At 47.3% G+C, this 71,700-nt stretch overlaps 1 protein-coding gene across 1 annotated transcript; it reads right to left on the bottom strand.

Annotated features, from left to right (window-relative positions):
- Positions 1-12,153: 12,153 nt before the first annotated feature.
- Kcnk12 (potassium two pore domain channel subfamily K member 12) lies at positions 12,154-59,468 on the bottom strand. Its single transcript, XM_034514235.2, has 2 exons — positions 57,774-59,468; positions 12,154-13,186 (listed from the first exon to the last, which is right to left on the bottom strand). Exons 1-2 carry the CDS (start codon positions 58,162-58,164, stop codon positions 12,285-12,287), a joined length of 1,293 nt encoding a protein of 430 aa, XP_034370126.1. The 5' UTR covers positions 58,165-59,468; the 3' UTR covers positions 12,154-12,284.
- Between the last annotated feature and the right edge of the window lie 12,232 nt (positions 59,469-71,700).

Raw genomic sequence — 71,700 nt, 5'->3', positions numbered from 1 at the left:
TTCACTCTACTCCACTGCAGACTCCTTGTGAAGACCCCCAAACTCGGGAGACCCTTACTCAAGTCTCAGGAAATCACGGCCACCCAAATATCACAAGACACCGTACCTAGGTGCAATCAGCAGACCTTTATTAGGGAGAGTTGGCTATCCAAGGTCAATTCAGTTCACTCACGCAGGAGTTGAATTGACAAAGCCAGTCAGTCTGAGGAGGGCTTTTAAAGGGGGGAACCACAAACCTGGAGAGTGAGGAGGGGGTGAAAGGTTGCTAAGGAAATATAACAATAAAAATAGTGGAGAATTCCAGAGGAACGAAACCTAAGTGAATCAGGGTTATGTGGAAAACACTCTGTATTCTCAAAATGTAATCTTGCCCTGTCTTGTTCAACTATTTTTCAGTCCCACCTAGATGACTTGCATCTTTTTGTGGTCAGAAATGTGTCTTCCTGCTTTGGGCCTTCCCCACCCACAGGTGGGTTCTCTCCCCTGAGGCTTGAGGAATGTTAATCCAGCAAGTGTCCTCTGACTCAGGGATAATGTACTCTTCCCGGAATGTATCCCTGGGCAGTGAAGACCTGAAATCTTACATTCAGTTCCACTTTCTGGAACCTGCATTGTTTTGCTCAGGTCTAGGGGTAAAGAAAAAGCCTGTATATATTTTATAAAATGGTCTTTATAATTTTTCACTCTACACTTGTCTATTTCAGCACAGCCCTTGGCTACAGCATTCTCTTCCAACCATACATTTTCGTTATCTCTTTGTCCCACCCACTTTTTGATTGTAGGACTGCATAGCAGAGGTCACAAATAAGCAAGTGACAAAGTCAATATTAGGCTGTCCTGAAATCTCCTCTGCCAATGAAATTAGTCCAAAACTTCAAGTTAGCTTCAGGAAGATTCTTATGACAAGGTCAAAAACCAGCCACATTCTTTGCCGAAATATTATAGGACTGGCCTCTAGCCCAGACGCTTGCCCTCTGATGCCTCTGGGTCCGGGCCTCCGTAGTCCACACTAGTCTCAACACCCAGGCTCCTGTTAGGACGGCTTGTGAAAGTCCACTTGCAGCACTCAATGGCTTTCCTGGTTCAAGGTCCCAAAGTCATTCTTTAATCCCAGCACTTGAGAGGCAGGGCAGGTGGATCTCTGTAAGTTCAAGGCAGCTGGTCTGCAGAGTGAGTTCCAGGAAGTAAGGGTTACATAGAGAACCTCTGTCTCAAAAAACCAAAAGGTGTGTGTGTGTGTGTGTGTGTGTGTGTGTGTGTGTGTGTGTGTGTTCTATCACAGCAACAGCCCACCTCCTGGTACTAACTCCAGTCTTAGTTACTTTTCCATAGATACGACAACGCATCATACCAGGCAACTTATACGTGACAATCTTTAATTCAGGGCTCTTGGTCCCAGAGGGTCAGAATCCATGACCGTCTGGGAATGTGACAACAGACAGACATGGCACTGGGGCTAAGAGCTCACATCTCAATGTTCATGCAAGAGGCAGAGAGCTAACTGGGAATGGCATGGGCTTTTAAAACCTTAAATCCAGAACTGTGGACATTGATAGTGAGGATACAGTGCTAGCACTTAGACAAAGTAATGAAGCTTGATGCTGAGGGAGGATGGGTGCCTCAAATCTTAGGGTCTCTTGGAAGCCCTGCATGATCTTCCACAAGCTAAGAATGCTTTTACCAGCCTAGGAGAGCAGCCCTGGGCTTCTGCTTATTACTCTGACTGAGGTGCATGGCCTGGAAACAGTAGGAGTAAGGAGTAATATTACTAAGTAGTAATTGTAGAGTGAAAAATTATAAAAATCATTTTATAAAATATATGTAGGCTTTTCTCTAAGCCTCACTTTAAAGGACATGGAAAATTTTCTCTGAAGCAAGCTAAAAAGGTAGACTGGCCGGTTTCAGGAACCGGTAAACCACAGAGGGAAGAAAGGAATGCAAGTCATCTAGGTGGTGCTGAGATACTAGTAACCAGAGCAACTGATAAATAGTTGAGCAAGTGACAGGGCAAGGCCACAGTGACATGGCAAGGCCACAGTGACATGGCAAGACCACATTTTTGAGAAGAATGAGTGTACAGAATATTTTCCACATGACCCTGACTCACTTAGGTTGGGTTCCTCTGGAATTCTCCGATATTTTTATGTTATGTTTCCTTAGCAACCCCTCACCCCCTCCTCACTCCCCTGGCTTGTGGTTTTCCCCTTTTAAAAAGCCCCTCAGCCAGCCGGTCTTTGTCAATTCAGCTCCTGGGTGAGCAAACGAATTGACCATTAGCCGGCTAACTCTCCCTAATAAAGCCTCTGCTGTTTGCATCCAGATTCGGTGTCTTGCGAGTTTTTGGGTGGCCGTGACTTCCCGAGACTTGAGTGAGGGTCTCCCCAGAGAGGGGGTCTTCACTAATAAAATGTAAAAATCATGTTATTGCAAAGGTGATCTTGCCACACATGTATATGTTGTTTATATTTAAATGAAATTAAACATAAATGCCCACAAACATTTTTCTGGGCATCAGACCAGGGACCCACACATGCTAAAAAGACATTTACCATTGAACGACATTGCAAGCACTTATTTTTCTATGGCAAAATTACTCAAAATCATTCCATGTAGCTTTTTGAGGTACAATTGCTTTTGAGATACACAGTCCATACTTGCTACATTTAGTCCCTGTGCTGTTAAGGAGCACAGTGTGCTTCTAACTCACACTGTCAGCCTCTCCCCAGCCCTTTCCTCCCTCTCCTCCAAGCCCCTGGTCAGCACATCTACTTCCACGAACCAACCCTATTATTGTCACGTGAGAGAAGTCACCTGCGACTTTCTCTTTCTGTGACTACATTGTCTCATTCAAAGCAATGACCTCTGTTTTTCTGATGAGCTGACATCTCTGCTGTGAATTCTAGCTTATTCACAGAAACTTAAATGCCAATGCGTGTTAGGATAACAACTACGCTAGACTGGGGGGAGGGTGTGAGCATGTGAATCTGCTACTCTGTAAAATAATCTCTAAGACTGGAAAATAGCCACATAGCCGTGCTACTGAAAACCATAGAGAAAAAGCTAGAAAATTGTGCTAAGAGGGTTGAACACATCTCCCTATGGGACAGTGAAGAAGGCAGCATTGGAAGGGAATATGTGTTCCTTTATGTGCTTCTCCTGATCTACATAGTGAGTTTCAGGTCAGCCAGGGATGCAGAATGAGACCTTGTCTCAAAACCAAAACCAAAACCAAAACCAAAACCAAAACCAAAACCAAAACCAAAACCAAAACAAACAGAAAGTAAAACAAGCAGCTTCATATACACCAGCAATACAATCACAGAGGAAGAAGTCAGGGACATATCCCGTTCAACGTTGCTCCCCAAACCCAAATTAAGTACTTGGGAAGACAATTAACTGAAGGAGAGAAAACTTTTACAATGAAAATTTCAGACATTAAAAAAGGAAACCAGGTTAATCAGGTGTAGTGCACGCCTTTAATCCCAGCAGTTTGGAGGTTGAGGCACATGGATCTCTGTGAGTTCCAGGCCAGCCTGGTCTACAGAGCAAGTCCAGGCCAGCCTGGTCTACAGAGCAAGTCCAGGCCAGCCTGGTCTACAGAGCAAGTCCAGGCAAGTCCAGGACAGCCAAGGCTTCACAGAGAAATCTTGTTTCAAGAAACCAAAAGTAAATAGATAAATAAATAAATAAATAAATAAGGAAACCAAAAAAGATACCAGGGGACAGAAAGAACTCCCAAGCTCCTGAATTAACAGAACTAATATTGTGAAGATGGTTATACTACTAAAATTAACCTACAGATTTAATGCAATACCTACCAAATTCTAAAGTAATTTGTCATATAGATCTAGAAAAAACTCAAAAGTTCATACGAAAGCCACAAAAAGTCTCAAAGAGCCAAAGCAACACAACGGAGAAAGATCATCTTTGCTGAGGGGTCATCACGCTGGACTTCAAATTATACTGTGAAGCTCTAGTGATAAAGACAGCTTGGTCCTGGCACAGAAGCAAAGAGGTGGACCAGTGGAACAGAACAGAGGACCCAGAAATAAACCAATGAAGCTACGCCTGCTTAGTTTTTGACAATGAAGGCAAATAACCACAGTGTTAAAAGCCTGTTCTACAAATAGCGCTGGCAAAACGGAATATCCACCTGCAGAAGAGTGAGACTGCATTTGTATCTTTCACCCTATACAAAAAGCAATTCTCAGTGGACCAACGACCCCAATTAAAAACCGAAAACAGTAAAAAAAATAAATAAATAAACCTTAAAACAGAAAAGTGCCAGTATTAGCCAAGGCAGGTGATTTCTCCAGGGACAGTTAAGTGCAAAGACCTGGCGAGAGCTCAGGGCCTGGGCCAGCTCACACAGCTGCATAGCTGCTGGGCTGGTCCTGTACCTCCTAGTCCACCATGCATCAGGCATCTAACCAGTGCTTGGCAGCCTGTTGTTGGGTCCTCCTCACTGTGCAACAAAATGTCACATTTTTTTTTCTTGCATCAGCTACAAACTACTTAGTAATGGCTTCCTGTCCCTTCTCGGGTTGACTGACGAGATGAGGAGCTATCCTAGGGGTAAGTCTACTCATAGCCCTTTCCTGGCTTCTTGCTGCCACACTGCTGTGTGCCGGGAACACAGGCTCATGAAGACCATCTTTAATGAATCCATTGTCTCCTCATTTAGATCATTCTGTGAGTTTCCAGAGCCTTCATGAAAGGTCCGGTTAAAATCTTGGAAGAAGTCTGGGCTCTGTACATTGTCCTCAGAGGACTGACAAAGCACTGATGGTGGAGAAAGGAAAGTAAAGGCGGAGCTGTTGCCCAGGTTAAGATGATTAGAATGTGAGGCATCTTCTCGTATAAAGGGGAAAGCATTCTAATGTTTTCATCAGGGAGAGGGAAATTGGTATCAGTTAAGATGAGACTCTAGCACTTGTGTACATATGGTGCATACAGTGAACAGTGCCTAGGACAAGGGAGAATAAGTCAGCTGGAGGTGGAAGATGTGAGGGTTGGAGCAGGATGTCCACTTCAGCCCCTTTGCCCCAAGGTTGCCCCTGAGTTCAGGCTTTTCAGTCTTAGAGGTCTCCCTGTACTAGGTCATATGACAAAGTCTGGGCTGATAGAAAGAGAATGGAAGTGATGTGTTGTCTTAGGGCTGTACCTTTGAGGGGAGATGTACATCTAGACCTTTGCCTTGCCTGGAATGTAAGTCAATTATCTTGGATCATTCTGCATGGGATGATGCAGAAATAGGTAGATATGGCAAAGACAAGCATGCTGGAGGCTCCATGCTGGGTCCCCTTCCTGGAAGAAAAATACATTTCTTACCTGTTGTTAACCACAATTATTTGGATTCTGTTAGCATAGCCCAATTTGGTCTCTAACTTACATGTAACCCATGAATCTTAGACATGGCTGCCCATTCGCGGGAACTCACAGGAACCCATCACTAATGGAGGCAGTTGCAGTTGACCTTTTACCTCTGCCGGGATCCCCAGTTGTTGAGATTTGATTCTCTCCTTGGCTCTCTCCACACTGTTGGGCTCTCAGCAGTTCTCAGCCTATGGGTTGTGATGCTTTAGTGGCCCAGACAACCCTTTCACAGTGGTCACATATCAGATTTCTTGTAGACCAGATATTTTACACCGTGCTTTGTAACCTTAGTAAACTGAGAGTCATGAAGTATCAATAAAAATAACTTTATGGTTGGGGTCATCACAACACGAGGAACTGGACTGAATGGTCGCAGTGTTGGGAAGGTTAAGGACCATCTGAGGCTGAGAACCCGCAGATTATTCACCCTGCTTCGACCGTAAGGCTGTTGCTAAGTGAAAACCTCTTCCTGGGACATGTCCAGACTCCTTAAACCTAGCTTCATGCCAGGTGTGATTCACCTTTAATCTCAGTGGTTGGAGGCAAAGGGTCCGATGATCACTGAGTTCACGCCAGCCTGGTCTACATAGTGAGTTCCAAGATAGCCAGGACTACAAATACAGACCTTGTCTCAAAAAGAAAAAAAGAATAAAAAAGAAACAAATGAAACGCCCAGTGTCTCCCTCATGGGGCTCATTGTCTTCCCGTCTCAGCCAGTTCGTTCTCCAGGGTTCTTAGTTTCAATGTGCTCCCACTTCCAGCCACCTTCTTAGTCTGAAACCTGGGGCCTCTTGGACTTACAACTTTTGTTAGGATTGTCTTTATTTGCCCCCCCCACCCCCCGTGTGCGCACACACTTGCACGTGTATGACATGACACATTTGTGGAGGTCAGAGGGCAGCTTGCAGGACCAGATTCTTTCTGCCTGACATGTAGGACTGAGCCTGGACCTTCAGCTTGTCAGCTGATGTGTCGACGTCCTGAGCTGCCTCACTGGTCTTTCTCTCAGACTTCAGCCCACAAGTAGGCACGGCGTCTTTAGAATCCCCTTTGCTGACTCTCCAGTGTTCTCAGGATGAGCGGAAGCTGCTTTGGTTCACAAGGCCTTTCATGAGCTGACCCTTGGTCTGTCACCCCATACCTGAGGAACTGTGTGCTCCTTTCTGGAAAGAATCTGTCTCTGTTCTTCTCTGTTCTGCCTGTATCTTCCTCCTATGAGTCACCAGTAGGCTCCCTGCAGCCCCCCTCTCCCTGTGGGCTCAGTGAGAAAGCTTTCTCTGCAGCATCAGAGTGACCACATGTTTTCAGTCCCCCAAGAGTGTGGCTGCAGACCCTCCCTGGTTGTGCTGAGTGCCAGCCAGCATAGTCACCATGAGCCTGGAGTCCAAGGTCTGTAGCGCTAACACGTTTTCTCATTCTTTTTCTCCAGCCTCTGATTCAATAGCCCCAAACTACAGAAGCCCCTTAACTGGTTCTGGTATAGTTAGAGGCTGGGCGATGAAAGGGTGGTGGTGGTGGTGGTGGTGTATGTGTGTGTGTGTGTGTGTGTGTGTGTGTGTGTGCGTGTGTGTGTGTGTGTTCCTTATCTGGGTTTCTCTGAAAAAAATATCACCCATCTCCTGGAAATAATAATGACAATGTAACTGAAAGTTCTAGACACTTGAGGTGAGAACTGGGCTGACTAGCTTGTCCTCGAGCTCTCTCTTTCTCCAACATAATTAACTCCAAGGCAGCCAGGCTCAGTGGTACCCTACTTCCTGGGACACTTCCTGCTACAGAGAACCCCTGTTCCCTGTCTTTTCTCCTTGTAAGTGTTCACCTATTAGTCTATAATAAACGTATCTCTAACACCTTCTGTGATCTGTGAATTCTACTCTTCAAATTTTCCAAACAAGTACCTGATATCTCCGGGTGGCTTTGGTGGCTATCGGGTTTCTGGGGCCCTAGATCCTGAGAAAGGCTCTGTTGTCCCCAAAGACTCCTTTGTAATAGTGCACCACTAGGAGGGGTAGATGGAGGAGGAAGAAAGTCTCAGTGGCTCTGTAAAGGAGTGCTTTGCCAAGCCAAAGCACTAGAAGGAGCCCATCTCCCTGAGGACACAAGAGGGGCTCCCGTGTCCTTGTGATGCCTCTCAGCATGGGGACACAATGCATCTCTGAGCACTTTCATCTCTCACTAGTGCCCAGCTTCTGCTTACTCCCAATAGTTTGGGGAAGTAGGATGTGGAGTCACGATCCCCGAGAGATGAAGAAAGCAAGGAGCGGAGTCAATTCTGTGACTGAAGATCTAGATCTAGCATCCAGATCAGATGTGGGGAATGTTCAGAGTGGGGAATCTCCATAACGTGATTGCTCTGTCTGTGGTGCAGGTTCAAGAGTCACCTGCACTACTTACAACAGCACTAATCCTAGCGCCTGACCAGTGTCCCTCCTGGGTAGGGCCTGGCCCTAGCATCTTTTCAAGATCACTTTCAAGGGTCAAGTGGGCAACCAGGTTTGAGAATAGGTCACGGTTCAGTGCATGCCCTGACTCTACCAACCTCAGCCCAGCCTGGCTCAGGGGTAGCTCTGCGGATTTGAAGAGTAACCCCCTTGGCAGTCACAAATCTAAAAGGGCCTAGAGAGGCAGTGTAAGCAGGACATCAGGAGGAGGAGCTCCCACCAGACAGAAAGCAAAACAGCTCAAAGGGTGGCAGGCTGCTTTTATTCATCGTTAATTTAAATACCCTTTATTCTTCTCTCAGAGTGAAGTGCTTCTCAGAAGGAAAAAAAGTGTTGTTCTCAAGTGCCGTGGGCTTGCCTACATGCTCGAACCACTCCCCAGAGAACACAGCATCAAAAATGAGTAGTAAAGCCAGGACCAGCCTCCTTGGGGGTGCAGGGGAGGGACAGGGTCTCGGGAGGGGCTGGTGCAGAAAGGCCATCGCTTCTCCTCAGTACATAGTGAGGCTGGCTTTGCTCTGCATTCAGTGACATCACAGGTCAGGATGCCTACAGGTGCTGGGGCTTCTCCGGGGTTGTGAGAGTCTAGGCCCCACATCTGTGCTGCTGAGACCCTATCGGGTCAGAATGGCTTCAGTAGGTCCTTCCCGCCTTCCCACTCTGTAGGTGGAGACTTTCAGAGTCACCCGATGTTATTCAACAATTAGAGACAGACAGACAAAGCTCCAGCATCTCTTCTGGAGGCTGAAGTGCCCTGAGCTGCTGGCTGGCAGGGCGTCCCAGACACTGATAAAATATTGTGCTTATATTGCCCCCTGTGAGTGTAAAAGGTTACATTAAGAAAGACCCAGGTGGCCCACAAGCCCAGTGGTGGCTGACTTGGTAGGGTGCTGTTGGCCTCAGTCCCCCACCCCCAGAAATGTCTCTTTTATTGATAAGGGCTCAGGTACCCTTACCCCAGAACCCGTAGGAAGAGGTGCCTGCTGGGGATCTTGGTGAGCATCTATTTCTTAGGGGTGGGCTTGAGACTGGATGCTGGCTTCTGTGTAACACATAAACACATGCACACTGCACAAAATTCCCCCAACACAGAGGGGAACAAAGCCCTAGGAGATCTCTAGAGAATTAAACAGGAAAAAAAAAATCATTCTTCTCAAAGCGGCCTCTCTTGGGAGGGGTCCCTTGAGGAAAGGGCTGGTAGCTGATTGTAAGGCTGCTGCTGTCTGTGGGTGTGTACACTTATGCAAGACATGCAGAGGCTGGGGCTCCCTGTCGCTGTTCAAGGGTCAAAGCCTGAGATAGTCTGACCACTTAGACCGTCCCACCAGGACCTTGGGCTATTTTGGGAAGACATGGGATGACTGCATGGCTTTGATGGGCAATGGCATTAATAGTGGCTTCTTTACTGACCTGACTAACTCTGAGAAGGCTTGATGCCCAGCCTGTGGCTTCTGTGTTCTGTGTGGCCACAACCAGAAGACAAAGAATTATGGGAGTCACACTGTCATTATAGGAGCCCACAATGCAGTAGGACACTGTGTGTGTGTGTGTGTGTGTGTACCTGAGGTTAGGCAGGTGAGCCGCAGCCCACAGGAGTTGTGAACATTGGTGAGCTGCCAACCATGGGTCAGACTAGACACCCATGATCATGGAAGCAGTGTTGCCATCTAAGGACGTGGAGCCCTTCTTAGAAAAGAGGTCCTGATCGATGTCACCAATCCCAAAGTGACAGGAGAGCCTTTTCTTGCTTCTTAGCTTTCCCTTCAACAGGAAGCCATACCACATAACTCTATTGGTTCAAGTCCCCTGACCTGGGGAGCCTCAGCTTTTCAGGAGCTCAGCAGTATCTGGCATCTGGGGCACTGAATCCTTTGGTCTGGGCAGGGGAGAATGATGGTATGTCATACCACATAGTAGGACTGAGACTGGTGTTATGTGATGGAGACCAGAGGGACAGGGACTATGATGTACAGGTGTCACTGGATCCTGAGATACTATGTATTGTACCATGTGTATGCTTCCTTTAGAGGCTTGCTCTAACAGCAGTCAATTGCCTTTCTCCAAAGCCAAAGTATAGGAAGGGAACTGAAAACAGCTAAGGTCATGCAATGTAAGTTCTTAGGAGAGCCTAAGAAGCATGGTGACAAAAGAGGCTGTCAAGGGACACTTGGCATTCTCCTTCACTGGAGGAGGATCCTAGAGGTTCTCCCTCCTCCCAGGGAGGCAGGATTCCATGCAGAGCTATGCGTTCGTCCGTCAGTATGGTGGCTTGGATTAGGTCCATCTAGCTGTGGTGACTTGGTAGACTCTGGACCCTTAGCCCTACTGTGCCGTAGAACTCTCTCCCCATGGGCAAACTGCTATTTTGCCTGGTCCAGATGCTTCTACCATGGGGATCTTTACTTCCCACTTTGGATGGTTTAGCTCCCCAAGTTATTTCCCGTTGCCTAGGTGACATCTCTAATTGGCTGTTTTTTAATCTGTTCCTCTTTTAAAGGGATCAGCCCGATGCTTTACTTCCAGGCCCTGTCAAAAGGGCTATACTGGATGAAGTAGATCCAGTATATCGTGGGACCAGAACCGTCATGCAGTTCATGGGCTGGCCTGGATGGACAGTCACAATGGATCCTGGACGCATGGCTTCTGGAGGGTCTACTTCAGGAAGATTTAGCAAGACTGTCTTTCTCCTGCCAGCCCTACCTCATTGGAGTCACACCAGATTAGAGCCTGTGTTTAAAGACCAACCTCAAAGCAGGTTAGAAATTACTCAAACCGAGGCCCTGTGGCCTGGGTTAGTTTTTTTCTTCCTGTCTGAACTAGAAGGGGAAAGAGGAGTTTGATATTCAAGCATGGCTCTTAGTGTTGTGTGTGTGCATGTGTGTGTGTGTGTGTGTGTGTGTGTGTGTGTACGTGCACACACACTCCAGGCACATTGCCAGGGAGAAGGACAGTATTGAGGTGACACTTGTGCTGGAATTCCTATCAGAAGTGGTGGACAGTGGGTCACACCGAGTGCTTATAAACACTGATGCTACCTTTCTTCCATGTTTACATTTCTTTGATGAGCCGAAGGCAGTCGCGTGCACCTTCACAGCTCCAAACTCTGCCATCTCAGCAAAGTCTGGGGCATTTGGATGTCCCTCTGCAGAGGATGAACCCGGGAGATCCTGTCCCTTAGCCTGAGGACCATTCAGAACATCACTTTTTAAATTCCACGTGATTCCTCTGGGTTCTGGCAGCTCCCTCCCTCCTGCCTCTTCCACTTTAGGTGTAGAATACAATACAGAGAGAAAACAAACCCACCTGGTTGTTTGAGGACTACACAGGTCTTAGAACATGATCTGTCTCCAAACACTATGTGGTGGGCATGGGAGCTTAATGGCCTGACATTTGTAATATGGCTGCTTTGGGTTTCTGGTGCTGCAGGCCCCTTGGGAGTAGAAATAGAGTCCCAGTCAAAGAAGAGGTGGACGGGGGCTGTGCTCTGCCTCTCTAGGCTCTTTAAAAAGGGAAAGAATTGAGCTGGTCAACGGTAGTTAAGAAGTCGACAATAACCAAATCTTCTCTAAGAGGAGGCAGCCAGTCTCCGCTAGTTATAGAAAACTGCCCTGTGTGTGCATGAAGCTTGTGAATGAAAAGAAGGTTGGGGGCTCATATCAGAGAACATGCTGAAACAGAGCAAAACTCTCAGTCAGAGAACGCCTCCCTGCAGGTCCCCCTGGGCTTCTGCAAGCAGAACTTACTAAGTGGACTAGCTGAGAAAGGCCAGCTAAACCCCTTACCATTTGCAATTTCCAAGTTGGGGGGGGATGTGCTGCCGACCGCGGGTGGGTGCTGTGTTTCCTCTAATTGCATAATACTACACCATTCCCTGTGTGTAGTGGCTGTTCTATATATATATACACGGGGAGGCAACATATGGCTCACCCCACCCCCACCTGTCAAAACTGTGACTATATCACTTCTGACGACCAGAAGGAAGCTGCTAGGCGGGCCAGGATTCTAAAGGCTGAGGAGGTAATTCAGAGCCATGAAAGGCGGCACCATATGCTTTGGGGTTGCCAGCTGCTTATGTGCATGGGGAAGGGTTTAGTGCCTGTCTGCGAAGGCCAGGGATGCACTCACTCTCTTTGCAGTAGTATGCACTGGCGCGGAGCAGGGGATTTGGGGTGCCACTTTTTCTCTTCCTGGAGGGGAAATTTGTTGGGGGCCACGATTCTCCAAGAGGAGACTCAAAAAAAAAAAAAAAAAAAAAAAATCACAGTCTCATCTAAAACATGCCCTTGATAACGTCAGGCCTGGCCCAATAGTATTTCTTTAGAAAACATGTTTGTTTTGTGGTTGTTTTTTGGTTTCATTTTATTGGATAAAGATTAAGAAAGCGCCATCTCAGAGAGAAGTGAAGCAAACCCGCCCGGCGGCGTGCAGTCCCGGCCGGGTCCGCGGCGCTGGGGGCGGGCGGCCGCTCTACCTGGAGGCGCTGGTCTCTGCCAGCCGGTTGTTCATGATGCCCAGCGCGCCCACGCCGCCGGAGAAGCCGTTCTGGCGCGTGTTGACGCACACGCTGCGCGGGTAGCCGTTGGCCGTCTCGGACAGCTGCTTCTGCAGCAGCGCCAGCGACACCTTGTTGGACGCCGTGAGATCGCGCATGGAGATGAGCTCGCCCGACAGGCGGCGGCCCTCGGCGTCGCTGTCGCGAGTCGCGGGGTCCGCACCCAGCGCGGCCAGGCGACGGCGCAGCCGGGAGCCCGGGGTGATGGCGTTGCGCCGGGCCAGGGGCGCGCCGGGAGCCGGGCAGCAGCGCGTGCAGCAGCGGCAGCTCAGCTTGCGAAGCATCCAGTTGAGCACCTGCTTGATGAGGATGGAGATGACGTTGAAGAGCGAGTAGATGCAGCACACGCCGAGCAGGATGAAGAGGAAGTTGCCCAGGCGGTAGAGCCCCTGGTTCCGGTAGGCGGCGTGCTGGCTGCTCACCAGGTCCCCGAAGCCGATGGTGCTGAAGGTGACGAAGCAGAAGTAGAGCGAGTCCATGTAGTCCCAGCCCTCCACACTGGTGTACATAGCCGAGGCGCAGCAGGCCAGCAGCACGGCGAACAGGCCCAGGATGAGCAGCACGTGGTACACCGAGGGCTTCCAGCCCGCCAAGCTGTCGGCCTCCGACAGCGCGGAGCCGCGGCGGAAGGTGGCGGGCAGCAGGCCACTGCGGCGCAGTTGGCGCTCCCGGCAGGCGCGCATGATGAAGGCCAGCAGCGAGATGATCCGCTCCAGAAAGAGGTTGAAGAACAGGATGGTCCCCGCGCAGCCGAACAGTCCGTAGGCGATGAGGAAGGCCTTCCCGCCCACGGTGGCTGGGGTGGTCATGCCGAAACCTGTGGAGATAACAGCCAGGGTCATCGAGGGTTGGTGGTCGCGTGTGGTGTAGCAGGCGAGTGCAGATGTGGAATTAACTCAATTTGCTGACCGACCTAAGTCAGGTGGGGGCAGGACAGAACTTAGACGGTTCCCTCTTTTGGTGACTCTGGATCATGGCGAATCCCAACAAGATGGAGTTCTGCCCTTTGCCTTGGGGGTATTTAAACAACGGGTAGGGCGGATGTGTACTAGGAGGGGTCTGACAGGACGCACTGAGCAGCACCAGGTACACAGATGCAAACCACTGAGCTGCCCACAAAACCAACGAATGACACCTGCTCCCCTAACTGAATTTTCTATGGACTCTGTCCAGCAGACAGGCTTGTTGGTCTGGACTTCCAGAAGAACATCTTGTAATCGGGATTGCTTACTCTGAGACCAGTGAGAGACAATGGCCTGATAGCACCGGTTCACTTACGAAGTCCACACAAGGATCATTTGGGGACCAGTTGTCCTGAGTGCAAATCTGACATCTGCTGCTGGGCTTCAGGTTCCTCTCCAGGAACACCATCCATCAGTCACTGTTGCTCACGTCATGGCCAAGGGGAAATGCTTTGGTATTGCTGGGCGCTGTGGTGCCAGTGTGTGGATGGAGTTTTGTCCTGGAAGGTCTGCCCTATGCTCAGGGTGAGTGCTTTGAACCCTTGTAATTAAGAGGTAACCTGTCCACTTGTTGAAAGCCAGGCCTTAAAGGGTTTGTTAATGTATTCCCACAGAAAGCCTGGCTGCCACGGCTGGGGAGAAAGCTTTCTTGATTTTCTTGGAGTCTGAGCTGCCTGAGCATCATCAGACATGTCCACATCTCACCCAGCGGAAAAGGAAAACCTGTGTGCTGCTGTGCAGTAGGCCAGCTCTAGGAAGAAGTCAAGAATACTTTGTCCCACATGACTTATATCTCCTCAGTTATGCCCGAGAACATACACCTACCACTGGCAGAGCAAATCCCTTAAGCTTGGATGCCAATCATGTTCTTGAGTCCCTGGAGGAAATGCCCAAGTTGCCTGTTCATCTTATGCTTACTGACTGAAGTTCAGGGAAAATCCTATGATATTGCTCATTGGGAAAGATGGTTGATTCTTTGCATTCCAAATTTGGCCACAAAAGAATTTTTAAAAAGCAAGTAACAGTAACGATAACAAACAAAATGTTAGTGGTTTGCCCAGGAATTTAAAAGAAGAAATTCACAATACTCTAAAGCCAAACTCAAGTTCTTGGGTGTACGAAGAAATCAGTGCTGTATGTAGCGTGGTGTGTGTGGGGCGTACAGAGCAGGCGTGATGACAGACACTTGTGATCCCAGCATTTAGGAGGTAGAGGCAGGAAGATTAGGAGTTCAAAATCATCTTTGGCTACATAGTAAGATGGAAGCCAGCCTAGGATCTAGACCCTGTCTCAAAAAACAAAATAAAGTAAAATTAGGAAGTCCTAGATTGGAGACTGAAGGAGCACATACTGCTTTTGCAGCAGTTCATATCTGCATACTTGTAGTTACTAAGTGGTGCAACGGCCCCTCCTTCCAGCTGCAGCCTATGGCTGCTGTAAGAATGCCCCCGCAGGAGCTGCTACAATGGTGGTGCCTGTTGAAATGGGGGCTTCTGTAAAAATGTCAGCACCGGGACTCCTCCTTAGTCTGCAGACATCACAGGAGCTGTCCACAGTGGTATAACCTTCTCTCCAGCCTCCCCAGCAGCTCAACAAAGATGGTGCCTCAGCCAAAGCCAGCTGTATCTGGGAGGGACTTCCCACCTAATCCATGGGCCCAATGCAAAGAAAAATAAGGTGGAAAAAAAAGCGCCACCAGTCCCTGAGCAAGAAAACCTCACCAATCCCTGAGCTTCCCACAAAAATCTACTGATCTCTGAGTACGAGAAACCACCAACCCTTGAACACACCAATCCCTGGGCTCCACAAACTCGGGACTTGAAGTCCCACTAATCCTCAATCTGGAAATCTTTGCCCTGAAAAGCCCTACCCACTAAGAAATCCTCTATAAGCCCCGCCTTTGTCCACTCCAGGAAGCGGAGGCCGCCCGCCATTCCTGGACTTGGCTCTTCATTCTGGACCCTTCAATAAATCTCTTTTATGAGATTTGCTGCCCTGTGTGACTTGCTTATTGGAAGAAGCCAATAAGCACTGGAAAGGGGAGAAGTGGACCAGAACTGAGGCTCCCGAGAGCCTCCTCCCTGGGAGCTACAACACCTCTGCTGAGGAGGCTTCTCAGAGCTCTGTGCTTCCTGGGCTCTCGTGCCTAAGGATGCCCTTCTATTGGAACACTGTCCCATCTCAGCGCTGTGTGGATGCTGGGCTTCTGAGTTCCAGGATACCCTTTCATCCGAGCAGAAACACTTACAGCACCCACATCAGGTGGCTTACAACCACTTGTAACTCTGGCTCCAGGAGGATTAAAAACCTCTGGCATTCAAAGCCTTGGGCACCTGCACTCAAATACCTCTTAGTTTAAAGTCCTAAATTGGTAAGCCACTGTCCAGCAACAGGCCTATACCATGGTCTGCTCATTACAAAAGAACCTCACACACTGAAGAAAAAAAGCACAAGCCATAGATATTTATAATATTATCAACATCACAGAAAAGAACATTGAACAAAAGAAGCTCTACGCAAAAGAAAATAATCTACTTTAGTAATATAATAATTTTTTTTAGGGATGCCTACTTCACTGATCAAATTATAAGAGTTTAGGCTTTCTTGGGGAGAGGGTGAAGGAGATAGGGATTTACATGCGGGGGTCCTCAAAATGTACCCATATTCTAGCTGTGTCAAGTGTGTTAAACTGTATTTTCTGTGTTTTCTTACAGTCCTGTGTTAAGAAAAAAATATCTTGAGTTTTAGAGTGTTACAAGTGGAAGGCTTTAATCTCCTTTTGTTATAAATTACTATTTAAGCTTGAGGACTGTTTTATTAGTTTGAGAGATAACCAATGGGATGTTTTATTTTATTTTATCACAGCTGGAGATTACAGCCAGCAGGACAAGGCTGGACAGTGCTCTACCACTGAGCTCCCTGATCTGCCCCTCGTCCCTCACTGTTGGTGAGCGAGGATGGGCAGTGAGAGACTTGCCTGCAGCTTGTCTAAAAACAGACTGCCACCTCCACTTGTCACAAAACACTGCTTCTGCCTAAGCTGGGAAACAAAACCTCGGTGGAGGAATTCCTTTGTTAAATTCCTAAAGACATGGAAAATCTTAAGCCTGGAAAAATGGAGCTTACTCTTGTTAAGAGAATGCTGAATTGGATTTTCCTGTTATTCTGTCTTTCAGCTAAAGTCTCAAAACTGAGAAGGAATTTCTCATTCTTTTTCCTCTTTGGGGGGCTGCTGCTGCTGCTGCTGTGGTTCTTTGCAAGAGGGTCTCATGTAGTCTAGGATGGCTTTAGATTTACTATGTAACCAAATGGACCTTGGACTCTGGATCCCTTATTCTATCTTTGCTGGGATTATAGGTGTGTGACTGCAAGTCAGCCAGACACATGCCTATCCATGCTGGGTTTATTAAATAGGTAAAACAGGTTTAACAACTAGGACCCTTCACCCACCCCCGGCACACTCCTAGGTGTCTCCTAGGCCAGAGATTATCTTGGATATCGGTGGGAGATGGATTTGAGGTACTAGACTCATTGTGTGCAGACACCTCCCCCTACCCCTAGGACACTCATGGTTATGAGGAGCTGTCAAGAGAACCTTGGACTTCAGATGCTCTCCTCCTAGCTGGGTGTGGCCTTCCTCCTGGCTGGGTGTGTGCTGGGACTGCAGGAACTCTCGTGGATGATGCAGTGGATTGTAGTGAGCACTCCTGGACACCTAGACAGTGTCCTCAGGGTCTGAGGCTGTATTGGCAGCTGTTTGGGTAGCAATTCAGGGGAGGCTGCCCAGGCAGGAAAGGACTAGGGAGGATGAAAGCAGCCTTTATCTCAAAGGTGGTTGTGAAGGTTTCTATTTGCTTGGCCCAGGGAGTGGCACTATTAGAAGGTGTGGCCCTGTTGGAATAGCTGTGGCCTTGTTGGAGTAGGTGTGTCACTGTGGGCATGGGTTTAAGACTCTCACCCTAGCTCCCTGGAAGCCAGTATTCTGCTAGCAGCCTTCAGATGAAGATGTAGAACTCTCAGCTCCTCCTGAACCATTCCTTTCCTAGATGCTGCCCTGCTCCCACTTGATGATGATGGACTGAACCTCTGAACCTGTAAGCCAGACCCAATTAAATGTTGTCCTTGTAAGAGTTGCCTTGGTCATGGTGTCTCTTCACAGAAATAAAACTCTAAGACAGTGGTGTAGATTGGCTTGTTTAGATCTTATCCAAGGCCACCTCCTGCCTCCACTTCCCTGTGGGTGGTGCATGCCACTGTGCCTGGTTTACTGCTGGGATCTTTTCAAGGGTGGGGAGCAACTTACCATTTAGTACAGTTAGCCTCGAATTTGCTGTGCATCCAAGAACGGCTTTGAACTCCTAATTCTCCTGCTTCTACAGCCTAAGTGATGGGCTTATAAGCATTCACCACTGTACCTGGCTTGGTTAGGTCCTGAGCATCCCCCACATCCCCATTAATCATAGGCTTGATCCGTAGGCACTATTAGGAGGCTGTGGAACCTTTGGATGGGCCTTTAGGCCAGGGTGGGCATGTCCTTGCAAGCATGTTATGGAACCTTTCTCACTCTGTTTTGTTCTTTGGTCATGAGTATTGGCTGATTGGTTGGTTCTAGGAATTGAACCCAGGCCTCTAAGAAAGGGCATGCCTGCTCTTGGAGTGGGCAGTGTAGCCCACCAGCAAGAGCTAAAAGAGGATGTTAAGGGCCTGGTGACACAAGACAAGATTCCAGTGCTACTGTGGCTAAACTTTGAGGGGAGGTGAACTAGAAGGTCGGATTTGGTGTCTGAGGATGGGTCTCAATCTCAAAAGTGGCACTCAAAGATAAACCAAAAGGGAAGGCTACCAAAAACTCTGGTGTTTGTGGAAGATGCTGTTAAGGATGCAAAAGGAAGTTCTTAAAGACAGTAGAAGTAAACAAAGCCACTCTCTGTGTTGGTTCATTTAACAAACCAGTTCCACTAAATTTGCTCTGTACACTGTGCCAGCCCAGTGTGCATCAGCTCATAGTGTCTCTACAACCTATAAAGAGGCAGGCCCCACTCTTTAGAGGAAACTTCAAGTTACAGGGAAGCAGTTGCTGGAGTCCCACGTCTAGGGAGAGGGGAGGCATGGAGAAGAATATCTGCCCTAAGTGTCATGATTCTGTGCTGGGAGTCTTTGTGGCTTTCATACATCTGGGCTACCACCTCACTTGGACATGTGGTGGTGCCACCTCTCTTCCTCTGTTGCATGGATGACACAAGCTGGTCATTTAGATAAGATCTGACCCATGGCTTTCGCGTAGCGTACCAGATATCTGTTGCTTCTGGATAACCACAGGCAGGGTACTCATCTCTCCCCTTGGGTCCCCACAGGTCAGCCTTGCTCCATATGACTAAGACTGTCTCTCTTCCACCCTCCAGTTAGGGGGGCAGATACCTAACCCTCCACCCCACCCCATGTCTGGATTCTTGGCTTCCACTGAGACCCTCCTTTAGCCCTTGGATTTAGGGTATGGATCTGGCTTCTTTTTTTGACAGCCAAACCTCCCAAGGGCCCCAGCAAGATGACCAATACCAGATAAGTGGCCTTTAATACCAGTGTACTTGTGCACAACATGTTCCTATTGTCACTACATATAGCAGGGCCAGAATCTGTGCTGGAGTATTCTTGTGGCCCTTGCTCGGTTTGTACTCAACACAACTACCTGGGAGGGCAATGACTGTACACTGTGGATCTCTCTGTACATAGGTGACAGCAGGTCTGGAGGGTCCCTGGCTGATCAGTGGACAGCCACTGAACACCTCTCTTATTGTCTTGCTCATTGGGTTCACTTCTCTCCCTTACTTTCTTATAAACCATAGATATTTCAGCTCAGTAGATAAGGCAGGGAATGATACATTCTCCTTCCCCATTAACACTCAGGGCTCTGGGCACTAGGAAAGACTGAGGAGCCAGCCTAGATATTGCTTCCTCAGTAGAGTAGCAGGGCCCTCAAACCCAGGCAGCTCACGAGCATCCAGACTGAGTCTGGAGAAGGACCTTGAAGCCCCAGGCACAGAGGAAGCAACCCCTACCACGGAGACTCACACCCTGTAGAGGTTCACACCAGGGCTGCTGTGTTGTTTAAGTCACAGTTGATCTGCCATCCCAGTCTGCAAGAACAGTCACCCAGGGCTTTGGTATGTCACTCTGACAGAGATGTGAGGCTGCTACCCTCACAAATGCTGCCCTGCTGACAGTGCCCCTGAGTTTAGCTTGAGGCACCTGGGACTAAGACAGAGAAGACACTGCTAATGGACATCATGTGCCCCTGGGTGACAGTCTCTATGTGACACACCAGACACTGACACTCTCTTCCTATCCAGCCACTCTGTGAAGAGGTGTAACCAAACCCCAACCTTGCCTGAACACAGGCAAGGAAGTTAATACGGAAGTACAGTGCTTGCTGGACCCACTTGTTAGAAGCTGCACTGCCCTGGGGCCTGTGCTCTTGTCACTGGGCTAGGCAATGGGAGACTTGGCCCTTTTACCCTCTTGGACCTTCTGCCAGGAGCTGCTGCACTGTTGACTCTGGGGGAAGGGGTATAATTTATAGTTCAATCTGGTATGCTTTTGAGACTAAAAATGCCACTAAGAATTTCTCCAGGATGATTTAACCATCAGGGTGTTACAAGCAGCTGACTGTATGACTTCAGTGAAGATTCCAGGACATGACCCATTCCAGGGGTTCTATTAGTGCCCAGTAATTGGCATTTTAACAAATATCTATCTCCATATGAATCTGCTATACAACAACTGAAGTCATTATGATGCTAAATTTAAGTTAATATGTCAGTAGATATCTTGGAGGATTTCTTACCTGGACTCTGTCCAGCTGTAGAGAGCTAATTAGAATTTCCACTGCAGGCATATTTTTACTAAAAGAAAGTTCCCTGTGTGAAGTAGAACCGGAGTTGTAGGGCCTGCGTTTTTGATTTGCTAGTCCCATCTGTCTCGATGACACTTCCGTAGGGAGCCTTTCCTGACAGCACCATCTCATTTGACACAGTTTTGAGACAGTCTTGCTCTATGACCCAGGCTTGCCTCAAACTTTCTGCAATTCCCCTGTTTCAGGACCAGGATTACAAGTACTGGAAGTAGGCATGCACCACCGTACCCTAACACACTTGAACTGGTTACATTCAAATTTAATTCTCAAGAATTCCAAGGCTCATGCAAGGATGAGCTCTGCTGAGTCTCTTTGTCTGGGAGCAGAAGAGAAGGAGATGTGGGGTGAGCTGTGAAGTGAGGGGGCTGCACTGTGGATGGAACACAGCCTGACTCCATAAGAGAGGAAAGGAGGGGGTTCAAGGGATTTCTCAGTGGTTACAAGCACTGGCTGCTCTTCCAGAGGACCCGAGCTATGTTCCCAACCACCACATGGCAGCTCACAACTGTCTGTAACTCCAGTTCCTGGGGACCTGGAGTTAGATACATGATACACACAGATACAGATACATTCAGGCAGAATACAACATGTATGAAATAAAAATAAAGAAACTTATGAAAAAGGAGAGAAGAAAGAGGTTCTCAGCTGTGCTCCATGGATGAAGTCTTGTCAGTTGAGAAAGACAGGATCAGAGACTTCCCAGGGCACAAGCTGCAGCAGACCTGGCATTTCAGGACTGCAACACGTCAGCCTTCTCTGTCACTCTCCTGGGTGGACAACCAACTATCTTGATAAGCTTGAACCAATTTGAGAAAGCCAGGGTTAAGGAGGGCTGAAAAAGGTTACTGACAGAAGAGCTCACAAGAGGGCTGGACCTGAGGAAGGCAAAGGACCCCAGATGCCAGTTGAGTCTTCACAACCCCGGGCACTGTGCTAAGTGCCTAGCAATCCATTTAACCCTTGCCACAACTCTAGGGCACCCACAGGTTTCCTTGATTTTAACTCACAGCCTTCCCCACCCTCTACATATTTATTTATTTATTTATTTATTTATTTATTTATTTATTTGGTTTTTCAACTCACTCTGTAGACCAGGCTGGCCTTGAACTCAGAAATCTGCCTGCCTCTGCCTCCCAAGTGCTGGGATTAAAGGCATGTGCCACCACTGCCCGATCACCCTGTACATTTTAACATGTCTCAAATTGTCATGCATCTTACAATACATTATTTGGCAGCTTTTAAAAATTCCTTCTGATACATACACAGTTGAGAGTATCCATACTCCTTCGATTGGATGGTCTGTGGTGGGAATTACTATCATACCCATGTGTGAGACTCATAAATGGGGTCCACCCAACAGATAAAGATGCTGAAGTTAGTAACTTGCCCAAGATCATGGCACAGGTGATAATGTTCGTAGCTGGAAGAACTTGGGATGAGACAAGGGAAGAGAGATGCATGTGAGAAAGTTTGGAAGATAAGTAAGGCTGTGTCCAGTGTGGCAGTGCTTAGACACAGCAGCATCACCTGGGCAACCCATACACAATCCCAGCTGCCAGGTATATCCACAGTAGCGCCTCCTGAAGGAAGTTCCCCCTCCCCAGCATGCTGGAGTGACCAGGAAAGCCCAGTGGGTGTGCTCAGTTTTGAAGACTGGAATTTCAAGAGCGTAGTAGCCAAACACCAGGATTGAGAAAGGCATGCCATTACTAGGAGCTGAACACAGGGTCTGGGGCACATGTAGGGGTCAGCTCTTTGGCGCTTGCAAGAGGCTGTTGAAGTATGTAAATCTGTGGGGAAAGAAAAGGAGAACGCTGGGAGGCTGCTAGTCACCTCGTAGTGTTGCAGGGTCTGTGGTAGCCAGCGTGATGTTCCCTCTACAAGTGAGACTGCACAGACAACCGCTTCTCTGTATCCTCTTCTTTTCCCTCCAAGAAAACCAGTGCCAATCTTTCACTGTGGTTATAAGCAGAGAAGGAAGGTGTGGTTTCCATGGAGGCTAGGCAGTGATAGAAGGGCCTCGTGGGAAACACCTTGGGCGAAACATGATCCCTATATCACAGCTAAAGTGCTTCAGGGCAGATGTATGAGAAGAGTGCACTTTGAAAGTTACATAGGAATCTGGGTACCGGAAACAAGCTCAGCCTGGCTTCATCATGGACCGGACTGGACCGTTTTCCCTTCACTGAGGTCAGCTTCCCCTCTGCGCTCACCACTGAGCCTCAGCTTCCCCTCTGCGCTCACCACTGAGCCTCAGTTTCCCCTCTGCGCTCACCACTGAGCCTCAGTTTCCCCTCTGCGCTCACCACTGAGCCTCAGTTTCCCCTCTGCGCTCACCACTGAGCCTCAGTTTCCCCTCTGCGCTCACCGCTGAGCCTCAGTTTCCCCTCTGCGCTCACCGCTGAGCCTCAGCTTCCCCTCTGCGCTCACCGCTGAGCCTCAGTTTCCCCTCTGTGCTCACTGCCAGCTCTGGGCTCTTTGCTGGGCAGGAGGTCCATGCAGAGGTCAGCACCAACTTTGTCAATATCAAAAGATAGATGATCAATGGATATCTGATAGGTAGATAGATGGAGAGGTGTAGGTAGATAGGTAGATAGATGATAGGTAGATGATAAGTAGATGATAGATGATTGATAGGTACATGATAGATGATTGATTGATTGATAGGTACATGATAGATGATTGATTGATTGATAGGTAGATGATAGATAATCGGTAGGTAGATGTTGGTGGGAAAGCTGTGACCAAAGCCTTGTGTTCCGTGTCAGTTGCTGCTTGTGCTTGGGCCAGTTTGAAAAGCAGGGGTGTCTGACTTTGACCTCTCCTGTGAGTGCAAGGGTGACTGTCTGTCTCACTTCAGTGTTTGGTGACAGAAGTGCCTCCCATCATCCTAGGCAGGGTTGCCTTTTGGGACCCAAAAGATGATTTTCTTTGTTTTATGGTGGGAAGCTGAGGGCTGGGGAGACGGAGAGGCCAGGGAAGCCGGGAAATGGGACTGAATCCCATGGCGCAGGCCAGTGTTTTCTCTTTGTTGGTGATGAAGATGTAATCCAAGCCTCGTCCATGTATGCATGCGCAGCAAGCGCCTTACCCCCGAGCCACAGCCCAGCTTCTAGCTAGGCCAGTGCTTTTCAACATGAGAAAGGTTTTGGTAAGCTGTGAGCAAAAAGCAATTCCTGGAGCTCTGTGCCCTGGCATAGATTTCCTGCTGTGGCTGTGCTCAACCCCCACTCTGTGTCTTGTCTCTGGGATTAAACTCGTCTCTCCTCACCAGAAATCATTCAACAAAATGAGTTATTAAAAGCTGGTTAACTACTCCTGCCTCCGGGTAGCTCTTGCTTCACAACCTTTCTTGGGGAGCTGCTGTCAAACGCAGGCCCTGTGGAGCTGGCAGGGAAGATGACTCATTTACATAGTCAGGCTCTATCCTGCCCCCCAGCTCTGTCCCTGTCTCTCTGATGACTAATCTCCTTCAAGGATGAGATCACCGCCTCTCCTGCACCCCCATCAAAAGAGCAGAACCCCAGCCTCAGCCCAAGACTTTGAGCAGAGGCAGAACCTAAAACCAGATAAAGCCTTGGCTGAGGCAGAAGTGTGGCCAGCAAGAGACCAGGGTTAGAAGCAGCTGGGTGCATCATTGTCCTACTGCTTGCTAAGGCCTGCTCCTTGATCTTCCCATTTCAGAACACTCTGATGGTGCTCCAGGGATGACCAGGAAGAGTCTGGCTGCCCCAGAGAGAGAGAGAGAGAGAGAGAGAGAGAGAGAGAGAGAGAGAGAGAGAGAGAGAGAGAGAGAGAGAGAGACAGAGAGAGACACAGAGAGAGAAAGAGACAGAGAGACAGAGAGACAGAGAGAGACAGAGAAGGGATGGGAGAAGGAAGCCCCTAAACACCATGGTTCTAGAAGGCAAAGAAGTCTGCTCATAGTGGAAGGTTCAACTCCACTCAGCCAGGTCTTTACAGAAGTGGAGAAGTCCTCCCTGCCCCCTGTGTAGCCTCAGGCTGCCTTGAGGGCTTCTGTGTCCAGGCTGAGGAGATGTGATACTTAAGGAGAGAGGGGACAAAGACCCTAAAAGCTAGCTCTCAAGTTCTAGGGATGCCTTGGTCACCCACAGAGATGCACATGCACAGTCTTGGTCTTTTTTGACTATGGTGTTCTACATCTGTCAGCAACCCCCACAGATGGTGGTCTGTTGGCTGCTCATAGTACACAAGAAGGCACAAGGAAAACAGACCCACAGCTTTAAAGCTGCTTCCAGAGACTCAGCCAGGAGGGTCCACAGAGAGTCCTGGTTTGTCCTGTCAGCTGCTGACAAGCCCAGTCCAGAGGCTGACAGACAGGTCCATCAAAGCAACTACTGTATCACTTCAGAGTGTGTCAGCTCAGAGCCTCCCTTAGAGCCTGGCAGGGGTCAGCAGGGGTGGGACTGTCATGGCTGAGCTGAGGACCTAGGCTGGGCTGATTCTAAAAGCGAATTCTGCTCTCAGTCACTGTAACAGGAAAGCTAATGACCATTCGTTGTATAGGAAGTAGGTTGAACCTCAGGCTAGTGCTCCATTAGTGCTTTTGGAGGTACAATCCAGTTATCATACAGGCTTGGGAAAGGAACATGCATGAAAGAAGAAACAGAATACAGGGCACAATTTGTGACACCCAAAGCCTTTCCACTGTCTCTGTGAACGCATCCCTGCCCCACCCCCCAGCCTGCAGGTAAAAGAATAAAGCTGTGATTTTACTTCAGAACACACACCTGATCGTACCATTTGGAAGTTTGCCGTGGACAGGGTGCTACCCTGGGTCTGTGGAATGAGTTTGCTGTCTCCTGGGTGGAAGGAGATGGGAGCTGTGGTGGTTTAACTAGGAACGGCCCCCATAGACTCATAGATTTGAATCCTTGGTCATTAGGGAAATGGTGCCATTAGGAGGTGTGGGCTTGTCCGAGTAGGTGTGGCCTCATTGGAGGAAGTGTGTCACTGGGGGTGGTCTTTGAGGTTTCAGATACTCAAGCCAGGCCCAGTGTCACTCTGTCTTCCTGCTGTCTGCTGAAATGTAAAACTCCAGCACCGTGTCTGCCTGCATGCCACCATGCTTCTTCCCTCACGATGATAATGGACTGAACCTCTGAACATGTGAACAAGCCCCAGTTAAATGTTTGCCTTTATGAGAGTTGCTGTGGTCGTGGTGTCTCTTCACAACAGCAGGACATTGACTAAGACAGGGGCCAACATTTGAAGCTGTCAATGACCTTGGTAAAGGTCATAGAATAAAGCACTGGACAAGGCTCTTCAAAGCCTTGTTCCTCCTCCTTCACTGACCAGCCTTTTCCTCTCCCAGTGAGCACAGAGACAGCCTGGGAACACTGCCTCACCTCACGTGGGTTTTCCAGAAACACAGCTTGACAGTGTTACTCCTGTTCTGGCTGTTTGAGCTCCAACTGTTTTCCATAACCAGCAGTGAAGTACACTTCCTGTACTCCTCACCTTGAGAATTGACTCATCACCAGATGACACGTTTTGAAAATTTTATTACTTTTTTTTTTCAATTTATTTATTGGGGATACATGCATACCATGGCCTGAGTATGGAGGTCAGAAGACAAATTGTGTGAGTCAATTCTCTCCTTCTACCATGTGGGTCCTGGGAATTGAACTCAGATCCTAAGGTTTGACAGCAATGTCTTTATCCTCTGAGCCATCTCACCAGCCCACGGAGCAGTTCTTTCTTCTCTTCCGGAGTTTAGTCCCATGGTGTCTGTGAATGCTTCTGATCTGTGTTTTTTCCATCCTGTCTGGCCAACAAGGATGCACGATTTCCAGGCTTCTTCCCATCCTGGGGGAATAGTTCTGACTCTGTTGGTCACCAGCAGATACTGTTCCAAGATCATGGCTTCTGTGTTACGTTCCTTTAACGAGTTTCTAAAGTGTTTCTTGGGCATTGGGCTGAACTGCTTCTCTGTGTGCTGTGGTCTTGATACTTGAAGGAAGGGAGAAGGATGACTGTGACCGATAACATCGACAAACCACCGACGACACTGGGAAAGCACTTGTTGAACAAATTGGCTTTGCAGTCACACTGTGACAAGGGCTCATGGCACAACATGGGAGCATGTCTGTGAGAGGAACCTGAGAGGGCTGATCCTGTGATCTGGGCTTGACTTTGAGGATGGGGGAAGGCAGTGGGCTTTAATCTGGACGTTGCCAAGGAGTCAAGCAAGCCTAAGATGGGTACCTGAATCATTCTTAGCATGCAAATGGGAACCACAGAGTACTGCCATTCGCTTCAAAAAGCCAGACAGAGAACACTTGGCTGCCCTTGTGGTCTGGCAGACATTCATTTTGTGGTCTATGTTAGGACTTGGTTATGGGGCTTTGTTCTTAGCTCTCTCTGCTATGGTTGTTCAGTGAGCTCCTCTGATGTGAAGTTCTTTTCAGTCGCAGGGCAGCATAGCCCATCTGTGAGCACCAAGCTGGCTTCTGGCTTTGGGAAGCTGTGTTCGTCTATCACCAAACAGCTCTGTCCTCATTGTCCACGGCAACATCCAGTGGGTTGCCATTCATTCTAGAACTTCCACCTCAGTGTCTGCTTCATTTGGTGCATGTGCAGGTGTGTGCACATAAGCATTCTTTTCCTAGGGGGAGCATATCTCTGGGTGCTGAGAGTATGCTTTTATAAATATTTCACATTTCTGGGTACAAATGGGGGTCGTTCTTGCTTTTGTCCTTTTGCAGTGTTGGGGACTGAACCTACAATGTCGCATGTGCTAGGCAAGTGCTCTACCACTCAGCTAATATCCCCATCTCCAGTAAAGAAGACCTAGTATAGTACTCTAAGGTCCTGCCTGGTGACAGTGAAGGTGTTACCTACGGAAATTACTGCAAAGGAGATGCTATGGGAAGCCAGGAAGCTCTGAGAGGAGGAAAAGGGCTTCTTGGAGGAGGTGCCTCTGGGTCTGAGTAGATGCCCAGCAAGCAGAGGGGAAAGGGATGAAACTATGAAGGAACTGTGGCCATCTACCAAACACTTCCTGAGGGCCTAGAGTTTGCCAAGCACTGGTCTAGGACCGTGAGAGTCATCAGTGAAACAAATGGTTCACTGCTCTATGACACTTACAGCCAAGTGTGAAAGATGGATGGCAAACCACAAACAATATGCAGGTATGTTACCAGTGTGATGGAGCTGAGTGCTATAGCATACAGAATAAACAGCAGTGGGGGCGGTGCTAAGGGAAGGGAGAAGAAGGCAGTTGTGGTGGTAAGTCGGGTGGGTCAGTGGAGGTCTCAGAAGACAGCAGCATCTGGATGAGAGTGTCCCAGGGCCATCAGCAACTTGAGCAGAGGCCCTGAGGCATGAGACCTCAGAGAGAGAGAGAGAGAAAGGGGGGCAAAGAGATCACCTGCAAATTCCTGACACACTCCCAGGTGACACAGATACCTAAGATTTGGGAAGGCCTGTCCCTCTCTGGCTGGAGTAAGAGAGTCACTCACTAATGACTTTACAGGAGAAAGACATCCAGGAGATTCAAGCAGCAGTGGAGGCACTGAACATGTTAGGTGACATTTTTTCCTTTGAGAATTTCATTCAGTTTTAAAAGAAAATTGCAAGAATAGCTCTCGCTCTCTCTCTCTCTCTCTCTCTCTCTCTCTCTCTCTCTCTCTCTCTGTGTGTGTGTGTAAGTATGTGTGTGCATGCATGTGAGTATGCATGCACATATGCATGTGTGAGTTATGTATGTGCGTGTGTTTGAAAGTGTGTGTGTAAGTGTGCTTATGAGTGTGCATACACACATATATGGGCATATGCATGTATAAAGAGGAGATCCAGACGACTATATTCAGGAGGAGCTAAAGGAACCAACTCAAGGCTACAAACAGGAGAGAACAAACGTAGACTCTAAAGGAGGTAGGAGGTCAAACACGGAGAAACAAGCTGACGTGGTCCCAGCACTTAGGAATTGGAGCTCAAATCCATCCTCTTCTATATGACACAAATCCAAATCAGAACAACCCAAATGAAACTAAAAGCTAAAATAAAGCCAAACAACAAAAAAGTAAGATGGAAACCTCAGAGCTCTCTCAGGATTGGCAGCTGGGAAGCAGCCTGCTCTGGGCATGAGAGAAGAGAGATGGTGGGCTCTGGAGCACCTCCTGGGGATCTGAGGGCACCCACACACCAGGAGTGCCACTTTGCCACAAAGAAACAGAACAAAGCACTCATATATTGGGACATGATGGCCAAACCATAGGCCCTGGAGTCAGGGATTTGGGTCCACCCAGTTACCATGCTTTACTGGGAACTTCAGCAAGCCAGCCACATGCTACACTTCCATTTCCTTGTCTGTACGATGGAGACAGGTTGGGAGGATCAGACAAACAGTCCATGTACTTATCAGAGTATTAGTAGAAAGTAGACATTAATAAATATGATTCATTTGCTTCCTATTGAGGTTGATTTCCTGCACGGGCAAAGTAGGGAGGCCAGGCCACACTGGGCAGGCCTCTAGCTTGCCCAAGATACAATAGGTGAGGGTGCCATTTTTTTTTTTCTGGCTAACCTACGTGCTTATCTATTACTAGCTTTTGTAATGTTATAAAGAATCTACTGTGTGATAGCCATGAGGTGAGACTGTCGTGCCAAGGCGCTGAGTGTCTGTCTGGGATGAGAGGAATACTAGCTCCCAACTTTGGGTTCAGGAGAGCCTACCCGAGAGCCTAATGATAGGCAGAGTCCCTCTGGTGAGGATTCCAAATGTCATCTCTTTAAAAAAACATATTTATTTCTATTATTCATAAGTTATATGTTTATGCGTCTCTGTGTGATATGTGTACAAGAGCAGGTGCCTGTAGAGACCAGAAGTGGATATCAGATCCCCTAGAGCTTAAAGCAGGTGCTGGGAACCAAACTCAGGTCCTCTGCAAGAATAGTACCAACTTTTAATTCTTAAGCCATCTCTCTAGCCATTGCAAATGCCATCTGTGTCTTGACTGTTTTAATTAATGTGGGAATGCACACCCCACTGTGGGATGCACTGTTCCCTACATCCAGGACCCTGCACTGTTGAGAGGGGTTAAACACAAATAAGCATATATGCATTGACTTCTCTCTTCTCATGAATGTGGATATGACTAGATGCTTCAAGTTTTTGCTTTGATTTTCCTACAATGAACTATAACCTGAGATTTCAAGCCAAAATAAATCCTTTCTTAAAGTTGCTATTGTTAGGGTATTTTATCACATAAAACTAAGACAGGTGGGTAGAAAACATATGAGAAAATAGTCTGTAGACTACAGGAGTGCCTTCCCTATGATTTAATGCTAGCTCTTCTGCCTTCATGAAGGGATAGTAGAGGCATCCATTTCAAAACCATTTCTGTCTTCTGAAAAACCAGAGGAAGAATACTACTGTCCATGACCCACATTTAAGTGTCCATGAAATTCCTTCCTCAGTGCCTGAAGCATTGGTTCCTATGATGCTTGCTTGCTTTCATCCTTTTAAGGAGCCCTGTAGCTGGTCTTGCTATTTTGTGGGTTCTTCTTTTTCCCATCCTTTACCCTCCTCCATTCACCCCATCACTAGGTAGGAGAAAAAGAAGGATACAGGGAAGAAAGAGAGGTGGAGATCCCCAAATCTAATTTCTTTCCTTTTGTTTCTTCTTTGAGCTTGACTATTAACAAACCACAACCAATCCCTCTCCCCCACAAATGACTACCAACCACCAAACCTGTCTCTTGAGGGCTTTAGCAATTGTATTCTCTCTTAAAAGTTCCCAGAATTCCAAATATCACACAATTACAGAAACTATCTGTAGCTGCAAAACCACACTTCTGCTAGAGCACAAGGCAAATCATAGTCAGCTGCTCCTGACGGTCAGTCTGTGTCCTACACTTGGGATTAAAACAAAAGCACATTCTTATAATATTTCTGTGGTTTTTTAAAGAACCCAAAATTCTAAAAATGTCACTACATTTCCACCCTCCTGCTTGAAGCCATTAACTGTGTGTACAGGGAAATTATAAACAGACATTTCCCATAAAATAAGTGCTTTTTGGGTTAGTAGCCAAGGTTTCTGGGAGACCTCTCCTGTTCTTTCTACTGGAGCAGCTTTGTCTTTCTTTGATGGAGGGAAACAGCAGCAGCTAAGTAATCCTATCACCTGTGTTAAATTGCATCTCTTTATGTAGGCCATAATTTTAATTTCTCCTTTGAAATTTTCATCTATAATTCCTGGATGCACAATGAATCCTCAGGAAGTCAATCCATTTCTTCTCAAGATTATCCTTACTGTCCCTGAGGGCAAAGGACCATAACTCCAATTGCTATTTTTATAACATTGATTTTTGGAGGGGATAGAGTAAGATGTTTGTCTGTGTCCCTGCAGAAGTATGCATTAAATCTCCAAAGCTGAGTGAAGCTTGTTCAGTCTGCATGTTACTCCTTGAGTGAAATCGCTAGTACTTTTTGCTGTGGTGTGGGAGGGCTGAGTCAGGCCCCTAAGGCCGTTCTGATGGTAAGAAATGACCTTGTATATCTCTTTTGGACCAATACTCATTGGTCCAGTGGCAACCCTTGCCACATTGCCGGCACACCCCTGGAAGCCTAGGCCTTCTTTCTGGTTTACATTTAGAAAAATGGTTCACAATTTTGTTGCAAAAGATCAAATTTCCCACAATTAAAGCACAGGGCACTTTGAGACCTGAGACCTTTAGGGCTTTGTCTGTCACAGCTCAATAATGACTGTATTTCCCCAAATTGAAGCACCAGATATTTTGATATTGGAGACCTCTAGCTATATCTTGACCTATTATATTAGCATAATACATGTTAGAACCAGTTATATCCTGTATCCATTTGTCCACAGGTGCTGATCCCCCTTAATAATCTAATAGCTTTTATATTTGGTATTTGTATTTTCTAACACCAAGGTCTCTATCAACACCTGTCCTGTGTCAGAGTCAGATATGGCTTTGTTCACAGCTGAGACTAATCTTTGTAAAAAATCTGTGAAGGCTTCTCCAGAGACTTGTATAATCTTTGTAAATGAGGTGGAGCTTTTCCCAGGCTCCTTGACTTTGTCACAAAGCTCTTAAAGCTGCCAAACAACATTGTTCTATAACAACATTATCAAATTGCATTTGATCTTGTTTATCACAGTACCACCCAGCATCCAGCAACTGGTCTTTTACTATGTTCATTCCCCTCACTCTATTTAATTGTTCAATATTCACAGTTTCTTCCCTCCACAATGTTAACCATTGCAACTGTGGATCAGCCTGTAGTACAGCTGTTATAATCCTTTCTAGTCTTGGAGAATAAATCTGTTTTGAGTAGCCCAGTTATTTAAAATTTGTTCACATAAGGCGAGTGTATCACATATGAAATCATAGCCTTTTAAAAAATGCCTAGATCTATCATTTCTGCAGGACCCCATTCTATCTCCTCTAACCTTGTTCCACACCATTAGCAGGCAGGTACATACTGTATGTCACTGGGAGGGAGACCTGTAGGAAACTGCTGCTGTCTTGCTCAGTCTCTGGGACTGAACCTTTTTGTTCTCTTATTTTCTGATGCTTTTCTCTCCTCAAGAGCATCTCCTCTGCCCACAACTTCTCCAGTTGCACAACTCTGCAACCCTTTCAGAAAAGAGAGTGTAGAGTAGCCTCCTTTTGTTTTCTCATTTCAGCCATTTTGTTTGTTTCTCAGGCCTCTTCATTTCCACCTGCAATTTTTCCAACTGGTCAGCCATTCTTTCAATCTTTTTAAAGAACAGTATATATGAAGAAAAAAAGAAAGAAAGAAAAGAGAAAAAAACAGAAATCCACTCTGGGAGCAAAGTGGGGGGATATCCCAGCAGTAGCAACCTCAACAAAAATTTTGTTGGTGTTTTGAAAAAAAAAAAATCATTCCTTCATCCCCTGCTGCTTTCTCTACAGTATTTGAAGTCAAAATTTCCATTTTTATTCTTAACTTTCATGCCAATGGTGGTCCCTGCTTGTAGCTGATCTTTGCCATCTTGTGGATTCCTCTTTTTCCTGCCTTTTGTTCTTCGGTTTCACTAGATAGGAGAGAAAGAAGGAGGGAGGGAAGGGAGGGGAAGGAGAGAAAGAGAGAGAAAGAAGAGAGAAAGAGAGCCCTGAAGCTAATTTCTTTCTTTCTTTTGCTTTCTTTGAGCATGACTACTAACAAACTGCAATCAACCCCACAAACTACCAACAACCACCAACTCCACCCTTAGTGTCGTAGCATTTATATACTGTCCTAGTGAGGTTTTCATTGCTGTGTGAAGAGACACCATGATTAATGCAACTCTTAAAAAGGATAACATTTAATTGAGACTGGCTTACAGTTTCAGAGGGTCAGTCCATTGTCATCATGGTGGGAAGCATGGCAGCATCCAGGCAGACATGGCGCTGGAGAAGAGCTCTGAGAGTTCTATATCTTAAACTGAAGGCAGCCAGGAGGAGGGTCTCTTTCCAACTGGGTGGAGTCTTGGCACTAGGAGACCTGAAAGCCCACTTACACTGTGACACTTCCTCCAACAAGGCCACACCTCCTAATAGTGCCACTTCCCAGGGGCCAAGCATATTCAAACCACCATATATATCATCTGGAAAGTTCCCAGATTCCAAACATCACACAATTGCAGAAACTATCTGCAGCTGACAAAACCACATGTCTGTCAGAGCATGAGGCAAACCATAGGAGCTGCAAAGCAGCCCCATGTCCTCCTCCTCCTTGGATTAAAATGAAAACATATTCTTATAATATTTCTGTCTTTTAAAATAAACAAAAATTAAAAAAAATTATCACTATAGAGTCCTGGACTCCCTGTTGCCCAGGACCATCCCCATGGCAGAGCAGCCTGAAGGGATTGCTGCTATGCTGGGTTTCTCACATTATTATTACCACCATCACCACCACCACCACCACCACCACCACCACCATCACCACCACCACCACCACCATCATCACCACCACCACCACCACCACCATCACCATCACCACCACCACCACCACCATCATCACCACCACCACCACCACCACCACCACCACCACCATCACCATCACCATCACCATCACCACCATCACCACCACCACCACCACCATCACCATCACCATCACCACCACCACCACCACCATCACCACCACCACCACCACCACCATCACCACCACCACCACCACCACCACCACCACCACCACCACCATCACCATCACCATCACCACCACCACCACCACCACCACCACCATCACCATCACCATCACCACCACCACCACCACCATCACCACCACCACCACCACCACCATCACCACCACCACCACCACCACCACCACCATCACCATCACCATCATTTCTGAGTTTCCTTCATCATCCTTCTGCCTAATTCTTTTTCTCTGGTCTACAGAAGCTGCTGATGGGCAGCCACGTTGTGCTCACAGGCTTCTGAGGCCCATGTCAGGCTAGACTGTGCCCACTTCTTTTGTTGGCGTCCCAGCACTCTGAATGTGGCTGTATCAGTAGATAGCTTCTTTGAGATAAACAAAGGCAGCAAAGAGACCCTCATGTGATCCTGTTAAAGGAAGCAATGGGGGCCTAGAGACACACAGAGGGACAACCACAGGGAGACACAGAGAGACACGAGATTTACAGAGAAACCAAATCCTTGACCTCAGTGTTGGCCAATGGCACTGTGAGAAGTTAATACATTCTGGGAGACCTTCCTGCCTACAATGTCACAGAACCAAACCAGATCCACGTGGGCTGGCAGCTTGGCTGGCTGCAGGAGCCCACATGGCCAGCCCTGGCTACTGTTTCCAGCAGCAGTAGAGGCAGCAGGGAGCCCGGGATGCAAAGCTTCATTCCAGAGCCTTGGTCAGGAGGCTGTGTTTATATTTATCCCACTAACTGCAGGGGGATGTTTATACCCAAAGAAATAGCCTCCCCTGTGAGATGGGTCATCTGCTTTTGGCTCTTCTAGATTGTCACCATTGGACCATCTCTCTCCTGCAGGTAGATGGAGGCTGCTCAGCCCAAGGACAGATGCTGCTGCAAGCAAGTCCAGTTTTATGTCTTTTAGGTTCACTATAAATCTCAGGACCTAGAAGATTCTCAATAAATAGGACAAAAAAATTTTTACTTTGAAAAAAAAAATGAGTCTAGGTGCTGGCAAGATGACACAGCAGACAAAGCACTTGCCTCTAAATTTGAGTCCCCAGAACCTATATAGTGGAGAGATCTGACTTCTGAGAGTGTCTCCTGGCCCCCATGTTCCTACTATAGCAGGCACACACACACACAATAAATAAAGATATTAGTCTAGGGCCAATGAGATGTCTTAGCAGGTCCAGGTGCTTGTGGCTAAACCTGATGACCTGAGTTCAATCCTCAGGCAGGACACACAAAGTGGAAGGAGAGAACCAACCGCAAGCAAGTGGTCCTTTGACCTTCGTGAATGTGCTGTCTTTTAAGACCCAACCCCCAGATACTTATGCAAAATAATAAAAAAATTAAAGAAATGTATACAATAAAATGTTTAAAAATTAGTGAGGTATGGCAGCACATGCCTGTACTCCCAATGCCCAGGAGGCCAAAGCGTAAGGATTGCTTTGAATTTGAGACCTGCTTGGACTACAGAATGAAACCCCAGATAAAATAATAAACATGGTGAGCAAGATGGCTGGGAGGGTAAAGCTGCTTGCTGCCAAGTCTGATGGGATGAGTTAAATTCCCAGCACCCACATGGTGGAAGAGAGGAGGAATTCCTGAAAGTTGTTCTCTGACCTCCACACACAAGCTGTATGTAGTACATCTGTGTGTGCACACATACACAACCACACAGGAAAATGCAATAAAAACTTGTCAAATGAACTTCTTTGTATCTCAATAAACTGTAAAATGCCATTAGATACCACCTCCAGTTCTTTTGATACATTATCGAATGTATTCCAGACTGGCCTTGAACTCTTGATGTTCCTGCCTCCATCTCCTAAGGGCTGAAATGACAGACATGGGTCATAATGTCAGCCACATCCCTACTCTTTGATTTGCTTCTCTGAGGTCAGGGTCTCCTGAGTGGGTTCTAAAACCCACGTCTTTTTCTGGAGTCTTGTAGCTAGGATGAGCTTTCAGAGGCCTACGGGGTTGCAACCTCCAGCACACAGTGACCATACAAGTCCACCATGCATGGCATGAAGGAGAGGACCAGTGCCAAGAGAGGGTACACAGGCTGCTGGTGCCTTCCAGCATAGCCAGTGCCTGTTGGAGTCACAAGTCAGAACAGGCTGAAAAAGTGTCTAGGTTTCTATACCAGCTAACGGAAGGCACTTTCACTTCTGAATGAATAAAGGTATGTGGCTCAGTGGGAAGAGAGCTTGCCTAGCATGCACAAAGTCCTGGGTTCAATGCCCAGCACTGCATAAACTAGGTATTGTAGCACAGGCCTATCACGTCAGCACTGGAGAGCTACTGGAGAAAGAACAGAAGTTTGAGATCCTCCTTGGGTACATAGCAAGTTCAGTGTCAGCCTGTATCACCTAAGATTCAATTCCCCAAAAAGACAACAAAATACACCCACTCGGTCCATTCATAGGTTGGCATGTGACTATAATCTCTTTAAAGGAATAAATTGAGGTAGAAGTTTTTTTTTTTTAAAGTTATGTATGTATGTATGTATGTATGTACGTATGTATGTATTTATTTATTTTTGGTTTTTCAAGACAGGGTTTCTCTGTATAGCCCTGGCTGTCCTGGAACTCACTCTGTAGACCAGGCTGGCCTCGAACTCAGAAATCCGCCTGCCTCTGCCTCCCAAGTGCTGGGATATTTATTTTTATTTATATGAACACACTGTGTATCTTCAGACACACACCAGAAGAGGGCATCGGACCCCCTTACAGATGGTTGTGAGCCACCATGTGGTTGCTGGGAATCGAATTCAGGACCTCTGGAAGAGCAGTCAGTGCTCTTAACCACTGAGCCATCTCTGCAGCCCCGAGGTAGAAGTTTTTTAAAAACTATTTTTGTGTTCGTTGCCTGCAAATGTCTGTGCATTATGTGTGTGCAATGCCCCCAGAGGCCACAAGAGGGCACCAGATCCTCCTGAACAGAAGTTATAGATGATTGTTAACCATCACAGGAATGCTGGGAACTAAACCTGGGTCTCCTGCTCTTAACTGCTGAGCCATGTCTCCAACCCTTGAGGCATCTATGTATACACAGCTGCTAGGGCATTAGATGGTGACCCTAACCCCACTACCACCACTGATCACCACTGACCACCCTGACACCACTGATCACCACTGACCACCACTGACACCACCGACACCACTGACCACCATCGACACTGCTGACCACCATTGACCACCACCAACTACCTCTGACACCACCAACCACCACTGACACCACTGACACCACTGACACCGCCAACCACCACTGACCACCACAGACCACTGCCGACACTGCTGACACTGCCTGCTACCACTGACCATCACCAATCACCATCAGCACAAGAGCAGGTGACAGCTACACTTTTTTTAACCTGAGTCATTGGCCTGTGACACCTCCCTCACTGACACTTGAATGGCCTTTGTGGATTTAGATTTTAATACATGTTTATTTCTCACACATACCATGCTGTTGTCCTGCTTTTAGATGTACAGTCTGAGGCTCAGGTGACTGTGTGAGGAATTGGTAGGGTGGGGTCAGAACTCCATCAGGGACCCCACTGTGGCTGAGCCTCTCTCTAGGTCTCTGGTGATGTCACCTTGGGGAATCTCTGATGACATCACCTGGGGATCTCAGATCAGAAATCTGAAAGTGAGGGAGGCTCTGCTGAGTTGCTGGGGACTTCTGCTCTGAGGCTGAACACTCTAGAAGGTGACATGGTATGACTCCCAGGCATGTGTTCTGTTGGGTCTTTGTTAAACAGAGGTTGAGCCATGAACAGTCATGAGACACTGTAGCTGCCTATGGTCCCCTGGGAGCTGGGCATGGGGTGGGACATCCTCCACTCCCATTGTGTCTGATTCTGAGGTGTGGAAAGGGGCATTTAGTATTTTCAAAATGAAGCATCAGTGACCTGGCTTCAGTTCTCACAGCAATTCCTGTGATTGGCAGGAGGGTGGAGGTTATTCCAAGGAGACAGTTCACCAACATGGAACAGGGATCCCCAGATGTGGTGCTGAAGCACCAGGCCTGCTCCACCCTGCCAGCACCATTCTAGAAATGCACCCCTACTCTCACCTCTTTTGTGTGTGTTTATGTGTGTCTGTGTTTGTGTGTGGTTGGGTGTGTGTGTGTGTGTGTGTGTGTGTGTGTGTGTTGGCCAGAGGTATCCCAGGGCAGAGCTGCACCAAAGAAATCCTCCCCTTAGCATTCTCCAGATCATCTTGGCCTCCCTCACTGAGATGACAACCTGGAGGAGCTTGCCTCCTGGCACCTCAGCCACTGAGCTCTGAGCAGCAGAGATAGTGTGCGGAGTAGAGGCTGGGAAGCCTTTTCTTTTCAGTGTTCTCCCGGGCCCAAGGATGGCCACACCATTGTCCCAGCATCCTTGTTCAGACGCACGCGTCCTGTGTACATTTCTCCTGTCTGAGAAGCTCAGATTGCAGAAGCTATAATTTCCCAGGACTTGTTGTAGGTGCCCTTTGTTGGCAGACGTGGGCTGGGTACGAGCACTCTGTAATTTTCCAGCCTTCTAAATGGTCCCTCTGGAGCTAACACATACCATGTACCAAACATAACCCACCCCCTGTCTCAGACAACCCAATTACTCACTCTTCTCACCAGGGTCCTCCTGGGAGGGGCCATGAGCTAGGCCTTCTAGAGACATGCACATACTTCTGACAAACCCGTACATCCTCTCTAAGGAATACTATGTATCTACTAAAAAGGATTGCTTTAAAAAGTACAGGAAAAGCAATGCCCCGAAGTTTTATCAAGAGGAGAAGACTCAGAGGTCCACGTCTAGACTTGTTATACTGCTAGAAATAGGGAATATTCTGCCCTTCTCTTTCTTTTCGGCTTTTGGTTTCTTTAAAGAAAGGTTATTGCATTTTATTTATTTATGTGTCTGTGTTTGTGGGCACATGTGAACAATGACTGGAGATGAGAGTAACTTTTGGGAATTCTCTTCTTCCACCATGTGGGACCTGGGGATCAACCTCAGATTTCAGGCCAGGCAGTTACCCATGCCTGCCAGCCCATTCTTTTGTTTTAGTTTGTTTACTTGTATGGTTCTTGAGACATGGCCTAACCCTGCAATCCTGTCTGGTAGACCAGACTGACCTCAGACTCTCCTCTGCCTCCCAAGTGCTAAGATTAAAGGCGTGCACCACTGTGCCTGGCTATAGCTTATTATTTTTAATAATGACAAGGCTGGGTGAGAAGGGAAGCTGTTCATGGGTGAGAGGAGAGCAAGGCTGTGGGGCTGAACTACCACAGGCAGAAGTCAAATAAAAGAGGAGGTGAGGGAGGGCACATGGCCAGGCCAGGCCGGCTCTGGCTCTGTGGAGTGGCGGTCTGGCGCTGTCTGACTATGTAAAGGTGAGGGGAGGCAGAGGAGAGGAAGCTCTGTGAACACAGCCTGGAGTTCCATGTACAAGGTCCCTGGAACAGACAGGAAGCCACTATCAGAAAAGGCAGGACACAGGTTCTGGTCTTTCCCTCCCTCAATCATCGATAAGTAGCTTTATGCCTCTAAATTTGTTGTTCAGAGAGTGGCAATTTTGTTGGGGTGGGGTGGGCCAGGCATGGTATCAGAAACACCTCGGTTAGACTCTCAGCTCTGTTATGAGCTGGCTCCTTGATCCCAGAAAGTCATGTGATCTATCTTTTAAATCTTTATTTTAGATTTATTTTATGTCTGTTAATGTTTTGCCTGCATGCCGTGTGTATGCCTGATGCTTGCAGAGGCTAAAAGAGGGCACTGGATGCTAGAACTGCAGTTATAGACAGTTGTGAGCTGCCACGTGGGTGAGGGAGCCAAACCTGGGGCCTCTGCGAGGGCAACAAGTTCTAATGGCCAGCCATCTCTCTATCCCCCATAACCTATCTTTTTTTCTAGTTTCCTTGTTTGCAGATAATGGTACACGTTGTACCTACTGCCACAGGATGGAGATGTAAGGAGTAATGCGTGTAGCCGCTTCATGCTGTACAAACACCTTTTGATTTCTGGCCATTTGTGCTGACAGGTGCAGAACACGTCCAGAATCTCAAAGATAAAGGCTAAGAATGGAACACAGAGGTTGGAGATTAAACATGCCCAATTAAACTTCAATTAAACTCTTGTTTTCTTTTGGTAAATAATTTGCTCAGGACTGAGGCCAACAGGTAACATGTAGGGGCTCCCTTGGAAAGGACTCAGGCACTGTCACTCAGGTACAGAGACAGCTGTGTTATGACGAAAGGCTCTTCTGAACAGTCTAGCATGGGGTCCTGGGCCCTGGCAGTTGTATATTTACTCAGCACTGTGCTTTTATTTCTTATATTTCTCCTGCACACTTGAGCTCTTTGTTTCCAAATGGACTTGCAATAAGGAAGGATGCTCTTATACATGCAGCTGAATTAATCCAGGGGACTCCTGAAGCCAGCATGTATTTTGCTATTAATGGATAGATTCTTGAACTATACATGTGGCAACTTCTACTGGTGCTGGGAAGTCTTTCCAGCCTCCTCAGGGCTCTGTCCTTGTAGGCAGACACTCTGATCCTCTGAACACCTGCATTTATCTCTTCCCTTCCTAAGACCATATGAAAATGGCTGATCATGAGTTTGTATCCCAGGAGTCAGTGCATCTATGGCTCCAACTCTGCTTCCCTGCCATATTTCCAAGTTGGGCACTGCATAGAGATGACATTCAGAGCTGCCCTCCAGCCTTTGGCCCAAGCCTGGTCCAGCCTTCCCTATCTCTGTAAACAACAAAGCTGTTTGTTGTTATTGTTTGTTTGTTTTTCCTGCATCTTTGTAAGTGTGCCACACGCATGTAGTGTCTGACAAGTCAGAAGTGGGATGGAGTTTGAACCCAGGGCTCTGGTGCGTGCTCAAATGGATCTCCACTGCCAGCCACACCTGTGGCTTTCTTCTTGTAGCACAAGTCACCATCTAACACTCACGAATTTGTTGGCTGATTGCCTATCTTCCATGACTCGAATGGTGTAGTGGGGGAATCTGTCTATGTGTCCATTGCTGTGCCCCGGGATTTAAGGCTGTACACACAGAGGACAATCCAACGAACACTTGTGGAGCTAGCAGATAGATGGGGTCATGTTTTCTGGATGCTGAACTGGAACTCAAGGTCTGCTAAATATTTTGGGAAATGAAGATGATGATCAGTGTAGCATGTCCATCCTGCATCCGTAGCACAAGAGTTCCTGGGCTCTCTGCCGCTAAGCTCTTCAACCCTTAAAAGGTTTTGGTGCCAGTTTGAGTGGAGTCTATTGGTTTAAGGTGCAGCTGTAGAGACAGGCTGCCCTGTGCTTAGGGCCAAAGGCTGGAGGGCAGCTCTGAGTGTCAGCTTTGTACAGTGCCCAGCAGGGAAAACTTGGCAACATGGCAGGGAAGCAGAGTTGGAGCTGCACAGATGCACTGACTCCTGGGATAACAAAGTGGACTCCTTCCAGCAGGTCCTGTGTCCCCTCCCCCTCCACACTTAGCCCTAGATAGAATTCATCGGAGTACCAGCTTGGAGTAAGCATCTGGGGTGCCCTTCAGCCATGAACAGCCAGAAAAGCAGTGAGGTTTTATGAAAAAACCTTTTTAGAAAAAGAAAAAGAAAGGAAGCAGGGCTTTAGAGGAGGGTAAAGGAGAGGGTAAGGATAAAGACGCCATGAATTAAGGTCATCATTGTATGCTGCTTCTGCTACCACACAGCCCCAGTGCCTTTCTCTCTGAAAGACACAGGAGGCAGCTGCTGAGCCCACTTTGGAGGAGGGAGCTTCCTCCTCTACTTCTCAGCTTCTCCAAGCACACTGTGGAGAGTTCTAGGCCCCACTAAACCCCTTGTCCCCAGTCTTCATATGTGGTCTTTTTTGGCCCCCAAGATGTATTTTATTTTTCTGTCTGTCTGTCTGTCTCTCTCTCTCTGTGTGTGTGTGTGTGTATCTGATGGTGGGTATGTGCACCTGAGTATAGGTGCCTCTGCTGACCAAAAGAGGGCATTGGATCCCTTAGAGCTGGAGTTGCAAATTGCAGGTGGCTGTAACCTGCTCAGTGTAGATGCTGAGAATTGAAGTCCACTATGGCCACTTTCCAAAGGGTCCACCAACCTCTAACTCTTACCCCTGGTTCTTTCCACCTAATTTCCTCCTGGGTTGCTGCCTTGAATCCCCACAGTCTATTATTTGAGGACTCTCCCTTGACCCTGCTTAGTCCCCCCACAATGTCATTGTGAGAAAGACTGTGCAGCTTCTACATTCTACCTGCCCGATCTGAAAAACTGTCCACTCAAACTGTAGCTACAGAAGAGAACACCACGAGCCACTCAGAACTTAGAAAACAATTCACAATGGCAATCCTGTTGGAGGAGTGTGGGATTACACAGTGGGCCAGAGCTAAATATACAGACCAAGTACATGTCACTCAAAGTAGGCGCTACTGTCAGAGACACAGAGCCTTTGATCAAGGGAGGGGACAGCTGGCAGTGGGCTGACAGAAATGTTGGTAAACAGCTAAGACAAATGATTTCACAATTACTTGGCTGTTTCTAGGTAATCTAGATGCTGCTGGTTTAAACTAACTAGATTGCCTGACTGTGTGGCAATGATACTCTTCTACAGCACTCTGGAACTTATAATGGCTGCTGCTCCAAATCTACACATTCTGTCTGGGCCTCACGATCTGCCATTAAGACAATGGCAGGTCATTATTTAGCATGCTTAAGGCAGCCTGCTCCTGCTCCTGTCCTCACTGTTCTTCAGCCTACCCACCCTGACAGACATAGTGGAGAAAATAAAGGATCTGGGTTGGCTTCTTGGCCTCATGTGTGCTCTCAGCCAGATCACGTATTCAGGTGAGCATATACCATCTTGGAGGAATTGTTAATGCAAAGGCCAAAGCACCCTCATTCACTGTCTCCTACTATCTCCTACACAGCATGAGAGATCAGGTCCATGGGCACTCCTGTTTTATAGATGTTAAAATGCAAACTGGCTGTGATTCCAGCACTTAGGAGGAGAAGGTGGGAGGCTCAGTCATCCAAGGTCATCTTTGGTTACTCAGTGAGTTCAAGGCTGTCCTGGGATACATGAGACCTTCTCCCAAAAGAAAAGTAATAAGACACGCAAGGCGAAGGTGGTTCACTTTTAAAGATGAGGAGTTCAGAGGGAGGGAGGAGGAGGCTGAGAGAGTGAAGCAAGTAAGAAGGGACGGTTTAAGCACATTGCATACATATATGAAACAAACAATGCCCACCCCAAAACCTTTGAGAGTTTACTTATTTGTTCTGCAAACACCAGGCAGTGGGGATATGAGAGACGAGGTCCCTGCTCTCATACACAGAGTACACACATTTAGGGCAGGCAGGAACCAAGTGAGAGGGGCCTCAGGGGCTCAGAAGGCTCTGTGAGGGGTGACATTTTAGCTCCAGACAACAAGAATTTATGTATCTGTGACTCACAGGGCAGTGTGCCAAAGATTAAGAAAGTAACTCCTAATGTCCTGAGGTCTAAGATGTTCAATATGATTTTAGTGAAAGAGAAAAGGAGGGAGCCACACCAGGCTCCTGCAGTTTATAAGGAAGAACATAATTGTAGGCTGTGGAAATTCACTGGAGGGTTTCAGGCAAGAATGCACATTCACCTGCTCTGCAGTTTTAAAGATCTTTGGTAAGTGGGGCATGGTGGCTAATAAATGTAATCACAGCACTTGGCAGGTGGGTGTGGGGGCATTAGGAGTTCAAGGGTAGCATTGGCTACATGTTGAGTTATAAGCCAGCCTGGGCTACACGAGCCTCCTCTCCTCTCCCTTTTAAAGATAACTGCTGGTTTTGGAAAACAGGTTGTCAATAAGCAGAGGGGAAGCAAGAAGATAGGGTTAGGACTTTGGCAGCATTCCCGGGGAGACCATGCAGAGGGTTGGAGACTAAGAACCATGGTGAAGGAGAGGAGAAGAGAAGGTCATGGTGGGCCTTGCAGGTCGACTTGGCAAGATTCAATAATGCATTGGACATGGAAAGTTATGAAGAAAGACTTGGGACAGCTGTGTGGTACTGGTGACATTTATCGAGATGAAGACTAAGAAAAGATGAGCTGAGGCAGGAATCAATTGTGGCCTTTGATAAAGCTTTGCTGTTGTTTTATTGTTTTTTTTTTTTTTTTTTTTTTTTTTTTTTTTTTTTTTTTTTTTTTTTTTTTTTTTTTTTTTTTTATTAGCTTTTGAGACAGGTTTCTTCATGGTAGCTATAGCTGTCCTGGAGCTCCGTCTGTAGACCAGGATAGCCTCAAACTCAGAGATCTACTTGCCTCTGCCTCCCCAGTGCTGGGATTAAAGGCATGAATCACCATGCACTGAAGTGGAAAACTAAGGGTTCTTTGGAAAGTCAGTTGTGTTGGATGGTGTTTTGCTGGGGCAAACATGTGAAGGAAGGGTTAGCTGAAGCAGACACAGGTGAAAGGATCTTCTGCTAAAGCAAGCACGTGAAAGGACACGTGATGAAGGATTCTTCTTTAACAATGCCCATGTATTGGTCTGCCTTGCATTCCATTGTGGAGCTGTATTTGTCGGGACTCCATAGAGAAAAACTGCACCCAAAACTGGCGGTGTGCTGCCGCTTCTTACCACTTCCACAGACTCCAGCTGACTGGCAGAGTGATGTCAGCTGAGACAGAGCATGTAGAGTTTTGCTTAGTCAGACTCATGTGCTGAGGCAAGACCTGTGGAGGACACGGGATGTTTGGAGAGATATAAATAGGACTTGATGGACAGTGACAGAGGCTTGCTTATAGAACTCACTGTTCAAAACTTGTGGGTGTCTTGTCTTGCTGAGTTTTGCTTCCCTGAGAGAGGCATAGAGGAGAGTCTCTTGGGGTTCCTCTTGGTCCCTCCTGCTGACTCACACTGAGGCTGAGGCCTGGCTTTCTCTGCTAGGTAGTCTCACCTCTGATGACTCATTCGTGTTTGCTATCCCAACTCCGTGAAGAGTTTGCGAGTGGATCGAGCTGCCACTGCTGACCTGTGAACTGAACTGCCAATTTCCAGGCAACATAGAGGGGAGTTGCTCCAAAGAACCTTTCTAAACAGGTCCACTTCCCCCGTATCCTTTCTTTCCCAATACCTCTGGTGGGTGGTGGGCTAGCAGGGATGTTAAATCATTTAAAAACCAACATTAAAAATAAGGTTAAAACATTAAACTTACAATGTATTGCTATTATTGGTTTTGAAACCAAATTTTACCATACAGCCCTGGCTAGCCTGGGACTTGCTATGTCGACCAAACTGGTCTTGAACTTCTGACCCTCCTGCTTCTATTCCCTCAAGTGCTGAGATTACAGGTGTGCACCTACCAAACCTCAGCTTTTTTTCTTGCTGTGCACCTCATTGGTTGTTGCAAAGGAGTGGCTAGAACCTGTTGGAATGGGATGCAGTAAAGCACTGCTATAGAGGAGACGTCAAGGCCCAGGTCATGGCTGGGCCGTCCAGGGTGCTCAGCACTCCCACCAGCACATAGACTCACTGAACTGTTACCTGATGCAGGATTCCTCATCTTTAAACTGCAGACACAACACTGCCATTCACACAGTGCTCATCTAGGAGTTTTGTGAGGCTCTACCTGTCGGGCCACAGCCCAGTCTCTGCTGAGCAGCTCCACAGCCTGAGTGCCTGCTGCACGCTGTCCAACCTGTTAGCCATGTTTGTCAATGGGCCAGCAAGTCTTATATACTCATCACCTGTGAATTTGACCAGAGGGACAGAGGAGGCTGCTCCACGTATCAGTGGACTCTCTGCAGCTGCTGGCTTCAAACTCTGTTCATTTTTAATGTGCTGGGATACCTGGCTCAGCATAACTGTGGATGGCTTAAATATTAGAGTTTTCTTATCTTTGTCATTGTCTGCATCTTCCTCCCCTCTTTCTCCTCTTTTATTTTAAGGTTTGTTTGTTTATTTTTGTTTGACAAAGGTGGCTCAGTGTAACATAGGATGATCTTGAACTGACTCTCCTGTCCAGCTTGTCCTTGGGCTTGTAAGTGGAGGTTTCATGTTTTACTTTTTCTTTAACAAGCATGCAGGTAGACTGGGAAATCTTAACCATTTGTTCAAATTTACATTAATTTCAAGAATGTTTCTAGAGCCATGCGCCATGTTTGATGTGACGGGCAGAGAAGGGCCCAGGACATAGGATCTTCACCTCCCAGGAGTCCATCATTTATCTGCAAAGGAGACACACACTAACCACTACTCACATAGCAAGTGTGTATCCAACAGGAAGTGTGGGGATGGTGGCGAGCACACTGGCTGGGTTAGGCCTGAGGTTCTACATCTGCACTGATGTGGAGAGGGAAGGGCTGCCGCATCTCCTCCAGGATTGGCTAACACATCACCTCTGCTTTCTGAGGAAGAAGACATCCCTATGATCTAAACTCCCCAGGCCTCCAGAATGCTGCTCCCCAGGAAGTGCCGATGTGTTTTCTTCCCCTTCTGCAGAAACTGTCCCTGCAGCATTTCTAGCAGGGTCTGGGGTGAGCAGCCAATCAGGCTTGCAGAAGGTGCTCTGAATTCATAGCACTTGGCAGCAAGGAAGAAGATCTCAGCCATTTGGAAGGGAGAAAAGAGAGGGCTGTGAATCAGGGTTTGCGTTGATCTCAACTGTAACTTTCCAGAAAGCTGGGACACCCAATTCCAATAAAAGCTTCCTGAGTATTTCTGGAGCCATTGTGGAGGTGCTGGGCTGTGTGGGTGGGTGTGGCTTTTCTTGGTTTGTAGAATTATATTTTCTTACGGATAAAAACTTCCATCAAATTTGTGAGCCAGTGTCTGTCCATGTGGGGTGTCCTGAGCTGCTGAAGGCACAGGCTAGGGATGCTCATGACTGACAGACACAGCTAAGACCAGGACAAGGGTGAATTCTGAAGCGAGAGACACAGGACCAGAAGCAGGTAGTCCTGTTTAAGACCAAACTTTTCCCATCATGCCCAGTGGGGAAAGGGGCAGTAGCATGTGTGTGTGTGTGTGTGCTCATGCGCTTGAGCGGAAGATAGAGAGAGAGAGAGACAGAGAGAGAGAGAGAGAGAGAGAGAGAGAGAGAGAGAGAGAGAGAGAGAGAACACTAAGATTTTATTTTACCTGGTTTATTTTTACTCCAGCAGTTCTGGCTTGGCCAGACATTTTTATGTCCAAAAGCCCTTAATTGGATCAGGACAGGGCCCATCTGACTCGAGAGTCATAAAGACTGTACTGCTAGCCAGGGGCGTCCTGGGTGACAGAGATGGCCGCTCAGCAGCACACATGCCAGCTTTGGTGTGATTAAGCCAGTGGCCAGACAGAGGGACCAGGAACAAGTTCAGTTCTACCAGACACAGGGGTGGAATTAGGAAAGGAGGATCTGGGAGCGTGGGTCTCCCTGCACAGCTTGCAGTTTCCCAGTGGTCCAAGGTTTTCATTCATTCATTCATTCATTCATTCATTCATTCATTCCATCCATTCAACATGTGTTGCCTAAGTGAGTACTTTGTGCCAAGTAACATCTTCCACGATGGATAGAAGATAGCTTTCTTCTTTCATTATCTCTAGATAAAGGACCCACTTCACAGTGGTCACCGAACACTTTACTAAGTGTAGTGGAGACCAGTACTCGTAAGAGAAAGCTGCTGCCCTGAAGAAAGAAAAGACAAGTAACAAAAAATGTGCTAGGTCCTGTGTCAGCGTTGGACACACCCTAGTCTACCCACTAGTCTGCAAGTTTACATTAGTGCTGGGGAGGCTGGCACAGACACGAGTAATTAGCACATGTCTGAGGGGTATAGGAGGGGTTTCATACCAACCACCTTAAGAGCAAGTTCAATGGGTAGAAAATGAGGAGAAAGAGAAGGGTCTTCCAGGTGGAGGGAGTGGCATGGGTGATGTCCAGTAGTTTGCTGAAATGCCTGGAGCAGGTGTGAGGGTGGATGGAAGAGTTGGAGGTGTAATGAGGAAGGGTAGCCAGAAGTTAAGGCTGGAGAAGGGATAACTGGTTTCTACATTGCCCAACAGTGAGCAGGGTCTACCTTTAGGCTATGATCGTCTCTCCCTTGAACCAACCCTTGGGAGGCAGCACCATGCTTGCCTGTTTAATGGAGGACCCAGAGAGGCATGGGCTGTGGTGGAGGGAGAGCAGGCAGCCCTTGCCTCAGCATAGCCATGGGGGCCAACACAGCAGTACCAGATTACAGAATTCCTAAACCGTGCTTCAGTCCTGCCCGAGACTTCCTTCTCCCTCTCTTCCATCTCCTACCAGTGGATAGACCTGAGGCTGGGCTATGGGTCTTCCAGTGTGGTAGTGTATAAGTCAGGAACAGTGAACAAGACCCTGGGCAGTCAGGACTCTGAATTCCCATTCTGCCAAGACCACCTTGCATGATCATAGCCACTTAAACTTCTCTGAGCCTGCCTCTGTAGCTAAAAAATGAGGACTTATTTTTGTTTGTTTGTTCATTCTTTTTTTTCCCAAAGGATTTAGGGAGGCACATGGGATAAACAGGCTAAATGACATACAGCAGGAGGGGAGTCAGCCAAGGAGACGGTGAGGCTTTGCTTCTTCCTCTCCACCAGGTTAGGCTCTGTGTGTGCATGGGGGTCTGCAGAGAAGAGCTGCTGGAATCAGTCCCAACTTAGCGGTTTTGATATCAGATCCACCGAGGGGAGCAGGGTAGGACCCGCCTGGGCCAGATTTCTGTTACTCTCAGACTCACAACCTCCTTCTATGACAGAGTACTGCCAAGAAATCGATGGGGGGCAGGGAGGGGCTGCTGACAGTTCTGTGGAGGCTGGGGGCAGAGAAGCACTGGGCTCAGTCACTCAGTCCTTTGTCAGATCGTTGTGCAGATGTTAAGATACTGGATGGGGCCCTGAGATGTAGCTCAGGTGGCATCGTGCATACCTAGAAATCACAGAGCCCTGGATTCAATCCCTAGCACCCCATAAAACAGGTCACATGTTGGCCTATGCCTGCAATCCCAATACTTGGGAGATAAACACAGGAGGATCATGAATTCAGGTCATTCTTGGCTACATAGCAAGTCCAAGACTAGCTAGACTGCTTAAGATCCTGTCTCCAAAAACATGTGAGTAAATAAGTAAATAAACACATAAATAGCACTCTAGTTTGGTGGGCTTACAGAAAAAAAAAAACATTTTAAAGGGCACCCTTCTAGGCCAGGCATGATGATACAAGCCTGTCATCCCAGTACTTGGAGGGTAGAGTCAGAAGAATAAGGTGTTCGAGGTCATCCTCTGTGGGGCTGGACAGACACAGGACCATGGGAGTCAGTTCAGAGCAAGACTAAGGTTGAGACATGTCCAAAACCCAAAAATATCATCTTGAGACCAGCAGGAGTAGGACCATTCCTTCCCTGCTCTGGGTCTGTTATGTTCTGGTGCTCATAGCCTTACAACCCCCACCTCTGTCACCCTTGAAGTGGTCATGTGGCCTGGTGGCCAGGTAACAAGTTATAAGATCATGTCCAATAAGCACTTGGAATTCCTCTTTATGCAAATGAGGCATCCCCAGCACCTCAGCCCTGGCCAAGGATGTGCACTCCCCCTGAAAGCCTCTACCCACTCCTCAAAGGTTTAAATAGCCTTGTTCTCCCAATTAAATGGGACTCCCAAGAGTGTTCTTATTGTGGTCATGGTGACCCTAAGGTCTTCATCACCTCCAGAGGTCCTCCATTTTCCTCTCAGGCCACCACTCTGATTGGAGGGGGTGCTGGGTGGGAATAACAATCCTCAACTACGTTAACAAGTTCAAGGCCAGCCTAAGCTACATGGAATTCTGCCTGAAAACCAAACCAAACCAAAGCATCATGATAGTTATGTAACAGCACAGGACCATAACATACCCTGGAGACAGAGACCATTTCAGAGTGGTGGATGCCACTCTGAAGATGTGGCAGAGTCGCAGAGGGACCCCAACAGGGTGGTGAGGCAGCCCAAGGCCCACCAACCAGGCCAGGCCAGCTCTGGCAGGCTGCTGTGGCTGCTCTGGACTTACCAGGCACACACACAGATGTACCTCACTCTGGTGGCTGAAGCCTAGCACTGAGAGGCCAGCGGAGGCAGGAAGGAGAAGGTGCAGGCTAAGTGGCGGTTGAAGGCCCAGGACGGAAGGGGTCATGCAGAGAAATCCAGGCTTGGCACCTGAAGAGAGCCCATGAGAGGCTATTGGTGAAAGTGCAGCCCAGTTGCAGCAGAAGACCCCAGAGTTTTGGAGATGCCAGTGCCATCAGATGGCCACTAAGAACAGCAGCAGCAGTGGAGTGGAGCCAGCTGGGGCCTAGAAGACAATCTGAGTGCTATAGCAGGCAGAGCTAGAGACTTGACCCATGCTCTTAGGAGGAGCTTAGAAGATGGGAGAGGATTCCAGACATTGAGTTATTTACACTGTGGGAGTTTGGTTTTGCTTTGATCATGACTGAGCCTGGTTCTTCCCTCTTGAAGTAAGAAAGTATTTAACTTATTTTTCATTTTTATAGGAGTCTGCAGTTGAGAGACATTAGATTTTAAAAGACTGGATTTTAAAAGAAGTATCTTAAAGAGACCTAGTTTTTAATTGTTTGAATTTTTAAAGACTCAGGGACTTTGTAAGTTTGAAAATGCTTTACATTGTGATGTCTTTACTAATATGTACTGTTAGGGATGAATAAGAAAGAAGAGTTCTGTCTTCACAGTGATGTGTCTGTGTGTCAAGCTGAGAAAGGGTCAGCTGCACTGCACTGTTCTGTATCAACTTGACTCAAGCTGGAGCTGTGGGAGAGGAGGGAACCTCAGATGAAGAAAGCCTCCATCAGACCAGGCTGCAGACAGGCCCATAGGGATTTGTCTTAACTAGTGATTGATGTGGGAGTGGGCCCAGCCCACTGTGGCAGTGTCGTCTCTGGGCTGGTCCTGAGTTCTATAAGAAAGGAAGCTGAGCAAGCCATGAGAGCAAACCAGTGAGCAGCACTTGCTGACCTGCCTAGGTCGTGGCGACTCATCACAGCAATAGTAATAGTGCAAACGAATGTAGGCCCAAGGCCATCAACATATAACTCAAAAAAGGTTTGTTTACTTTTATTGTGTATATGAGTGTTTTGCCTGTCCATATATCTGTGTACTACTTGTGTTCAGTACCTGCAGAGGCTAGAAGAGGTCATTGGATCCTATGGAACTGAAATTATAGATGGCTGTGAACTGTCATGTGGGTGCTGGGAACTAAGCCCAAGTCTTCTGTAAGAGCAACAAGTGCTCCTGACTCTCCTAAGTCATCTCCATAGCCCCAATCTCTTTTTCTCTCTCCTTAAGAAGATCTTTGGCAGACCTGGAACTTGCCAAGGAGGCTAGACTATCTGGCCAGCAAGCCCCAGGGTCCCCTGTCTCAACCTCCCCAGTGCTGGGATGGGTTCTGCCCAAAGCTGCACAAACCCTGCCCCTAATTGTACTCCTTTTCTGATCCCTGGCTCCAAAGTGTGGTCCAGAAGTCTAGACACAGTGAAGAGGCTGTGCAAAATGCAGGTCCTGAGGTCCCATCCTAGACTACAAGTAGAGGCTGCAGAGTAAGAAGTTACTAGATGATTCCTTCATACTGTACAGTGTGAGAGACATGGGGACCTTGTCTTTCTAGTTTACCACAGCTATCCTGAAGACAAGGGAGTGTAAAACTTGAAAGAGTAAGGCACTGAGTTTTCCACCACAGCCACCTCAGAATGGGTCCTCTGAGACCCAGGGGAACCAAATAGATACCCTCCTTCAGGAAGTCCAGACTCATGTCATTAAAAACCTGCTGATAGGTGAGCCAGGAGTTTAGCTTGTCTAAGCCCAAGGAAGTGACAGCCACGACAGGGTCCGAAGTCTCCTTCAGTATAGCCGCTGGCCACAAGAGGAGGTCTAGTTGTGTTTAAGGACTAGAATTGATAATTGGCTATGGAATGGCAGCAGTTAGGAACTTCCTAGGGCCAGAACCCTAAGAAGTCAAGTACCAGCACGGGCAAGGACCAAGTACCAGCATGGGCAAGGACCAAGGACCTTTAGTCTCCTCTTTGCCTCTCCCAGCACCTCCCTGCACTGTGGTCCAGCTCCTCTCAATCCTGTAGAGAGTGAGATCCTGCAGCATCAGGGTCTTCACCTTTTACCTCCGCTCCAGTGGGATACTGTGAAGCTCTGATGCTCGAGCCTCCTAGGGTGCACTCCTGGGGCTCCATACACATTTTGGTTGTGTTGGTTGACAGCCCTCCTACTGATTCCAGAACCTGGTGTCAATGGTACTGGAGGAGGTAAGGGGAGGGCCTAGGCACTCAGAGAAGACTTGGGGCTGGGACAACCCCAGGAACAGACCGACAACCTTGGCTGTCTCCTAGCTTCTCCTAATATGAAAAGCCTACAAAACTGGGAATGTGGGGACTAAAGTCTGTGGCTACCATCTGTAGATCGGGAAGTTTTACAGCCTCTTCCCCTTCTTCATGTAGAGTTGAATGCTCACTCTTCTAGAAGCCTTGGTGCCAGCTTGGAAGTTTAGCCTAATTCAGTCTTTGGGTTCCTGCTTTGAGCAGTGTGTACAAGAGTGTGTAAGAACATTGCCCTGCCCACCTGTCCCCCACTTCATCCCTGTCCTTTCCCTCTGTGAGTGGGAAATGCATCTACCTTCTGACAAAGCTTTTCTAAAGCTTGAGTTTTCAGCCCCCTTTTGGGCTTGCTATGGAACTTTATTCAACTTATGGCCCCAGCTGGGCCTTGTGTGAGGTGAGGAATACATTAAACTTCGTCTTTTCTAGACCAGTCTTGGAAGGGCTCTAGAGCTCCTCAAAGTCTTCAAGGGTCAAGTGTGATATTTTATACCTGCCTGCAATTCTCACACTTGGGAAATGCATTCTAAGGCAGCTGAGGCCACATAACAAGTTGCAGTCAGCCTGGGCCACATTACAAAGCCGGGGGGAGGAGGAGGAGGAGGCAGAGAGAGAGAGAGAGAGAGAGAGAGAGAGAGAGAGAGAGAGAGAGAGAGAGAGAGAGAAGATTGTCTAATGGCATGGATTTCCAGTCAGTACTGCTCCGCCAAAGTCTGTCGCTGACTGGCTTTTCTTAACAGTATGTTCTTCTAAATTCTTAGGGAACATTCTAGAATATCTTCATGGTACTTCCAGCTATAAAACTTTAAGGATATACCTTTGCTCCGTTTGGTGCAACTCAGAGCCACTCAAGACTGGGGCCCTTGGGAAGAATCATCAGCTCCGGGCAGAAGAATGTTCCCCAGCAGCTGGCTGAGATTTGGAAGCATGACAGACCATTCCCTGAGAGACAGGAAAGATGAGGACCAGATGTTCCTCTTGCCTTAGTCTTTGACAACCTGTAACATCTGTCTTCATCTGCTCTCCTTGTCCTTCTCATGCAGTGCTTCCCACGGGAAGCAGCAATGGAGGCTGAAGATGCCTGGTTCAGCAGGATCCTGGAGAAACCCAGTATATAGGTGGCCAGCATCCATGGAGCAATTAGCAGATGGCCACGAGACTTTGTAGAAGCAGGAGCTCACCTCTGGGAAGAGCCAACAACTTCCCCCTCCATGATGGCTGGCCAGAAGCTGTGACAACAGCAGCACTGCTGACTCAGCGATTTCCCTGCTGGAGACTCTCCCTGAGGAGATGCTCTACAGAAGGAGCCGGCCATAAGCATAAAGATGCTCATTGTGGCATTACTCAAAATAGCTCAGACTGGGAACCACCCAGCTAGCCTGCAGGAAGGAGACATCAGCTACAGAGAACAGCATGCACTTACTTAAGTAAGTGCCACACGTGAGGCCACAGGAGACGTGGACTTGACACTGATGGAGCAATGCCACATCAGGTGGGACCTGCAGACATGAGAAGAGCCACTGGGAGCAGTGTCACCTTTTCTCTGGCTCACTTAAACAATCACTGTTTATTGTGGCCTGGGTCAGCATTGGGGTGTGAAAGGACAGAGAATAGGACTGTACTTTCTGTTTGCTGACAGCTTCAAATCCAGCGTATGCTCCCCAACATCCTTCAGTTCTGTCACTGCATCACTTTCCAGCAAAAACCAGTTAATGAAAGAAGGAAGAGAGAGAAGGCACTCTCCCCCACAGACCCCTTCTGGGACATGTATGTCACTCCAAGTGTCAAAACCACCTCCAGCTATATTACATACATGTTAGAAGAAATTATGAATTACCAAAATGAATTACAGTAGTGACATTTTGGTCTTTTACTGTCTTAATTTCTTCTGCAGCAAAAAACATTTTTTAAAACCCATTTTTCTAAAGGGTGGTGGTGGGGTGTGGAGTTAGGACTTGTTACTAATCTCATGGGCAAATAATTAAGTGTGCCTAATTCTGAAAGCAGCAAACTAAATTATGCAGTGCCAAAAGCAACAACTCCTGTACCTACACCGTATCGTCTCTGCCGGCATGATTTTAGCTTTACAGCTAAACAGCTCTGCCAGGAAATCTAATAGAAGAAAGCAAAAATATTTCTGTTTCGATCAAGCTACCATTTGAGAAAGACTTTTAAATATGTTCTTCTGTGTGTGTAAATCTGACAGCAGATCCATAATTAAAGCCCCAAGGGAGAGCTTCCTTTTAATCTTTTCAAAGAAAACCAATAAGGCATCCTTTAAGATGTGAAGTGATGGATTAATACCCTTTGGACTGTTCTGAGTTTCTCCAAGCCAGAGTGCTGCTGTTAATAACACAGTCAGCAACTCAGCAACTCGAGGAGCAAGAGCTGCTACCCTCATTGCTAGCACATCTGATCCCAGAAGACTCAGATAACAATGCGCCAAAGGCCATGCTTGTGTCTGTCATAAGTCCTGTTGCTTTGGGTATTTGTTAAATGGTGGGATGCAGATACAAACATGTTCACACTAAAATACACTCAATTCCAACCCTCCAGGGAATGTGTCACGAAGGGTAAATGGGAGAAGTAGTAATTACCCAGGCCTTCAGTTCTGTGTGAGCAATCAGGATGGATAATTTAGAGTATAAAGTGGACTTTTAAAATATCTTGCTTGAGCTACTCAAATAGACTTTTTGTACAGCCTCAACTACTGCTGAGTAATTGTAGGCGCATTTCCCCATAGGGTCTGTGCTGTGTGGACACGTGTGTGTGAGTGTGTGTGTTAACACAGTTGCAACGCACCCACCTCAGGATATGGGGCCCCTTTCAAGGGCAAATGTTCCCTCTCACTGTGATGTTCCATCTGACCTTGAATACACATGGCCAGATTAAACCTCCCTGCACCCTGCCTACAGTTGACTAGCAATTCTGTCCTTTTTTGTTGCCTCTTCTGACAGCAAGAGCTTTCAGACCTCACCAGGATATCCCTGTCTCCTGTCTCTGACTTTCTGAGTTTGTATTGGCTCTTGTCTATCCAGCTATTTAAGGCCTATAGCTGCTTCGAGCTCATCTGCCTGAAACATCTGTGTTATCCTTTAAGTTTTTCTGTACTTATTCAGTTGCTGGCCTGACCAGCACAGTAGTTCCTGCCTTAATGTCAAATGTATGCACACACACACACACACACACAACGGTGGGGGGAGGGAGAACATGACAGAGACAGAGAAACATACATATAGATATACATTATTAATATTTCAGTTTCACACAAGGATATTCACCCACTGCTATATGTATAAAATTAGTGTATTATGCACTGTACAAATCCAGTGCTGGCTTGCGACCTTGTATAACTCTCCTAACACTGTACCACACAGACTTGACCAAAGTCTCCTTTGTGTTCTGGTCATCTTTAGTGTGGATGGCTAACTATGCTGCATCTCAGCTGCCTATATTGGAATATGCCTAAAACCCCTGGCAAGTAGAACAAAGATTGATTTTTCAAAATATAGCACTGGGCCTGATACACACAACACTTCATAGTTGTGGAATGAAGGGTTGTCTATACTAAAACTCTGATCCAGATGAACAACAGCAAGAGAAATACTCTACTTCATTAGACAGGATACAAAAGTAGAACCCCGAACTCCACATTGCTGCATGAACCCTGTGATGATCACTGATCCAGTAAAGCCCAGAACATAATAGTTTTTCTCCTCTGAGGATGAGGGTAGATGAGAGAGCCCTGGCTGAGCTGTGCTTTCCTGCACTGCTACATTCATCAATACATTAGAAATAATAACAGCTGGACATCTAAAGGGAAGGAAATGTAGAAACAGAGAAGGACATTGTAGGTCTCCACTGAAATCTTATCAAGTACTCTTTCCACAGAGAAGGTGGGAAGGATAACCATGTGGTTGGCTACTCAGCAGAACTTACTTGATTGATGTAAAAGGATCAGGTTAAACCACTATCCCCAAGAGACTATTCATATGGCCGTTTTGGTATCCTGCACAGGGCCAGCTCAGTGCTGAGCCATCCACAGGCTGGTACTAATGTCGCTCTGCAGGTTTTGGAAGCAACCTGCTAGGTCATTCATACCACAGCCACAAACTTCGGTGTAGCCTGTCCACACTGCCTCCTACATTCAAAAGCGCAAATCAAGAGAGAACACAATTCCTTTCCACTTGAGTAGAGAACAGCCAATCCTGACAATAGATTAAAGATTAAGGCATGAAGCAATCTTCAAACAAGCTGACTTGATTTTGTTCATGCAGATGAGAAAGAAACCTGGGTTCAGAATCACAGCTTCTGAAGGAACAGTGAAGCTCATGAGAGACACAATGTAAGCACAGCCCACAGGAGTAGGGTCTCGGGGTGGGGTGGGGTGGGGGATGCACAGCCTGTATGGGAAGAGAACACGGGCAACAGCTTCCGCTTATCTCGCAGTTCCATTAGGAAGCTTGAGCATGGCGCTGGAGAGAGATGCTGTGATGTGCTATGTTCACGGTATACCTCTAGGTAGAAGGGCAACAGGGGATGTTTACAAGAAGGGTGCATATTAACAATGAACTATAAACACATGATGTCATCCTCCAAGATTAAGCATCCTTAGTACTTTTAAAGCACTTAAAAAAAACTTCTAGTTGCTATAGCAACTCAATGCAGCTCTTAAAAGGGGATTTTTGAGGGGGTCATTTTATAGCCTCAATCACCATAACAACATGATATATTTTAAAAGAGTATTTTTATCTAATTTGTATCAGACTCAGTCCATATTTGCCTTTTCTATTTAAAATAATCAGATCAAGCATGACACGGAAGACACGGAAGAAAATGATTGTCAGCAAGGAAGCATGGAGAGAGAGAGAGAGAGAGAGAGAGAGAGAGAGAGAGAGAGAGAGAGAGAGAGAGAGAGAATGAATATCCGGAACAAACCTGCTACCTCTCCCCAGTAGCAGTGAGCAGTGGTGGGTAGTCCACGGTCCATGCTCTGAATGGGCACAAGGAAATGGTGTTTATAAAGTTCCTCACCTCGCAGTCCTGAAAGTACAGCCAGTTTCTCCTAAATCGCATCAGTAGAAGAGGATCTCTTGGGGCGGCTAGTGTGACCAGTAAGTGCTTCTCCAACCCTGGGACTCAGAAAAGGAGTGGGTGAGGCACAAGCAAGTCTTGTCAGAGTATGTTTCCTCTGCGCTCTATACACCTAAATAAATGGGGGAAGTGGCTGTTTAACATGATGCCAAACTCCGGAGAAAAGAAGTGGGTGGACAGAGTGTGGCCGGTAGAGCACCAGGAGACGTCAATGTAGCTGAAAAGAGAGGGGCGCGGGGGGGGGGGCGGCTGTCTCAAGAGTCTTCCCATTTCCCTGGAGGTCATGAAAATGTGAGCTGTTTATATCAAAGTATAATGTAAAGGCGACTATGCCCTAGCTGTTCTTCGGCACCAGTATTGGTTGGAAAAAGGCGGAACAAAGACAAGAGGTCAAGAATTTGGAGAAGTTAGGGGTGTGTGGAGGGGAAAACCAAGGCGAGTGGTGTGTAACAGTTGAGCGGAAGTTTTTGAATAACGGATTTTACTTTGAGGGGGTGGGGCAGTGTCAACAAGAGAGGAGGAAATTAAAACGCTGAGAAAGGATGCAGACATGGCGTTTGTAATCATTCCTGAGGCTAGTGAGGCCTGGGTCGGATGGGAAATAGCAGCCCTTGACATATATTCTCACACACGCTCTTACAGAGGGCAATACTAAGGAGCAGGGGCTGAACAGGAGCCTTCAAAGTGCTTGGCTCCTGGTTGACACACAGCCAGTGAGTGTTAGCTGATAGAAAAGAGCTAGAAATGGTCCATTCGGGCCGAATGCAGTTAAGGAAAGTAGGAGGACGAGAGAGGACAGAGAGCGAGACAAAAGTAGGAAAGGGGTATCAGAATGGAAAGGAGGAGCCCGGGGACGCCGGCCCGGCCCGGTCTCCGATCCGTGGAAAGGGCAGCGAGTGACAGGCACGCAGAGGAAAGACGGACGGGGTGAGCCGCTCACCTATGGTCGACACCACGGTGCCCACGAAGTAGAAGGCTCCAGGGAAGTCCCAGCGCGGGCGCAGCGCGTCGGCGCGGACCCCGGCGGCCAACGCGGCCTCGTAGTGCCGGAGGAAGGCGCGCAGCTCCGGCTCCGCCACGCCGTGCGTAGCGCTGAAGTTGCGCAGCGTGGCGCCCCAGCGCGCCCGCGCCTCCGCCTCGCCCGGGCTCTCGAGCGCGGAGAAGACGGTAGCGCCCGCCACCAGGTAGAGGCCGATGAGCGCGGCCAGCAGCACGAAGCGGCCGGTGTCCTCGTTGAGGTGCGAGCGGCGGCAGCAGCAGCAGCAGCAGGAGGGGCGCGGCAGGCGGCGGCGGCAGCGGCGGGGCGGGGGCCGGGGGCTGCGGGAGGACATGGTCCGCAGCTCAGCCCCGGGGCTGGGGCGGCGCTCGGAGCCCGGGCCCTGACATCCCTGCCGCAGAAGGAGGAGGGTGAGGATGGTGGCCAGAGGTCAGGGGCCGCGGCGGAGCCCCCCTGCAGTCTCCCCGGACCCGGGACGGCAGGGCGATCCGCCTCCTGCCGGGCGTTCAGGCCACGCACCGGTCGCCCGACTCAGCGGACACCCGGGCTGGAGCGCTTCTCCCTGCGCCCCGACGCCTTAATGCCTCTCGCGGCTCCTCACTTGCTGCCCTCGGGCTCCGGGCTCCGAAGCTAGGCCAGCGCCGCCCGGTGGCCGGAGTCCACGGGGCCCCGGGCCGCATACTCCACTCTGGACAGGCCGCGGGCTGCGGGCAGGGTGAACCGAGGAGTTCGGACGCCTAGGATCGGAATACGGTGGCAGGGCACAGAGGGAGTCCTCTGGGGCGTCCCATGAGGCTGCTGGGGATCGGTCGCGCCTAGGCGCAGGCTGCGCGGGCAGTCCTGTTCCTCCCCTGTAATTGAGCTGGCGGCGTCGGCTTCCGAGCCTCAGAGCCGAACGAGTCCTCCGAGTCCTCCGGGGAAGCGCTCCCTTCCTTTCCTTGCTACCGCTGAAGATCTACTCGGTACGGAGAGGCGGAGTCATCCGAGCCCCGGGCGGGGTGTTGGGGAGGGGTGAGTAAGGAAGGGAGGAATGGGTGGAGAGTTGGGCTGCTACGCCTCCGGGTCGTTTTGGCCACAACAGTGCGTCCCACCGGAGCAGGTGTCCCACTGCCGCGCTGGCTGCCAGCTCGCTAGAAAACCGGGTCCTTCCTTCCCTGCGCTTGTGCTCCGGAATGTCTTCCTTTCTCAAGCCACTGGGAAACTTTGTTCAACTTGGTGCTTTGAGGTCTCAGGGGCTGGGGGCCATCTGGAGCCAAACCCGACTTTCGATTCTCAGGCTCTTGCCAGAAGTTTAAATTCCCGTTGCTCACCCTTTTGTTCCTGGATCCAATCGCAGCCCCAGGACTCTGGGGGAGTCATCATCTGGGGGAAAAGATACGGTTTGGGAACCGAGAACAGGCAGCTTCTCTGGGCTCCGGGCGCGGCGGGAACCAAGGCGTCTGCTCCCCCTCCCGACCGAGCGACCGGCCGGCGTCAGCACCGCGGACAGCGCATCGGTGCGGCAGCCCGCGGGTGGGAGGCTCTTGGCTGCGGGGGCCGCCACGGTAGGCGAGGTCGCTCACCCGGCACCGCGGTGTTCCCCAGACCCTCCTTGCTTTCCCTTCTACACCCAGAGTGTCCCCTACCCCACCCCGACGCAGGTGCGGTCGCCAAAACAGCGTGTCGCCAGGGTGCGGACGCTGCGGAATAGAGTCGGGAGGAGGAGTCACGCGCAGGTGGGGGATTCTGGGCCACCAGAGAAGGAGGATCACAGGCTGGGTTTTGTTGTGGCTTCTATGCTACCCCAGCCCACCAGTCCTAGGGACAAGAGCTTGGTTACACCCCGGGTGCGGTGGAGGATGAGGAGAAACAGTGCGCTTTGGAACACCCTAGGAAAGCGTCCTCCACCCTACCTCACAGAGGAAAGATAGCGGATGATGCTGATGCGTGCAGCCGCCTGTCCTCTACCTGTCAGAAACCAGTTTGGCTGGGGTCATAAAGTTGTGTCGTAAGGAACACTCTCAGTATAAACAGATAATCCCGCCATCTCCGGCTAGCTCTCCCCTCCTTTCTTTGGTTCCCTTTCCTCTTTTATTGGCCTCAAGGAGGCTACTGCTAATGATATAAATAACGAGAGGGCGGGGGGGGGGGGTTAGGTGGTGGGGAGGAGGATGGTAGACAATCCAGGTGGCTGAGAGCACACTTGGCAAAATGCAGAGCTGCCTCGTCTCGGTCCCCTCCCCAGGCCAAGGCCAAGCTAGCTAGCCTCCACTGCAGGAAAATGCCAAGCTAAGATCGACCCAGAGAGGTGCTTGTAGTATGGTGGTACTCACTGAGGACCATTCACTGGACATTGCACAGCTATGAACCTGCGCTTCTCCAGCCATGCATAGCAGCACAGGCTGGCGCTACTGAGAAGCACCTGACTTGGGATGTAGTAGGCAGGGATAACGGAGGCTTGCATCTTAGAGACATTGCTTCAGAATACGGGCGTAGGGGACCATGCTCCTGTTGGTATGCTCAGATAGAAAGAAACCATTCCACAATGTCCTCCAGGTTTGGATGGCAAGCGGCTATTTGTGGTTTAAGGAAGAAACCAGCTTGTCCACTGAGAGAACTCCAAGTGCTCTGATTCACTGTGTAGCACACAGTGGGAGCTTTATCCAATTGCCACCTATCATCACTGCAAAACACTGTTTACGGTCAACTGTTGCCATCCCCAGCCTCTGCCTCTCCTCGATACCTGCATGTGTCAGCCCAGCTGTTTCCTCCAGTTTAACCCTGCAGGCGATGAGAATGCCGAGCCACAGGCCTCTGGGACTGAGCTCTACTTGGTTGCTCAGCTCTGAAAGAAGCTTGAGAGTGTGGTCTCACAAGATGGCCCTGAAAGGCACTGCCAGGCCTCTCAGGGCTTTGCTCAGACTCCCAGAGTAAGGATGGGGTGCTTGACTGCATGTCCAGCTGGCAGAGGGCCCACTCTCTCCTCCAACTTGTGACTCCAGCTTGATTAGCAGCAAACCCTTGGCATCACTTTGAGCACCAAATGACAGATCTATTTATGTAATAGGGAAATGATGAGTTCCTCCTCCTAGACGTGGGTCCTCCAGAGAACCAGCCCATGATGAATGTGGCTTTTGTCCACTTGGCCACTGACTGCCAGCTGGCGCTCCTCAGTGCTTTTACCTCAGCCCAGAATTGCCGCAACAACCTCCTAAGGAAAGGACTTGCTGTGGCAAAATTTCCTCACATAGGTCCATTCGAACGGCCAGTCACGGCTGCCATTCTGCCCATAGTCTCATCATGTGACCAACGCCTGTAAACCTCGCTTTCCAAAGGCTTCCCAATGCCATACAAAATTGGTGTTTAAGTCTTTGGGTTCGGAGTTCAATGTCTTTAATTATTCAGTTCTCAGAGTTGGGGTGTCTGTGGGTGTCATCCAGCTCTGCCTGCCAGCTCGAACTGTTTAAACACCCTGCTCCCAACCCAGTCACCAGGCTCCTGCTCATACTGTGGGCCCTTCTTCAGATCTTCAAATATACAGTTAATTTAGATTTTCTTTTCTTTTAAAAATTTGATTTGGTTGTGTGTGTGTGCACACATGTGCAAGTGTACCCTAATGTATGTGTGTGATGTCAGATGACAACTTATGGGAGTTGGTTTTCTCCTTCTACCAGGTGGACTCTGAGGAGTGAACTCAGGTCATCAGGTTTGGCCCACAGTACTCTTCCTTACCCACTAAGCCACCTTACCAACCCAAGTTTTCTTTTTTCCCACAAAGCTTTTTTTTTTTTTTTTTTTTTTTTTTTTTTTTTTTTTTTTTTAGGAAATTTTGAAGCATTTGATGCCAGCATTTTAACCCCAAACTTCTTATATCTGTCAAATACTCGGGAACGTAAGACAGGACAAACGAGCAGACAAAGCCTCTCTTCCTTCCTCTCTCCTTCCTCTGCTTCCTCTTTTCTTCCTCCCTCTCTTTATAGAGGGAAACGCAATGTTGGAGTGTAGGCCAGGAAATTTAGGTAAACTCAGATTCAACCTCACCTGGAATCTCCATGTATAGGACTACAGCTAATACACACAGAATTATATATCTGTTATAAACAGAAACACTGATGGTCATAGCAGTAACAAGTGGGAAGAGTGGTTAGATCAGCTGACATGTGAAAAAACTAAAACGTAGTATGTCTGTACAATGAAATGTTCAGCTCTAAGTGGAGTAGAGTACTGACTTGGGCAGTAACATAATGATCTTAAAAGAACTGAACTTGTAAGGAGAAATTATCACAAAAGACCACATAGTGTGAACTGCAGTTTTATGAAATGTCCGTAAGAAGTAAATCCACAAAGACAGAAGCAGCTCAGTGGTCATGTGGGGCTGAGGGTGGACGGGGTGGTGGTGGGTGAGTGAATGTGTGTCTCCTACGAGGACAGCTGATTATGATGGTAATCAGATGATTCTTTCACGAGACTGAAAGGCAGCCCAGTTGTGTATCGTAAATCCTGGAATTGCATGCTCTGGGAACCAAAGCTCAATAAAGCTGTTTAAGAAGCACAAGTGCAATTCATTTGGCAAGTGTTTACTTAAAAAATAGAAAATAGAGTCAGGCATGGTGCCCTGTGCCAGGTGTAATCACAGCACAGAGAAGGTTGAAGCAGGAGAATTATGTGTTTAAGACATGCCTGGATTATGTGACAAGTTTCAGACCAGGTTGGCCACATAGTGAGAATATAACATATCCCTGTCATAACAAATACCTGCCCAGGAGAAAATAATTTCTCCTTTTCTCCTTCCTTCCTTCCTTCCTTCCTTCCTTCCTTCCTTCCTTCTTTCCTTCCTTCAATGGCTGGGGACTCACAAAGATCTACCTGTCTCTGCCTCCTGAGTGCTGAAATTAAAGATGTGCACACCCATGCCCGATGAAAGATAGTTTAGTAAAAAGTAAAGTAAGTAGTGTAGAGGGCTGGTGGGGCTCGGCTGGTCAGTGTTTGCTTAGCAGGCACATCCTGGGTTCAGTCCCCAGCAACATAAGACCCTGGTAGCTCATGTCTGTAATCCCAGTCCTTGGGAGTAGAGGCAGGAAGACCAGATGTTCAATATACACAGTGAGTTTGTGGCCAGCTTGGACTACAAGTAACACTCAAAAACAACAAAAAAGTGAACATTTTGAGCCAGTTTAACTTTGGTAGGAAGAAAAGTTGATTATAAAATTTAGTTTGAAGAAAGTAATTTGTTCCAGAAAAAAAAACTTTCTTTTAAAAATTAATCTGTGTTGGTTAAGTGTTGTTAGAATTCTGCATTCCAAATGGCAGGTTTCAAATGTGCTAGGTGCCTCCATCCCTCTTTGATCTTCTTAGAACTGCTCAAACACTATTATCTGCCTTATTTATTAGTAATTAGCTGAATCTAAGTGCCACCATCCATCTCAGGCCTCGAGCTCAGCATTGTGCTTCCACTTTTTGAGTACACTGTGCAAGGTGTGCACCCACTGTGGTTAGTATACAAGTCACTTTTTATTTTTGAGACAACCTCTCACTTGCAGCTGGGCTAGCCTGGAACTCACTATGTAAAGTAAGCTGGTCTTGAACTTACAAAGATCCACCGGCCTCTGCCTTTTGAATGCTGGGATTAAAGATGTGCAGGACCATGCCCAGCCCCACAAGCTGCTTTTAAAATATGAAATCTAGAGATTATGACCTTCTCATAACTCATCTCCACTGTCCCTCCTCACCCCGAATGCTCAGGCTTTCTTGGATTCTTCTCACTCTTCATGGTATGCTGTAGTCACGTGTACATTTGTTTACATCCATGCATATGTTATTGGCTAGACTCCACATATGACACAGGACATGTGATTTATGTCTTTCTGAGACTATGTGATCTCAATTACTAGTGTGCACTCTAAATTCACCCATTTTCCTATAAAATGTTCACTTCATTATTTCTATGAACCAAGCAATTTGTGTGTGTGTTCATTATCCATTCATCTGTTGTTAGACAAGGTTGGTTCCAATTCTTCTCTGTGTTGAATACAGCATCAATAAGCACGGATATACAGATATATCTGTCAGGGGATGGAGTTCCATCCCCTATGGCCAGGAATAAAATAGTTGGGTCATATGATAATTTTATTTTTTTCAATTTTTTGAGAAACCTCCAAACTGATTTCCACGGTGGCTATATTGGCTTATCCCACCAGCAGCAGGGAGTAAGGTTACTTCATCTCCGACATTGCTGTCAGATTTGCTGACACCAGCCTTCTGATTGTGGCTAGGCAGGCTCTCAAAGCAGTTTTAATTAGAATTTCCCTGGTGGCTGGGGATACCAAACACTTTTAGAATAGTTATTGGTCATAGTATTGGTACTGTCTGTAGCAGTACCCAATTAAATACTTAAATTGATCCTGATGGCAGCAGTGCATTCCTTGCTACCCACTCCCAATGATCTGGGTTCCTGAATGAAAGACACACACACTCAGCCTTTATATTTTGATATACCTTAAACAGCTCAATGGCTGGGCCACTTCCCAACCTCCACGTGGCTAATCCATTCCCTCCGATATTCCCAAGTTATTACTTATTAAAATTTATACTCCATCTTTGTTGCCCTGGACCCAGTCGGGCAGCCCTTTCGGCTATGTTCTCTGTTCTGTACCTCCTCAGGAGTGTTATTTCCTCTCCTCTGCCTTCTCCCCAGTTTGGCAGATCTCCTTCTTCCTCCTTCCTCTCTGTCGGTAGCCCAGGAATCCTAAAAGTCCTGCCTGTCTGTCCTGCCCAACCATTGGCTGCCGGCAACTTTATTTACCAATCAAACTCAACTAGGGACAAGAGTCCCTCAGTATCTTGCATGTAGACACGCAGATTATCCTGCAATTTTGGGACCCAAATTAACATACTACAAGTAGCATTAGACCAAAACCCACTACCCCTTTCTATTCAATTAATTTGTCCGTTTGTTGACTGGCAGTTTTGTTCTCTTTCTATTTAGTCTGCAGTTCTTTGTGAGCTCTGGATACCAGCCCCTTGTCTTCTGAAGCGTAACTGGTAAAGGCTTCTCTGTAAACTACCCACTGCATCCTTTGCTGTACAGACTCCCTTGTTTTCGTGTATCTGTTGATGCTGGGGTTCAACTGTAAAGTTCTTGCCTACCTCAATATCTTAAAAGACATTCCCTAAACCTGGCAGTGGTGGCACACGCTTTTAATCCCAGCATTTAGGAGGCAGAGGCAGGCTGATCTCTGAGTTCGAGGTCAGCCTGATCTACAAAGCGAGTTCCAGGACAGCCAGGGCTACACAGTAAAACCCTGCCTCAGAAAACAAAAGAAAAAACCAAAACAAAAAAGCCAAAATAAATAAAATAAAAAGCATTCCCTGTATTTTTGTGTTTTAGATTTTAAATTAAGGTTTTGCTCCATTTTGATTTGATTTTTGTGGAAGATGAAAGATAACCTAATTTCACCATTCTGCAGAAGAACTGCAGCTTTTCCAAAACAATTTGTTTAACAAAGAAAAAAAGCTACCTTTTCCCAAAGTATGTTTTTGCTTCCTTTGTCAAACATTAACCAAACATCGTCTGGTGTTGTGCTTCTGAGTCTTCTGTAACGTTAATCTTCCCAGGTTTATGCTGGTCCGGGGTCCTCCGTGTCACCATAACTCTTCAGTACGAGCATGCTGTGCATAGTAACCCTGTCCTGGTCCTAGGATCTCCGTGGAGCTCCCCACTCTCGATCCTTAGGATTGCTTTGAGTATTTGTGGTCATTTGTGGTTCTGTGTAAATAGGTTCTCTCCCCGCCCCCAGACCTGTAAAATATGACATGGGGATTTGGTAAGTATTGCATTAATTCTGTATATTAATTTTGGTAGTATAGACATTTTCACAACATGGATTCTGCATATACAGGAACGGGGAATATTTGTCATCTTTTAATATCTTCAGTGGTTTTCTTTTTTAACATCTTTCATTGTAGAGTTCTTCCACCTCTTTAGGTAGATATATTCCTAAATACTCAAGTTTGGGGAGTTATTTTAGATGAAATATTGTTTCTAATCTCTTACCAGAGAGTAAGCTATTAACATAAATGAAGGCTATGTTTATTTCTTTAATATTAATTTTTTCCCCACAACTCCCCTGTGTTTATTAGGTTCAAGAGTTTTCTAATAGACTCAACAGGTCTTTTAAGTAAGGAATCCTGATGTCTGAAAGCAGGGTGAGTTGGACTTCATCCCTTCCTGTTCTCCCTTTATGTCTTTCTTTTGTCTGATTGCTGTAGCTAAGATTTTGAGCACGAATAAGAGGGAAGGGTGGACACTTCTCAGTGCCTTTAGGCACTTTCCTCTAGAGGAAATACTCTTCATTTTCTCCATTTAATATACTGTTGGTGTTGTTTTGTTGCATAGAGACTTTATTATTTTGAAGCATGTTCCATTCACTCCTAAAATCTCTAGGACTTTCATCATAAAGTCATGCTGAATTTTGTCAGATGCTTTTTTCAGAGTCAATTGAAATAATTACATGGTTTCTGTTCTTGTTGTTTGTTTTTTTGTTTTTGTTGTTTTGTTTTTTGAGACAGGGTTTCTCTGTGTAGCCCAGGCTGTCCTGGAACTCACTCTATAGACCAGGCTGACCTCGAACTCAGAAATCTGCCTGCATCTGCCTCCCAAGTGCTGGGATCAAAGGCGTGTGCCACCACCGCCCGGCCCTTGAGTTTGTTTATATGGTGTGTTACATTTATTGATTGATATTGAACCAACCTTGACTCTCTGGGATGAAGCCCATGTGGTCATAGTGTATACTTTCCTTAATGTGTTTCTGAGTTTGGCCTGTAAGTATTTTGTTTAAAATTTTTTATCTTATGTTCACCAAATAAATGGTTTTGTAGTTGTTTTGGTTTGGTTTTTGTTGTTACTTGGTTTTGGCACCAAGATGATACTGGCTCCATAGAATCAATTTCTTCAATTTCTATTTTGTGGAACAAGTTTAGGAGAATTGGTGTGGTGGGAATGGAGCATGCTAGGACAGGATATAAGGCTGACTGGTTTTCCAGATCTAATTCTGTCATGGATTTTTAAAAAAATGATTTATTTATTTGTCTTATATGTATATGTAGCTGTCTTCAGACATGCCAGAAGATGGCATCAGATCGCATTACAGATGGTTGTGAGCCACCACGTGGTTGCTGGGAATTGAACTCAGGACCTCTAGAAGAGCAGTCAGTGCTCTTAACCACTGAGCCATCTCTCCAGCCCATCTGCCATGGATGTTTTTGATTTCGTGGTGGATATGTGCACCAAATATACTGGAAGTGTCAAATTTAAAGAGAAGCTTCACCGCTTCTGTTTTTGATGCCAATGTTAAATACGTTTACAATCATTAAGTTTTGGAATGGTTGATTTCAGTGTGTGACATTTTATTTGAAAGGGATTTTTTTTTTTAAAGTTTATCTTTAAAAGCTGATGGAAGTTGGTCATTTCTATCCTATGAAAGGTTGCTTGAGTTTCTTTCTTGGTTGTTTACAGGCAGCAACTGTCTTCTCTACATTGTCTTGAAATTAGAGGTTTGTTTTCCTCAGTGATTTGGCAAATGTTTCTTCATGCTGACGTCACAGAACGTAGAGGAGGAAATCAATAAGCAGAAGACAGATGTGCTTGAGCGACAGCATCCCTTTTGTAATGAGCCCCATTAACGGCCTCTCTGGGTGATCTCATGGTGACTGAGCCCCAGTAACGGCCTTCCTGGCCGATCTCATGATGACGTCAGCTCATGAAGTGACTCACTGAAATCCAGAGAGATTCTCTTTCTCTTCCAGAGTGACAACCAGCCACGTCATATTGGTGAACTTTGGCTTGATGGAGCTACTTTAGGTCAGATTCTCAGTGTCTCTGCATGCATTACCACATAGTGAGGCTTCAGTTACACCTGCAGAGTGCCAGCCAAATGAGTGAGACCACTGCATGGAGTCAGGGGCTCTGGTCCTAAAACTTTGCTGAGAGCTTTGCTTTCCAAATCTGTCTGTGTGGTGAATGCATGTCACCATGATACCTGTGGGTTAATGGAGCCACCAATCACAAAAATCCTAGGGTGCAGAAGATTCTTAAAGGTCACTGAGGATGAGTTTATCTCAATCTTCAATCCAGAAAGCTGAGGGATCCTTGTCTAAACAAGTCCAAAGGAGTCAGTTTCCATTGAAAAATGGTTTTCAAATGCTTGCTTCAACACTTTCTTATTTAAAATCTTGTCAACAGTGTTTTTGTAGGTAAGAACATGAGGCATATATTGATTTTTGTCTCAAATGGATTTGACATTGCTTTTAAAGACTGTACATATAGCTTAACTGGACATAGAGCTTAGTTGTTTGACACTTGCCTGACATGTGCAAGTCCCTCAAGGTTTAATCCTCAGGGTTAAAAAATGAAGGAGAAGGAGGAGGGGGAAAGAGGAGGAGGAAGAGGAAAAAGAGGAGAAGAAGGGAGGAGGAGGAGGAGAAGAAGAAGAAGAAGAGGAAGAGGAAGAGGAAGAGGAAGAGGAAGAGGAAGAGGAAGAAGCTAATATTGTCACGTAGCTACAGTCACTCAGACCTCTAATCATAGAACTTGGGAGACTGAAGTAGGAAGAGTTTGAGGGATGTTTAGGCTCCATAGTAAATTCCAGGCCATAATGGACCACAGAGTGAAACCCTATTTTTTTAAAGACTATATTAATACCTTTAATGAATTTCTAACTTTAAATAATTGAAAAGCTCAAAAAAGCAAAAGTAACAAAATACAAATTACTCCAGATTCTATGTCACTGTTCAGAGAGAATGGCTGCTCTCAATCATTCTAATTATTCTTTCGTCTCTCCTGGCTCGCTCCGTAGTCTGTCTACCATCTGTCGTTCGTCATTGTTATTCTTTAAGTTGAGACGTCCCCATAGCCTTGTTCATACATCAAACATTTCATTCCTAGCTGCTTAGCACTCTTCTTAAGAAGTTCTAGAAACTTTAGAGGGGCTAGCTGGAGGAAGCAAGTCACAGGGTATACTTTTGAAAGCTATGACTGATCTTGGTCCCTTCCTCCCTCCCTCCCTTTCTGCTTACTGTTCACCACAGAAGAGGCTCCATGGACACACATTCCCAATACCACCCTGTCTAAGTGCACGAGGCCAAAGCCTTAGAAACTATGAGTTAAAAATAAACCTTACTCCCATTTAAATAAATACCAAAGTATGTGTCTTGTCAAAGCAACAGAACAGCAACTCATAGAGCCATCACTCAAATCTGTCCACATACACATGAATTTCATTTGAGAAAATCCATAGATATTTTATATATTCTAAACATATTTTTTTCTAATATTGGCCATTAAATACACTTTTAACGTGTTTGATGAGTATCTATTCTTCGCTGAGCATGGTTTTCTGTACCTGGAGGTAGTCAGTGAGCATGGGCTTACATGGTGGGCTCAGTTCTCTCACGTTCTTACTGTTTATCTAATATATACATCACTTCTGTGTCCAGTGTCCTCCAGCATGGTTTTAGCTGAGTTTTGTTGCAGATCCTGTAAGAGTCTTTGCTCTTTCCTTCCCTCTGTCCCTTTAATTCTTTCCTTCTCCATTAAAATAGCAGTAAATATTTGGGCTTGGATTTTTTAAATGAGTTTTACTGTTGTATGCGTGTGCAATGCAAGCACACTCACGCTTCATGTGAAGGCAGAATAACAACTGTTGGGAGTTGCTTCCTGCACTGTGAGAGTGGCTCAGGTTGTCAGGTTCCTGTCTGGCTGAGCCCCCTGCCCTGCTCCTCTTAATTAGATGCTAATTGCTATTCAGACTCAGGCTTTCTCAGCAAGAGGATCATCATTCATATGAGTGTTGGTGGACCCAATTAAAATGCCCTATTGGAGGTCATTTAGGTGGCTCGGCACACAAAAACCCATGCTACTCATACCTGATAACTTTAGTTGGTTCCCAAATCCTGCAGTGCAAAGAACTCCCAAATGATAACCTCTGACCTCTATCTTCATATACCCACATACACACACACACACACACACACACACTAACTAACTAACTAAAAATTCATATTTTTGCTGGGCATAGTGGTGCAGCTTGAATCCCAGCACTCAGGAGGCAGAGGCAGGTGGATCTCTATGCGTTCCAGACTAGACTGGTCTACACAGAGAGTTCCAAGTCATCCAGGGCTACATAGTGAGACCCTGTTTCAAAAAAAAAAAAAAATCCTATTTTTCAGCCTCCCTCAGACTTAGCTGTGACTTTATTTTCCTTATTGTTACAGATTGAGTGCAGGATCTTGTGCATGTCGAGCTCCCAGCCCCAGGAAGAGAGTGCAAATTAAAATGCTAGGCAAAATATTATGGACAATTCCAGAAATGTTGGTAAAATCCCACTGGTCAGTGAAGATTTGCTTTTTTGCCATTTCTTTTTCTCAGTTGTGCTTCCTGGAATGTGGGTATAATGGCTGGGCCTCCAACTGCAACACTGACTAAGGGAGTGACTTTGTTCTTCAAAGTCATAGTATATAGGCACAAAATTACCAAAAGCCGCCTGCTTCTTTTATGGCGAGGCTAGTCTTTATGCCCACAGTTGCACAACCTCTCTTCTAACTCTACATCCAAGTGTTCAAAATCCCGCTTTGAGTGAGTCTAAGGTGGAGACTTAGACCCAGTAGGTATCTCCTTTGTATGCTTCAGGCTTTCTGTCTCAGCTCAGCTTTCCTCTTCTCTCTCAGGGCTTGTGCCTAGTGTTCTCTTCATGGTAGAGTGGCCTGTGCTCTGCCTCACCCCCAATACCGACTCCTCCATGTTCCTGCAAGTGGGAGAGATGAGAAGCTAGGAGCCCAGAACAAAAGCAGAGAAAGAGGGGAGCTCTGAGTCACGCCTGCCGCTGAAGTCTGGGTGAGCTGCAAGTCTGACAACATCAGATTGGCCTTTCTAGGAAGGCTGGGTGATCCTTTTAGCTGGGAAGCTTCTATTTTATTTTTTATTTATTTGTTTATTTTTAGGTAGGGTCTAACTGTGTAGATCTGGCTGACCTGGAACTTGGTATGGAGAGCGAGTGGACTTTGAAGTCATAGAGATCAGCCTGCCTCCATCTTGTGAGTGCTGGGATTAAAGGTGCACGCTGCGAAGCTTTTAGCAAGGGTGAGAGGCCCCAAGGAGAAGGGAAAGAAGGAATAGAAGAGAATGTGCAGGGATAATGAGATAACAGAATCAATCAATCTCTCTCTCTCTCTCTCTCTCTCTCTCTCTCTCTCTCTCTCTCCCTCTCTCTCTCTCTCTCTCCCGCTCTTCTTCAGTGGCATTTTGGTGCCTGTGCTGTGTGCCAAGCACTGTGCTTTTGAGGATTCTAACAAATTACAAATTGTGTTGATTTTGATGGTTAGACAGGAAGGAGAATGGGAAGGTCACAGAGGTAGCTGCCATCCCAAACAAGGGTGCTAAGGCACAGAGAGAAGTCAGCATAAGCTTCAGTGGACAGAACTGTACTTCTGTGCAGTCCTCCCTCTCACATCTGAACCCCATAGACTTTTACTGAACATCAGTGTGTTAGCTCTCTTACAGAGTCCTCAGCTGGAAAGGTGAGAGGGCATGATTTGGGAGGGTGGAGGGGCTCACTCCAGGGAAGCTGACTGAATGTTAGCACTTAGATTTAAGATGTGTCCCCTAAAGGCTCTTTTGTGAAAGGCCTGGTCCTCAACTGCTGGATCAAGTCGCTGAGAGCTAATTGGATCCTGGGGTCTTTGGAGTAATCAATGGATCAATCCCGTGATGGATTCTTAATCTAAAGGCATAATTGGGAGATGGTGACTATAGGAGGTGGGGCCTTGTTGAAGGAAGTAGGTCCCTGGGAAAATGCTGTAATGTATTGGAAGAGTACACTCCACCCCTGCCTCTCTC

The sequence above is a fragment of the Arvicanthis niloticus genome, chromosome 11, assembly GCF_011762505.2.
Source record: "Arvicanthis niloticus isolate mArvNil1 chromosome 11, mArvNil1.pat.X, whole genome shotgun sequence".
In the NCBI taxonomy this organism is placed as follows: Eukaryota; Metazoa; Chordata; class Mammalia; order Rodentia; family Muridae; genus Arvicanthis; species Arvicanthis niloticus.
Note: the sequence above shows the minus strand (reverse complement) of the source record. Positions and strands in the feature narration are given on the sequence as shown.

Coding starts and splice junctions, on each gene's coding strand:
- Kcnk12 (XM_034514235.2), bottom strand. CDS start 58,164: ATGTCCTCCCGCAGCCCCCGGCCCCCGCCCCGCCGCTGCCGCCGCCGC. Junction 13,187..57,773: donor CACCGTGGTGTCGACCATAG/GTGAGCGGCTCA, acceptor TTATCTCCACAG/GTTTCGGCATGACCACCCCA.